The sequence below is a fragment of the Coregonus clupeaformis genome, unplaced genomic scaffold, assembly GCF_020615455.1.
Source record: "Coregonus clupeaformis isolate EN_2021a unplaced genomic scaffold, ASM2061545v1 scaf1390, whole genome shotgun sequence".
NCBI classification, from domain to species: domain Eukaryota; kingdom Metazoa; phylum Chordata; class Actinopteri; order Salmoniformes; family Salmonidae; genus Coregonus; species Coregonus clupeaformis.
Genome location: NW_025534844.1, coordinates 73,143 through 145,231, shown reverse-complemented (window position 1 = coordinate 145,231; position 72,089 = coordinate 73,143). Strand labels below are relative to the sequence as shown.

Here is a 72,089-nt window from a genome sequence, read left to right as displayed (position 1 = left end):
CTAATACTCAACGAAACCTGAAATCTGACCGACTGTCATCCACTGTGCAGTAAGAGAACTCAAATATTTAAACTGCTAGCGGATAAGCTTCACTTTAACATCCTGCAACCATTACTGGCCTTTTCCGAACAAAGAAAGAAAGGCTAAGGAAGGAACTGGTAGTTGCCCATGCTGGTGCCATAGAGTTGTGAATGGAGAGATGGAAGTGGAAGGCTGGAGGAGAAGGGAGAATGAAGGGAAGGCCACAGTCACCTCAGCATGTTCCAAATTAGTTGGCTTGAAGCAGCATCCTGGAAGAATGTCAGGGGTTTGGCCATCCGTCTTGAGGGAGTGAGGGTGAGAGAGAATGAGGGGGAGGGAGAGAGAGAGGCACCATAGTGCACTGGCCACCGTTGGCATATGATCAATCAAACCTGCACTGAGCTGGAGTACGAGCCAAGGTCACTGAGTTCCCTGCCCCAATAACTTCAACATCCTTTACACCAGGTTCACACAAACACATACACACGACACCACACAGACTTACACGCATGCACACTTGCATACATACACCACGTGCATGCACACACACCTGATAGACATACAGAGGCACGCACACACACACACACACACACAAACAAAGACACACACACACAAATGCTATACACACATGCATACACCCTGTACCTTCTATTTTGTAGTCTTGTGAGAGTTTAAAAATAGAATTCAAGCCGTCACATGAAGCTTCAGATGTCAAATTATACAGTTTCCCTCTCTCAACCTGTCTCATGTACGTTTTATCTCAGAACATACACACCTCTACTGAGCACTTCTACAGAGACATAGTCACCTGCTACTGCTACCACCCGCGTCTCACAGCCCAAAAACTGTTTTAGTGTGAAACTCTTCCAAACTACACCCCTCTGCTACCTACCTAAAACAGAGTATGTATTGTATTTCCACGGCTTTCCCTTCCTCTTACACACACACACACACACACACACACACACACACACACACACACACACACACACACCTGTGCTGCAGCAACAGTTTAGTACTCTGGTATCAGCTCTAACCCCACCTTTTGGTTAAGCCCTCTCTTCCCGTCGAATCGGCGTACTCCAGACCCACAGGACAGCACCAGTGCAGAGCACCAGCACCAGCTGGTGTCATGACATGACAGCCAGGCATGGTCTAACACTCTAACTCTTCCTGTACTCCCTCCCTCTCTTCTCTCCTTCTGACACTCCTTGGTATTCCGTATTGCTTATCCTTCTTCCTTGGAGTTTGGAAGGTGGCCTGTTTTTCTTTGTATGTCTTTTGCTTTGTCCCTTCCCTCCCAATGCTGTTGTTCAGTCCAGTGCTTGGTATTCCTTATTGGGCCGGTGTTGAAGCAGGGGCTCCTGTTCTCATGTGCCAAGCCAGCAATTCTTACAAGCTCTGCTGGACAATTCTTTATAGCTGTCACGAAACTGACCAGGGGAGAATAAGAAGAGAGGAACGAAAGGAGTTAAATAATGAATAGAGCTACAGCGGAGGAAAAGGAAAGAGGGAGATAGTTAGGGGGTCAGAAGGAGGGGAAGTGAAAGACCTTCTGTCTGGCATCAGTTATTCTGAGGAGAGGGTTACTAATCAGTCTGCTGGGCACGCAAAGGGGGCTTTTATGTCTGCCTGACTGGGAGAGAGAGAGAGAAACAGAGAGAGAGAGAGAGGAGAGGAGGGGAAGGAAGGAAGGAGGGAGTGGGAGGAGGCCCTAAGGAGGGAGGGGAGAGAGCAGAAGACCGAAAGATGTGGAGAATGAGATCTTGTTTGCCCCTGTGTCTGTAACTTTGCACATCAGCTGATCTTTATTTGGAATGAGAGAGTGAGGTGTGTAAAGACGCGTGCGTCCTTGCGTTTAAGGTATCAGTATTTGTCTTTTGGCATGTACTGTTTTATGTGTTAAAGAGAGTAGGAAAAACTTTGAGGGCAAGTCTACATAGTGACAGCATACAGTACATTTCCAGTATGGACTATGTATTAGAGGATTCTTAATATGTGTATGTATGCCTGTATTTAGTTATGATTGTATGCCTTATTTCATAAATTAGTTTAACTTGTGGAAATAAGTAGCATGATATACCTGTAGAAAGTCCCTGGGAGTGCATGTACTGAGAAGGCTATATGTTGAAAGGATAATCCCCAGTTGGTCAACCAGAAAAGAATAAAAGCATGTTGGTGTGTTCCAGGGAAGGAGCCACTTGTGCGAAAAACTTATTTCCCTCAAACTAGGACATATCCCCTACTCTTCTCACTCCCTAACTCCCCTACTAAACGTCATTCCGTATCCTGCATTGAAAGGGAGAATGCTAAAGCCGTGCACAAATCTCTATGGTCATTATTCGTTTTGCAGGAGCAAGGCCCATGTCACAATGGGGCCCTAGCTATAGTTACACAAAAGAGAGAATGAAGAGAGAGAGAATGTAAGAGAGAGAGACATGCCTGTCTGTTGGCCTGGATGGGGAAGGAGCGGGTTGGGAAAAGTGAGCTTACTAAGACATGATCGTGCCCACAATCACACCCTGATGATGTAACTATGGGATGTCTCCTCTGTGGAAGGGTACTGCATCAATAAGCGGAGGGGTGATACAGTAGGCCACGAAGTGATAACAGCAGAAACCAACAACTATGGAGCTATGAACTAAAACTATGATAACATACCTCAGAGAACCATAAATGCAACAATATGTTGAGTTCAGATCAGCATGTGATGACATTCTTTAGAGGATGGTTAGGTCATGTTAATTGTCGGATTTAGCTGATTATAACCACATAACACAGCAGTGGATATAAACTTTGCTGAGTGGTGTTTACTGGGTTGATTATATAGCCAGACTGGAGACAGCTAAGTGCTTCGAACCATGTTTGCTGCTCCATGCAGATGACAGTCACTCTCATTCTCTGCACTGCTGTTAGTCACTATCCCTGTCACGGTCACCTATCACCACAGACTTGCCCAACCTCCCCCACATCCCCCTGCATTCTGCACCACCCCATCCCCTGCACTAGCCTAAACCCAAGTACACTCCTCTGTCTGCACCACCCTACCACCAGCACAACACTTTTGTCCCCTTCTCACAGCAAGGGCACAGAGAATTCTTGATTCAGATAACCTTGACACAGAGCCTGGGCGCTCTCATTCCACATCACAACCAGACTGATCATGTTGGAGTGTCTCTGTGTTCGTTAAATTGTTTACACGTGAAAGCACAGTGAGGGAAAAAAGTATTTGATCCCCTGCTGATTTTGGGAGTGTGTTTGCCCACCGACAAAGAAATGATCAGTCTATAGGTTGTTGAGTTTTATTTGGAACAGTGAGAGACAAGAATAACAAACAAAAAAATCCAGAAAAAGCAATATGTCAAAAATGTATTTTCATTTTAATAAGGGAAATAATCATTTGACCCTCTGCAAACATGACGGCAAAACCTTGTTGGCAATCCACAGAGGTCAGACGTTTCTTGTAGTTGGCCACCGGGTTTTGCACACATCTCTAGGGAGGGATTTTGTTCCACTCCTCATATCATTAAGGTTTCTGGGAGGCCCGATGATCTGTAACTCGGAACCTTCAGCTTCCCACAGATTTTCTAAGGGGATTAAGGTCTAGAGACTGATAGAACACTCAGGACCTTAATGTGCTTCTTCTTGAGCCACTCCTTTGGCCCACATGGCCGTGTGTTTTGGGTCATTGTCTTTGGAATACCCATCCACGACCCATTTTCAATGCCCCGGCTGAGGGAAGGAGGTTCTCACCCAAGATTTGCACGGCATTTTTTATGTCTTCGTCCATCGAATCCCTTTGATGCGGTAGAAGTTGTCCTGTCCCCTTAGCAGAAAAACACCCCTTAAAGAGCACAATGTTTCCACCTCTCCATGTTTTGACAGTGGGGATGGTAAGGTTCTTGGGGTCTCAGGCAACAGATTCCTCCTCCTCCAAACACGTTGAGTTGATGGCCAAAGAAGCTCCATTTTTGGTCTCATCTGACCACAACACTTTCACCCAGTTCTCCTCTGAATCACATTCAGATGTTCATTGGCAAACTTCAGACGGGCATGGTATATATGCTTTCTTGAGCAGGGACCTTTGTGGCTGCAGGATCAGTCCTTCACGGCGTAGTTGTTACCATCTGTTTTCTGTGACTATGGTCCCAGCTGCGCTTGAGAATCATTGACAAGATCCTCCACCTGTGTAGTTCTGGGCTGATTCCTCACCATTCTCATGATCACTGCGTAACTACACGAGGTGAGAAACTGCATGGTCTTAGCCGGGGGAGATTGACAGTTATTTTGTGTTTCTTCCATTTGCGAATAATCGCACTCCAACTGTTGTCACCTTCTCACCAAGCTGCTTGGTTATTGGTCTTGTAGCCATTCCACAAATGTGTAGGTCTACAATCTCTGTCCCTGACATCCTTGGAGAGCTCTTTTTGGTCTTGGCCAGTGGAGAGTTTGGAATCTGATTGATTGATTGCTTCACTTGGGATAGGTGTCTTTTATACAGGTAACAAACTGAGATTAGGAGCCTACCTTAAGAGTGTGCTCCTAATCTCAGCCTCGTACCTGTATAAAAGACACCTGGGGAGCCAGAAATCTTCTGATTGAGAGGGGGTCAAACACGTATTCCCTCATTAAAATGTAAAATCAATTTATAAAATTTTTGACATGCGTTTTTTATTTTTTTGTTATTCTGTCTCACTGTTCAAACCAAACCTACCATTAAAATTATAGACTGATGGATTTCTTTGTCAGGGGGCAAACGTTACAAAATCAGCAGGGGATCAAATACTTTTTCCTGACTGTATGTATACTTGGTCCCTTGGGGTGGCAGTTGGCTGTTTGAAGTTACAGTGTGACCATATTGGTTTTCCTAATGCCAGTCTTCCCAGGCAGTGTGTAGAGAGAGATATCACAAACAGATATTATGCGATTCTGCATGCCTTATTAAGCAATGCAACACAGAGAGAGAGAGGCATACATTCCTTTGATCTGAGGCAGTGTTCTCTGGAGATTGGGATGTTTCTGTTAGAGCATAGAGGGCTTTCTGCATACATTACACTTCTCTCCAACCTGGTGGATAGCAGATCTCAGTGTGCGCTGCTACTCTAATGCAGCCCAGATGGACCACTGTCACGTCTACTCCCGCTCTCCCGGCGCTCGACAACGTTGCCGGTCTACAACCACCGGTCCTTGCAACCCCATCATTACGCACACCTGTGCAACCATCATTAGGACACCTGCGCCCCATCACTGAGGCACACCTGGACTTCATCACACCCTGATTACTTCCCTTTACTCTCGCACTCCGTTGTATCACCCATTATTATGTGTGTGAGTGAGTGTGTGGTGTGGATACATACATGTGACTGTGTGTGTGTGTGTGTGTGTGTGTGTGTGTGTGTGTGTGTGTGTGTGTGTGTGAGTGACTGTGTGGGGGGTGGGAGGAGGGCTCAGAAAATTACAATTCGTATTATATGTTACGAATTTGCTAAACGTTCAATATGTTACGAAATTGCAAAATTTACAAAATGTTACAAATTCTAGCTAGGTGGCTAACGTTAGTTAGGCTTGGGGTTAAGGTTAGGGTTAAGTTTAGGAGTTAGGTTAAAAGGTTAGGGTTAGCTAAAAGGGTTAATGTCAAGGGAATGGTTAGCTAAGAAGGGTTAGGGGTAATGTTAGCTAACATGCTAAGTAGCTGCAAAGTAGCTACAAAATGTAGTAAGTAGAAAAAGTTGCTACCATGCTTTAAAGTTGTCCATGATGAGATTCAAACTCGCAACGTTTGGGTTGCAATAAGTTTCGCGGCGTTATACAAACCACCCTACTTTTTTTGACTTAAGTAACCATCTGTCTTGATGTAACCATACCAAATGCAGCACATATCATACTAATTTGAGTGTCCCGGATTTGCATTTACTATGTTACGTCTAGTCAATAAGACCAGGCTGGGCTGGCACTGGCTGAGAGGAAGGAAGGTGCAGATCAGTGAAATAGGAGGGGATGGGAGCTTGGTGGGCACAGACAAGGGCTGTGTCCGAGTACCCATACTTGCGTCCCTAAATAGAAGGCCGTTTGAGTATGCGAAAAACTACACAGGTTTATAGTATTTGCAAATTTCAAAATCAAGTATACTTTAAATGCTCGGATGTCATACTCATTTCAGCTTTTTCATCTAGTAGAATTTGCCTTGCATACTATTGAGGAAGAGAATCCTCTTTTCACACCCACGTGTGTTCAACAACAGCTGATAATCAGAATGAATGAATGAATGGCAGGGAACAAGCACGCATTGTGCATTCGATGACTTTCTTAGTATGGATGGAGTAGTATGTTTGATAATTGTTGCTTACTGCATACGTTTGTACTAAACGGTACATTCTAAATAGTATGTAGTACACAAACAAATCCCAGCATGCAGTTTGAAGGTCCAATGCAGCCGGCACCTTTCTCAATAACAAATCATTTCTGGAGCGACAATTAATACCTTACTTTGAATGTTTTTCAATTAAAAATGGTCAAAAAGAAACAAAAAAGCTTCTTAGCAAGATACATTTCTCAAGTAACTTTTAGAACTTTGTTGTTAGAACATTCCCCCAAGTTTACTAATACGAAAGACACTATAGCTGGTCTTAAACTGCTCCATCTGGGAGGGTCTTTGTGCTTGTAGCTGCTCGTTATCCTAACCCCCTGCAGCTGTCAAATCACAACCGTTAGGGACCATTTCCCCCATGATCTCCCCAATCAGTGCCGCCCTTCCACCCCCAGGGAGAGAGGCAGCCATCCCACACTGGGCTGGGGGTATCCTCCCCCTACAACCTAGGCCTCTACCTACCATTTTCACCCTTCACCAGTAATCTTCCTCCCTTTTCCTAGCACCTTTTTCCCTCCATCATTTCCCCCTTTCCTCTCCTTCCCTCCTCTTACCAACTTCTCTGTCTGTTTCTTACTTTTCCTTGTTCCTCAAACCTCACCTCGGCCCTGCTTTTCCTTCCCTCTCTCTGCCTCCAGCTGTCCCTCTCTCCCCCATGCTACAGCTACAGCAGGCCTTGAACTCAGGTAGCTGCCCGGAATTCCACAATGCGACCCCTGAAAGCATGGTTGTCAGCAAACATTTCAACTGGTGGTTACTATAGCGACAGTCTTCCCAGGACTCCAAGATGGAATCCAAGATGGCTGTGAGTAGTGCAGTTCTGTTTTGTCGTATGTCTGTAAATAGCCTGTAAATACCCCTATTTTTCTGTATTTTTCGTACATATTTCCTATCAGACTTTTATCCTTCTACAAAAATATACTTTCTGCAACCCGCCTCACCAATGTGGAACGGATTCTATTATTGACTTACCTTTATCTAGAATCTAGAACTCTAGTTGAAAACTAGCTAGCCAGCTAACTAGCTACTTGCTCATTAGCCACAGCTAGCGTATTTCACCCAGAACATTGGATTTTTTTTCTCGCGGATTAATTTTAATCACTGGACATTAATCACCGGATATTCGCCAGTCTGCACAGCGCGTTATCGACCCAGAACATATCAGTTTTTCGCTTGAATCACTGAATCACTGATTCCCAACCGGATTCATCGCTACCAGCTAGCTACAACAAAACGGACGCTGCGGTCTGGCTAATCATCCTGAGCTAGGCCCATCTCCCGGCTATCTACCTCTCTGTCAACCGGACGGGACCACCTAGTGTTGACACGAGCCCCGCCGATCCTACACGACTGGTCTGCCGAAATCGCCTGATGTGGTTACGACGTTAACCACGAAGATTCCATCTGCTAGCCCCGCCCGCTAGCACACGCTAGCCGTGGCCTCTTACTCACTAGTGCTTTACCACCGGACCTTATGATAACTCAGCTATACAGCTGATGTCTGCTGGACTGTTCCTTTTTAAGGTACTACATCCTGTTTATGTTTAGCCTCAGCCCAAACATGGTTAGTTTATTGTTGTTTCGTTATTTCTAATTGTACTATTTCACTGTAGACCCCCAGCCTAGCTAAACCTGCCTTAGATAGCTCCTTTGTCCCTCCCCCTATACACGCGGAGACCGACTCAATTGATGCCTCCAGCGATGCTATCTCTTTCATTGTTACCCAACGCTTAGGTTTACCTCCACTTTACTCATATCCTTCCATATCCTTGTCTGTACATAATGCCCTGAATCTTTTCTCATAACACCCGAAATCTGCCCTTTATTCTATGTACCCAACGCACTAGAAGACCAGTTCTTAAAGCCTTTAGCCATATCCTTATTCTAGTCCTCTCCTCTGTTCCTCTGGTGATGTAGAGCTAACTCCAGGCCCTGCAGCCCTCAGTATCACTCCTACTCCCCAGGCGCTATCATTTGCTGACTTCTGTAATCGCAAAAGTCTTGGTTTCTTTGCACATAAATATCAGAAGTCTACTTCCTAAGTTTGAGTTATTCACTGCGTTAGCACTCTCTGCCAACCCTGATGTTCTAGCAGTGTCTGAATCCTGGCTCAGGAAGGCCACCAAAAATTCTGAAATTTCCATCCCCAACTATAACATTTTCCGTCTAGATAGAACTGCCAAAGGGGGGTGGAGTTGCACTCTCTGTAGAAATAGCCTGCAGAGCTCTATCATACTATCCAGGTCTGTGCCCAAACAGTTTGAGCTTCTACTTCAAAAATCCACCTTTCCAGAAATAAGTCTCTCACTGTTGCCGCTTGCTACAGACCCCCTCAGCCCCCAGCTGTGCCCTGGACACCATATGTGAATTGATTGCCCCCCATTTATCCTCAGAGTTTGTACTGCTTGGTGACCTAAATTGGGATATGCTTAATACCCCAGCCATCCTACAATCCAAGCTAGATGCCCTCAACCTCACGCAAATTATCAACGAACCACCAGGTACAACCCTAAATCCGTAAAACATGGGTACCCTCACAGATATCATCCTGACTAACATACCCTCTAAATACACCTCAGCTGTCTTCAACCAGGATCTCAGCGATCACTGCCTTATTGCCTCGTCCCAGAACGGGATCCGCGGTCAAACGACCACCCCTCATCACTGTCAAACGCTCCCTAAAACACTTTAGCAAGCAGGCCTTCCTAATTGACCTGGCCCAGGTATCCTGGATGGATATAGATCTCATTCCGTCAGTAGAGGATGCCTGGTTGTTCCCAAAAGTAATTTCCTCTCAATCTTAAATAAACATGCCCCATTCAAAAAATACAGAACTAAGAACCGATATAGCCCCTGGTTCTCCTCAGACTTGACTGCCCCTTGACCAGCACAAAAACATCCTGTGGCGTACAGCATTAGCATCAAATAGCCCTCGCGATATGCAACTTTTCAGGGAAGTTAGGAACCAATATACACAAGCAGTCAGGAAAGCAAAGGCTAACTTTTTCAAACAGAAATTTGCATCCTGTAGCACTAACTCCAAAAGTTTTGGGACACTGTAAAGTCCATGGAGAATAAGAGCACTTCCTCCCAGCTGCCCACTGCACTGAGGCTAGGAAACACTATCACCACCGATAAATCTACAATCAATCGAGAATTTCAACAAGCATTTTGCTACAGCTGGCCATGCTTTCCATCTGGCTACCACTACCCCGGCCACCAACTCTGCACCCTCTGCTGCAACTTGCCCATGCCCCCGGCTTCTCCTTCACACAAATTCAGACAGCTGATGTTTTGAAAGCGCTGCAAAATCTGGACCCCTACAAATCAGCTGGGCTAGACAATCTGGACCCTTTCTTTTCTAAAACTAGCCGCCAAAATTGTCGCAACCCCCTATTACTAGTCTGTTCAACCTCTCTTTCATAACGCCTGAGATCCCCAGAGATTGGAAAGCTGCCGCGGTCATCCCCCTCTTCAAAGGGGGTGACACTCTAGATCCAAACTGCTACAGACCTATATCCATCCTGCCCTGCCTTTCAAAGTATTTGAAAGCCAAGTTAACAAACAGATCACCGACCATTTCGAATACCACCGTACCTTCTCCGCTATGCAATCCGGTTTCCGAGCTGGTCATGGGTGCACTTCAGCCACGCTCAAGGTCCTAAACGATATTATAACCGCGATTGATAATAGACAGTACTGTGCAGCCGTCTTCATCGACCTGGCCAAGGCTTTCGACTCTGTCAACCACCGCATTCTTATTGGCAGACTAAATAGCCTTGGTTTCTCAAATGACTGCCTCAGCCTGGTTCACCAACTACTTCTCAGATAGAGTTCAGTGTGTCAAATCGGAGGGCCTGTTGTCTGGACCTATGGCAGTCTCTATGGGGGTGCCACAGGGTTCAATTCTTGGGCCGACACTTTTCTCCGTGTATACATGATGTCGCTCTTTGCTGCTGGTGACTCTCAGATCCACCTCTACGCAGACGACACCATTTTGTATACATCTGGCCCTTCATTGGACACTGTGTTAACAAACCTCCAAATGAGCTTCAATGCCATACAACAATCCTTCAGTAGCCTCCAACTGCTCTTAAACACGAGTAAAACTAAATGCATGCTTTCAATCGAACGCTGCTGGCACCCGCCCACCCGACTAGAATCACCACTCTCGACGGGTCTGACCTAGAGTATGTGGACAACTACAAATATCTAGGTGTCTGGTTAGACTGTAAACTGAACTTCCAGACTCACATAAAGAATCTCCAATCCAAAGTTAAATCTAGAATCGGCTTCCTATTTCGCAACAAAGCCTCCTTCACTCATGCTGCCAAACATGCCCTCGTAAAACTGACTATCCTACCGATCCTTGACTTCGCGATGTCATTTACAAAATAGCCTCCAACACTCTACTCAGCAAATTGGATGTAGTCTATCACAGTGCCATCCGCTTTTGTCTCCAAAGCCCCATACACTACCCACCACTGTGACCTGTACGCTCTTGTTGGCTGGTCCCTCACTACATGTTCGTCGTCAAACCCACTGGCTCCAGGCCATCTATAAATCACTGCTAGGCAAATCCCCGCCTTATCTTAGCTCATTGGTCACCATAGCAGCACCCACCCGTAGTCTGCGCTCCAGCAGGTATATCTCACTGGTCATTCCCAAAGCCAACACCTCCTTTGGCCGCCATTCCTTCCAGTTCTCTGCTGCCAATGACTGGAACGAATTGCAAAAATCTCTGAAGCTGGAGACTCTTATCTCCCTCAATAACTTTAAGCATCAGTTATCAGAGCACCTTACCGATCACTGCACCTGTACACAGCCCATCTGAAATTAGCCCACCCAACTACCTCATCCCTATATTGTTATTTATTTTGCTCTTTTGCACCCCAGTATCTCTATTTGCACATAATCTCTTGCACATCTAGCATTCCAGTGTTAATACTATTGTAATTATTTTGCACTATAGCCTATTTATTGCCTTACCTCCATAACTTGCTACATTTGCACACACTGTATATATATTTTCTGTTATATTTTTGACTTTATGTTTTTTACCCCATATGTAACTCTGTGTTGTTTATTGCACTGCTTTGCTTTATCTTGGCCAGGTCACAGTTGTAAATGAGAACCTGTTCTCAACTGGCTTACCTGGTTAAATAAAGGTTAAATTAAAAATAAAAATAAAATAAAAACTCCAACAGTGAGGTCAAAGTGAAGTGGGGTTGGTTTGGGTTGGGGATGTGGTAGGGACTGTGGGTGAATGGGAGGTGAGATGGATCAGAGATCCTATAGTTCTTTAGGACTCCAAAGGATTTGGTCTTCCTGCTTTATAAGAGTTGAAGTCTGAGGTCATCTGAGGTCCCATGTCCCACTTTCCCAAGGTATCATTCTCTTCTCTCTCCCTGTAAAGACAAGGCAGGAGGCCTGTAGGTGAGAACTTTATTTGTCCTACTTTTTACCATCCCTTCATCGTAGCTTAAGCATATGTGTCACGCTATGTCTTTCAGCGGCTGTATGCACTCAAGCAGATTCCCACAGTTATCTTCATTTGCCATACAAGGCTACTGTACTATTTGTTCCAGAGCAGCACTGAGGGCTTGTGTATTTGAATGAGGAAATATGATGCTCAGAAAAGTTTTCACATGTGGGACCTTGAAGAATGTTTGCCTGATACAGTATCAACATGTCTTTTTACAATGCATACAATATGCTCAAACAAGAAAGGGGGATGTGGGTTTAGATAGTTTAGACTGGAGAGTGATCAAAAGATGAAACAGACACTTACATGAGAGAATAGGAGTTTTAGTTCCATGGGGCGGAAATCCTGTGCTATTTTGTTTCTTTGATCTGGTAGTCTTCTGTAAAAGATAATAGGTGGGCTCTATCACTTGGCAGTCGACCATCTCACGCACCCAAAGGGTCCTGGAGTGTGTGTGTGTGTGCATGCGTGTGTACGTGACGGTATGCCTTTGCGTGTGTATGTGACGGTATGTGCGTGTGTGTGTGTGTGTTTGTTTGCATGTGGTGGGAGATTCCCAAGCCAGTTTTTATGAAACAGCTTACTTTAACTAAACCTCAGTTTCTAGTTTATTATTCCAGATTTATGGAAGGTGACTAGTTTATTTAGGCTTATTTGTGTTATTCCAAGGGTAAGATTTTTATCAGAATGCCTGTGTTATTGCAGTTCTGTGGAGTTTACTTATCTTGGATGTATATTTTGCACAAAACATTGTAGAGCAGAGAAAATGGAAATAACTTAATTTGTTGCCTTTGTGAGCAATGTTTCACAGTACACAATATAATTTCCCCTTAAATGTTTCATGTTGGGATGATGGCAATGTGCATTGTCTAAGTAATTTGAGTTAGTGCCAGCTCCAGCAATAAATATATTCTGACATGATCCCCCACTGAGTTTAGCCATAGACTCTACTTTAAAATACCTCTAAGCTCCACTTGTGTTATCAAACCTGTCCCAACTATTTGAATGAGTGGAGATCAGATGCACTACACTGTCCTACAATGTTGTGGAGGAATGCACCTTTCATTATAACATTTTATGTTTTGTAGTGAATCAAAAGTGAATCACTGCATAATTGTTGTGATACTTGTGGCCATCTGGTAGAGTTTTCTTTATTAACTCATTTAAACTCTGGGAAGAAAAGAGATGTCTGCCAGTGCTGTGAGAGTGAGTAAGGCACTAGTTTCTGCAGAAACAGTTTAGATAATACATCTTCAGAAGAAGGAATGTGATTGTCACTATACTGTTGAGGTCCTTGTCTGTTCAGCATTGTTGGACTCAGGAAGCTCCTTTTGAACTAGCCCCCCGTCTCCTCTCCACCTCATTCTCTCACCTACAGTTACAAAGACAATCTCCATCCTCATACTCCCAGTCTGTACAGTCCTTTTTGCTGTCTACCATCCACTTCCACAGCTCCTCCCCCTTCTGGCTGCCCATAGGCGAATCACGCATGTCCCTTCCTGGCTGACCCCTGAGCCCTGCGGTTCATCTGGTGCAGCAGGAGCAGGAAGAGGGCAGAGACGATGAGGGCCACGCCTGCCATGAGGAAGCCTGTCCCATAGTCACTCATCTTGTCTATAAAGAATCCTGGGTGAAGAAAAGATGGGACACAATTATTATCATGTCCATGCATGTATTATGGTAATCTTTCATAATTATGGGATATAAGGAATTTGTTCCCCTCACTAATGATTGCTTACTATTTCCACACACTAAGCTGTTTAAGAACACCACAGACCAACCCATATCTTGCTTTTAACCCTTCCCTTATGTTCAATTTGGCCAACACAGTTTATGTTCCGGGTCAGTTTGACCCGTACAGTAAGTACATCAAGCTCATAAATGTATGATTTTAACCTCCTAAACTGTATTTTTCAGGAGCTGAGAATGTCCTCTTTCATATGCTTTTCCCCCTGAGTTGATAGACCCAACTGTTCAATTTTCTTTGCCAAATGTTTGATTACTGTACCAAAGACATAAATCAATCAAATTATGACATTTTATGACATCTATGTCATTTTCTGCCAATGTTTTGCCAAACATCAGATCACTGTCCCTCGGCCTCTGAATACCACAGGGAAAACATACTTATATCCTTATGATCATCATGGATAGATCTTTACTGCACATAAGACCGTTAGTCTCTAGCACAAAGGTCAAGGTCAAATTGACTTGACTAAAATTGGATTCAGATTAGTGTTGCTCAGGAAAATCACACGTATAATGGTTGCAACATTCTTGTTCAGAAAGCAGCTTGTTTCTAGGACACACTTTTTTTGGTTACTACATGATTCCATATGGGTTATTTCATAGTTTTGATGCCTTTGACTGGTACTGTATATTACATGTTTTACAAGCTTGAGATCCATAGTTAGGAAAGTAGAAGGGTCATGGTGGAAAAGTAACGTAAAATATTATTTTAGTGATTTCAAACTCTGTTCCGGGTCAAATTGCCCCCGGAACATAAGGGAAGGGAAAATCAACATACAACTTAGATTTTCTGTATCTTAATGGCCTTTTAAATTAACTTGAAACAGAATTTGGAGATGTGATATTTTGATACCGTGCTAATCCAAAGAGCTTTAATTGTGTTGATAATGTTCCCTGGGCTGTAGTCTCTCTGCTAAGCCCCCCCACTCCCTCAGCAGTAGTGTTTAATGAGAGAGAGAGAGAGAGAGAGAGAGAGAGAGAGAGAGAGAGAGAGAGAGAGAGAGAGGGGAGAGGAAGGGGGGGGGAAAAAAAAAAAAAAAAAAAAAAAAAGGGGGGGGGGGGGGAGGGGGGGGGGGAAGAGAGAGAGAGAGAGAGAGAGAGCGAACTGGGTGGAACTCAACTCTGGCCGAGAAACAGTGTGCTTCCCTCTTACAAACTGCATCAGGGCCTACATTAATTTACAATGCAATTACATGGATCGTTATGTGAGAACTACATTCCTCCCATGCAGATGTCCAAAGTGAAATCCAGCCTCTCCAACTTCAACAACTCGCATTTCTCTTCTCTATTACTGACAGGAAAACTATAAACTCAGTCAATTGTCTTCTGGAATAGCTATAGCCACATGTTTTTTTATTTGGCGACCGGGCCAGAGTTTGACATAAGAGGTTTTTCCACCTGATGTAGTGTTGAATGTGCTCTGAGGCAGGACACTTTCTGGCATGCCCCGAGCTGTGTGGTGCCAAGCCAAGCCTTGATTTGACAGCCTATATTTACTGCTATTGTTTAGACCAGAGGGGCAAAATGTTACCACCTCTGTAATCAACCCCAAATGCTATGGTTATCAGAGCTTTTCTGAGGGTGGTGGGGCATGTCCATTATACTGTTGGTATTCTTCCACTAGACTGTATTGTTTGTTTTTGGACTGTGATCATACAGAGTTAACATTTAAGAATGCCTTTGCTATTTATATTTTTACCCAATGCTGTGCGTGCAGTTGTTCACAAGGTCTGTGAAACATCATTTTACATTCAGACAAAGAGCTGGAGCGGAGCGTGTGTGTTAGAAGAGGAAGTCAATGGAGAGGAAACCCATCCAAGAGAAATACATTTATCATGGGATCAATAGCCCATGAAATTAACTGTAAAGCACAATGATATATATTTGTGCACCTTCTCTGAATATAGGATCTCTGTATATGAATGATAGTAAAAGCCATAATCTACTGGAGGATGACCTTTCGAAGGAAGAGCTAAAATCCCTCAATGGTTAGCTACATGAGGTGATGTTCAGTTAAAACCAGAACATGGTTACAGTAATCACACAAGGTTCATTACTCATGGTTACATTTTCTATAAGCAAATGCCTTCTGGAATTGCACAACCAGAGACAAGGTCATAGAGAATACCCTTGAGCTAATGACAGACAAGCTCACCTGCGATGGGTGGCCCCAGGAGGCCGCCGCTGCTGCGGATGAGCATGAAGAAGCCGAGGGCGCTCCCCAGCCGCTGCACGCCTACCACCTCAGCCAGCACGGTGATGTGGATGGAGACGGTGGCCCCGAACACCAGGCCATAGGCTGCACTGAAGGCAGCCAGCGCTGGGAAGGAGGAGGCCAAGGGACACAGCAGCAGCACTATACCCAGCAGGATCACAGTGGCAGTCAGCTGTTGCACCATCTCCACCAGATGCAGGTTGGCCACCCAGCCGAAGAACACCCGGCCCGTCAGGTCCAGAGCTGCTGAGATGGACATGAGGGCAGCCGCCTGGTACTCCTCCACTCCCTGGCTCCGGGCATAGGGCACAAGGAAGAGGGCCGGGGCAAAAAAGCCCAGAGCAGCAAACACCCCGAACATGGAGTAGACCATGAAGCGGGGGTTGGTGATGAGTGTGTAGTCCACGTAGTGCAGGACTTTGCTCCGTAGCGCATCCTTTCTGGCCTTCTGGGCTTGGGCCTTCCCTGTACCCTCCACTGTCCCCTCAGAGCTGGATTTAGTCTGGGGCAAGGCATCCAACGTCAAGTCCCCTTCCTCCTCTCTGACCTCCTTGGGAGGCAGCTTAGTGGGGGTGTTCAGGGGGCGCAGTAACATCCCACAAACACACAGGTTGAGCTGCAGGCCCCCCATCACCAGCATGGCCCCCCTCCAGGAGTAGTGGTCAACCAGCAGCTGGAACAGGGGTGTCAACAGGAAGGTGATGATGCACTCTCCAGCACTGGCGAGGGCGTTGGCCATGGGCCTCCTCTTCTCAAAATACCAGCCCACCATGGTCACTGTGGGGGTCCAGGTCAGGGCATAGCCAAAACCTACAGGGCAAGTAAAGACCACAGCACTGTCTGTGTGACTGGAGAAATAAGTAATTTAAGGAAAGATTGGGATGCAAACTCTTCGGTTTTCAGCGATATTCTGGATGTCGATTAAGGTAGCCCCCTGCACCTCTCTGATTCAGAGGGGTTGGGGGGTTGCTTATTAGAAACATAGTTAAATTGCACTAATTTATCATAAATCATGAACAGAATGCATCAGTGAAATGTTGACTGCAAAGTAGGCCTACCTGGCAGAATGATATCATGATGATTTGTATCATCGGGTGGGGATTTGTTTTGCAAACTCTTCCCATCACATGAAACACCGCTACAAGAACCGCTACAGACCGCTAGCGCTAGCCAAACAATGGTCTCTAGCTGGTGCACAATTGAATTAAAGGACAACTACACACTCACCCCCCAAAAAAATCAGATTTTCCCCAGACCTCAAAAATGGTCTCCTGATGTGGTTTTATCATTCTTGTGGACTTATAATATCCAATTTGGTAGTTTTTTTTATTTTAAAAAGTGTGTTTTTGAGAGTGAACACCAGAAAAAAATTGGGAACAATCCCAAACCTAGAAAAACGAAACAGAGAAAATGTAATTTGGCAATAAAATAAAATTAATAATGATAATTATAATGCCCTGTCTGGGGAGACTGAGATTAACATGACCTGTCATGATAAACCTTAAGCGCAGACCAAAGAGCCCAACTCCCCCTGCCCTAGGACACTATGTTCTCTATCTATTGTGGTTTGGAAAGTAAGGAGTATTGAGATTAATTAAATGCGTATTATCTACTTGTTATTCAAAAAAAAAAAAAAAGGTGCTAGAAAATGTGGTCACTTTTTGGGTCCTAACCAATTTGCAAACCTGATCTATGTGTGTTTGTATCTATACTGTCAGACCACTTACCGGTTAGGAGTCCTACAGTGATGTAAAGTTGAACCAGGTTTTGGGCGTAAGCCCCAGCCACCATCCCCCGCGCTGCTCAGTAGACCCCCTATCATCACCACGGCCCGGTGGCTGTAGCGAGCACTCAGAGCAGACGCCATGGGGGCTGAACAGGGAAACACAGGAGAGACAGCCAGACTAAGTATAAAAACTTTGTGAAAGACAAATGCAGCCAAGAGTTCCAAGCTGATGTGAAGTTTACAGTGCTGATTACATTTCCATATTCTATTGTAATCCTGTGAATCTCCACTCTCATCTGACTGCAACTAGTTCAATTAATTGATCTGTTTCTCATCAACACATCTTTCGTGCTCTTCATGTACACTGCTTTTCTCTTATAGATTTGTTTTCTTGTGGTTTTTACTCTTTGGCTGAGGTGGCATCAATTACACACTCCGAAGCTCAGGTCAAAAATGAGAGTGGTGAGCTTCAGCAAAACATAATTGGGCTTCTAGGGTGGGGGTCTGGCGACTAGGGTAGGGGGTGGGTTTTGCTTTCACTTCAAATTTCATGCACAAGATTGCTTTTTAATATATCACTTAACAACACTATAGCTAGCAAGATGGAATGTTAATGGCATTAATGGCCATAATAAACAAGCGGCCTGCTTAGATTACTTTCGTAGACATAACAATGTTATATTTATTCAAGAGTTCCACCTAAAATAATCTGATGCCCAAAGATTTGCAAACAGGCATTATGTTGCAGTGTCATCCTCTGTAGATTCCAAAACTCGTGGCTCCCTTGTTGTCATGAGACATAGTTTAACACTGGCTGTTCTGGAAAGATATGGTAGTGCTGACGGTAGGATATCATATATCTTATATCAAAACTGTAATCTCAGGTAGGAAAATGGCTTTTATATCAGTATATGCTCCAACCGACATTTTTGAAAATCTAATATTACAGATTTTCTCTGATCATAGGTGCTGATATGAATGCAGTTTTATTAACTTTGACCACCAATCTAATACAGGTCTCTCATTCTCGTTGGCGCCAAAAGTTAAAAAAGTGTTGATAGGGGACAGAATGCGGTCGGACCATCATATAATTGGCATATACATTACTCTTACTGAATTTCCATGTGGGCGAGGATATTGGAAATTTAATCAAAGCCTATTGGATGATAATTTATTTTTAACTAGGACAAAGGAATTTATAACTGACTTTTTCCGACATAACATAGCAAATCCCCTTATTGTATGGGACACCTTTAAATGTGCCTTTAGAGGCCATGCAATTCAGTACTCATCTCGAAAACAAAAGCAATTTAGGTCAAAAGAGTTTATACTAACAAAGGAAATAGAAAGTCTAACAGAACAGATAGATGGCAATAAAAACTGTAACATAGAGGCTCAGAATAAATTAGAGGAAAAACTAAAAGAAATGGAGAAACTAATTCAAGAAATATCAAGTGTAATATATTATAAAAATAAAGCAAACTGGATGGAATATGGGGAAAAATGCACCAAATTCTTTTTTAATCTTCAACATAGGAATGCTACCAAAAATAATTGAATGAAATTGGTTACAATTGACGGAGTAACCCATGATTCACCAAATTATATTTTGAAGGAAGAAACAAGGTACTTTAAGCATATGTTTTCGTTTCAGTCGCCTCCATCTCCTCTAACTGAAGCTAATTGTAGAGATTTTTTTCTATTGATAATGTAAAATTAACAACCAAACAGAAAGACTCATGTGAAGGTGAAATTACAGAGGAGGAACTTCTGGATGCAATTAAAGACTTTAAGTCTGGGAAAACTCCAGGGTTGGATGGCATACCAGTCGAAGTATACCATTCTAGCAAAATGTATAGCGCATAGAATTAAAAAGGTATTGTCGGATATTATTCATTCTAATCAGACAGGTTTTTTACATGGCAGATACATTGGAGATAATATAAGGCAAGTCTTGGAAACAATAGAACATTATGGAAAATCGGAGAAACCAGGCCTGCTTTTCATAGCAGACTTCGAAAAGGCATTTGATAAAGTACGACTGGGGTTTATATATAAATGCCTGGAGCATTTCAATTTTGGTGAATCTCTTATAAAATGGGTCAAAATCATGTATAGTAACCCTAGGTGTAAAATAGTAAATAATGGCTATTTCTCCGAAAGTTTTAAACTGTCAAGAGGAGTGAAATAAGGTTGTCCACTATCGGCATATCTATTTATTGTGGCCATCGAGATGTTAGCTATTAAAATCAGATCCAACAATAATATCAGGAGATTAGAAATCCAGGGCTTAAAAACAAAGGTGTCATTGTACGGTGATGATTCATGTTTTCTTTTAAATCCACAACTAGAATCACTCCACAGCCTCATAGAGGATCTAGATATATTTTCTAACCTCTCTGGATTACAACCAAATTATGACAAATGTACTATATTACGTATTGGAAAAATAAAAAATAAAAAATTTACATTGCCATGTAGTTTACCAATAAAATGGTCTGATGGTGATGTGGATATACTCGGAATACATATCCCAAAGGAAATAAATGATCTCACTTCAATAAATTATAATAGAAAGTTAGCAAAAATAGATAAGATCTTGCTACCATGGAAAGGTGGGTGCCTGTCAATTTGTGGAAAAATCACCCTGATTAACTCTTTAGTATTATCCCAGTTTACCTATTTGCTTATGATCTTGCCTGCGCCTAGCGAACAGTTTTTGAAATTATATGGAAAAGAAATATTCAATTTTATTTGGAATGGCAAGCCAGACAAAATTAAATGGGCCTATTTATATAATGAATATGAATTCGGAGGACAGAAATTATTAAATATTAAAGTATTAGACCTATCACTAAAAGCTTCAGTCATACAAAAGTTATACTTAAATCCGAACTGGTTCTCTAGCAAATTAGTAAGATTGTCACACCCAATGTTCAAGAATGGCCTTTTTCCCTTTATTCAGATTACAACCATTCACTTTCAGTTATTTGAAAAGGAAATCATCTCCCAGATAGCACTATTTCTAAAACAAGCCATAGAAAGTTGGTTGCAATTTAAATTTAATCCTCCAGAAACGACAGAACAAATAATGCAACAAATATTGTGGTTAAACTCAAATATAGTAATTGACAAAAAACTATTTTTTTGACAAAATGTTAAAAAAAGGTATAATCTTTGTAAATAATATCATCGGTAGGACTGGTGGAGTTATGTCGCACATGCAGCTAACAAAATCATATGGAAATGTCTGCTCTACCCAAAATTACAACCAAATAATTGCAGCGTTAAGAGATAGATGGGAGGTGTTGAATGGAATGGAAGGATGGGACTAATAACAACTAACAACAAACAATAACAAGATAACTAATAATGTAGGCACGCTGTGTCCATAATAAGTGAATGGGTTGTAGGTTGGGGAGCTTTTGTGAAGGAGCACAGTTAGAAAGATATGGCATATAGAAGCAAACCGGATGGACATCATGAAAATGATCGGAGAGGTTGAGAGTAGAAGAAGTTCAGGAGAAAGAACAAACAAAATGTAATTACTGTAAAATTGACTGTGTCCATAAAATGTAGATAGTGGGTATGGGCTGGAAGTAGAGGCCTAGGCGTTGTTGTTCACTAGTTTACTCCAAGTGGGGAAAGGGTGGCGGGGTTGGAAAGTAATAAAGGGGAATATATATATTTTAAAAAAGGATATGTATGTGTATGTATGTAACTGTTACAGACCCATATCCATCCTGCCCTGCCTTTCAAAAGTTTTTGAAAGCCAAGTCAACAAACAGATCACCGACCATTTCGAATCCCACCGTACCTTCTCCGCTATGCAATCCGGTTTCCGAGCTGGTCATGGGTGCACTTCAGCCACGCTCAAGGTCCTAAACGATATTATAACCGCGATCGATAATAGACAGTACTGTGCAGCCGTTTTTCATTGACCTGGCCAAGGCTTTCGACTCTGTCTACCACCGCATTCTTATTGGCAGACAAAATAGCCTTGGTTTCTCAAATGACTGCCTCGCCTGGTTCACCAACTACTTCTCAGATAGAGTTCAATGTGTCAAATCGGAGGGCCTGTTGTCTGGACCTATGGCAGTCTCTATGGGGGTGCCACAGGGTTCAATTCTTGGGCCGACTCTTTTCTCTGTGTATATCAATGACGTCGCTCTTGCTGCTGGTGACTCTCAGATCCACCTCTCCGCAGACGACACCATTTTGTATACATCTGGCCCTTCATTGGACACTGTGTTAACAAACCTCCAAACGAGCTTCAATGCCATACAACACTCCTTCAGTAGCCTCCAACTGCTCTTAAACACTAGTAAAACTAAATGCATGCTCTTCAACCGAACGCTGCTTGCACCCGCCCACCCGACTAGAATCACTACTCTCGACGGGTCTGACCTAGAGTATGTGGACAACTACAAATATCTAGGTGTCTGGTTAGACTGTAAACTCTCCTTCCAGACTCACATTAATCCAAAGTTAAATCTAGAATCGGTTTCCTATTTCGCAACAAAGCCTCCTTCACTCATGCTGCCAAACATGCCCTCGTAAAACTGACTATCCTACCGATCCTTGACTTCGCGATGTCATTTACAAAATAGCCTCCAACACTCTACTCAGCAAATTGGATGTAGTCTATCACAGTGCCATCCGTTTTGTCTCCAAAGCCCCATATACTACCCACCACTGTGACCTGTACGCTCTTGTTGGCTGGTCCTCACTACATATTCGTCGCCAAACCCACTGGCTCCAGGCCATCTATAAATCACTGCTAGGCAAATCCCGCCTTATCTTAGCTCATTGGTCACCATAGCAACACCCACCCGTAGTCTGCGCTCCAGCAGGTATATCTCACTGGTCATCCCCAAAGCCAACACCTCCTTTGGCCGCCATTCCTTCCAGCTCTCTGCTGCCAATGACTGGAACAAATTGCAAAAATCTCTGAAGCTGGAGACACTTATCTCCCTCACTAACTTTAAGCATCAGTTGTCAGAGCACCTTACCGATCACTGCACCTGTACACAGCCCATCTGAAATTAGCCTGCCCAACTACCTCATCCCTATATTGTTATTTATTTTGCTCATTTGTACCCCAGTATCTCTATTTGCACATCATCTCTTGCACATCTATCATTCCAGTGTTAATACTAATTGTAATTATTTTGCATTATAGCCTATTTATTGCCTTACATCCATAACTTGCTACATTTGCACACACTGTATATATATGTATTTCTGTTGTATTTTTGACTTTGTTTTGTTTTACCCCATATATAACTCTGTGTTGTTGTTTTTATCGCACTGCTTTGCTTTATCTTGGCCAGGTCGCAGTTGTAAATGAGAACTTGTTCTCAACTGGTTTACCTGGTTAAATAAAGGTGAAATAAAAATAAATAAAAAATGTATGTATGTATGTATGTATGTGTGTGTGTGTGTATGTGTGTATATATATAATAAATTGACGACGGACTCGCTCAAGCTGTCGGGACTAACCCACAACGTTAGACACGGACACGAACGATCTGCTTGGCGTGTTGACACACTGGTGGTTTGTTGTGGCCGAGTATTGGTGCTAAACCGTGTTGTTGGAGTCCGGCATGCTAGCTGGCTGTGGCGTCTTATCACTAGGTGCCCTGGACGATTTTCACGGAAGAATACTGTACCAAGTTAGCTAGCTGAATAAAATAAGTTAGTCTATTCCTAGAAAACATTGAACCGCTGTAGTTTACAACAATTATAGTTTCTGAGGTGGAAGTTGGGAGAGTTATATTTGGGTGTTGTGGTGAGGGAGGCCCCGCTCTCTCCTTTCCCAGATGTTTCATTTCATTCCGATCTCCTTTGCATTATTGTAGCCATTTTCTGCAGCCTGTCAACTATGCCTCTGTCTATCCCTGTTCTCTCCTCTCCGCACAGGCTATACAAACGCCTCACACCGCGTGGCTGCTGCCTCTCTAACCTGGTGGTCCCTGCACGCACCACCCACGTGGAGTTCCAGGTCTCAGGCAGCCTCTGGAACTGCCGTTCTGCTGCCAACAAGGCAGAGTTCATCTCAGCCTATGCTACCCTCCAGTCCCTCGACTTCTTGGCGCTGACGGAAACATGGATTACCACTGAAAACACTGCTACTCCTACTGCTCTCTCCTCGTCTGACCATGTGTTCTCGACCAGCATCTCCTCGTCTGACCAGCATCTGGTTAGCGGGGTGGTGGCACAGGAATCCTCATCTCTCCCAAGTGGACATTCTCTATTTTTCCCCTGACCCATCTGTCTATCTCCTCATTTGAATTCCATGCTGTCACAGTCACTAGCCCATTTAAGCTTAATATCCTTGTTATTTATCGCCCTCCAGGTTCCCTTGGAGAGTTCATCAATGAGCTTGACGCCTTGATAAGTTCCTTTCCTGAGGATGGCTCACCCCTCACAGTTCTGGGGGACTTCAACCTCCCTACGTCTACCTTTGACTCATTTCTCTCTGCCTCCTTCTTTCCACTCCTCTCCTCTTTTGACCTCACCCTCTCACCGTCCCCCTACTCACAAGGCAGGCAATACGCTTGACCTCATCTTTACTAGATGCTGTTCTTCTACTAATCTCACTGCAACTCCCCTCCATGTCTCCGACCACTACTTTTGTATCCTTTTTCTCTCTCGCTCTCCTCCAACACTACTCACTCTGCCCCTACTCAGATGGTAATGCGCCGTCGCAACCTTCGCTCTCTCTCTCTCTGCTACTCTCTCCTCTTCCATCCTATCATCTCTTCCCTCTGCTCAATCCTTCTCCCTCCAATCTCCTGATTCTGCCTCCTCAACCCTCCTCTCCTCCCTTTCTGCATCCTTTGACTCTCTATGTCCCCTATCCTCCCGGCCGGCTCGGTCCTCCCCTCCAGCTCCGTGGCTTGATGACTCATTGCGAGCTCACAGAACAGGGCTCCGGGCAGCCGAGCGGAAATGGAGGAAAACTAGACTCCCTGCGGACCTGGCATCTTTTCACTCCCTCCTCTACCTTTTCTTCATCTGTTTCTGCTGCTAAGGCCACTTTCTACCATTCTAAATTCCAAGCATCTGCCTCTAACCCTAGGAAGCTCTTTGCCACCTTCTCCTCCCTGCTGAATCCTCCTCCCCCCCTCTCTGTGGATGACTTCGTCAACCATTTTGAAAAGAAGGTTGACGACATCCGATCCTCGTTTGTTAAGTCAAATGACACTGCTGGTCCTGCTCACACTGCCCTACCCTATGCTTTGACTTCTTTCTCCCCTCTCTCTCCAGATAAAATCTTGCGACTTGTGACGGCCGGCCGCCCCAACAACCGCCCGCTTGACCCTATCCCCTCCTCTCTTCTCCAGACCATCTCCGGTGACCTTCTCCCTTACCTCACCTCGCTGATCAACTCATCCTTGACCGCTGGCTATGTCCCTTCCGTCTTCAAGAGAGCGAGAGTTGCACCCCTTCTCAAAAAACCAACACTCGATCCCTCTGATGTCAACAACTACAGACCAGTATCCCTTCTTTCTTTTCTCTCCAAAACTATTGAGCGTGCCGTCTTTAGCCAACTCTCTTGCTATCTCTCTCAGAATGACCTTCTTGATCCAAACCAGTCAGGTTTCAAGACTGGTCATTCAACTGAGACTGCTCTTCTCTCGTGTCACGGAGGCTCTCCACACTGCTAAAGCTAACTCTCTCTCCTCTGCTCTTGTCCTTCTAGACCTGTCTGCTGCCTTTGATACTGTGAACCATCAGATCCTCCTCTCCACCCTCTCCGAGCTGGGGATCTCCGGCGCGGCTCACTCTTGGATTGCGTCCTACCTGACCGGTCGCTCCTACCAAGTGGCGTGGCGAGAAGCTGTCTCCGCACCACGTGCTCTCACCACTGGTGTCCCCCAGGGCTCAGTTCTAGGCCCTCTCCTATTTTCGCTATACACCAAGTCACTTGGCTCTGTCATATCCTCACATGGCCTCTCCTATCATTGCTACGCAGACGACACACAACTAATTTTCTCCTTTCCCCCTTCTGATAACCAGGTGGCGAATCGCATCTCTGCATGTCTGGCAGACATATCAGTATGGATGACGGATCACCACCTCAAGCTGAACCTTGGCAAGACGGAGCTGCTCTTCCTCCCGGGGAAGGACTGCCCGTTCCATGATCTCGCCATCACGGTTGACAACTCCGTTGTGTCCTCCTCCCAGAGTGCGAAGAGCCTTGGCGTGACCTTGAACAACACCCTGTCATTCTCCGCTAACATCAAGGCGGTGACCCGATCCTGTAGGTTCATGCTCTACAACATTCGGAGAGTACGACCCTGCCTTACACAGGAAGCGGCACAGGTCCTAATCCAGGTACTTGTCATCTCCCGTCTGGATTACTGCAACTCGCTGTTGGCTGGGCTCCCTGCCTGTGCCATTAAACCCCTACAACTCATCCAGAATGCCGCAGCCCGTCTGGTGTTCAAACTTCCCAAGTTCTCTCACGTCACCCCGCTCCTCCGCACACTCCACTGGCTTCCAGTTGAAGCTCGCATCTGCTACAAGACCATGGTGCTTGCCTACGGAGCTGTGAGGGGAACGGCACCTCCGTACCTTCAGGCTCTGATCAGTCCCTACACCCAAACGAGGGCATTGTGTTCATCCACCTCTGGCCTGCTGGCTCCCCTACCTCTGCGGAAGCACAGTTCCCGCTCAGCCCAGTCAAAACTGTTCACTGCTCTGGCACCCCAATGGTGGAACAAGCTCCCTCACGACGCCAGGACAGCGGAGTCACTCACCACCTTCCGGAGACATTTGAAACACCACCTCTTTAAGGAATACCTGGGTTAGGATCAAGTAATCCTTCTATCCCCCCCCTTATCCCACCCCACCCCCCCAAAAAACAAACAAAAAAAACATTGTAAGTGGTTATCCCACTGGCTATAACGTGAATGCACCAATTTGTAAGTCGCTCTGGATAAGAGCGTCTGCTAAATGACGTAAATGTAAATGTAAATATATATATATATATACAGTGGGGGAAAAAAAGTATTTAGTCAGCCACCAATTGTGCAAGTTCTCCCACTTAAAAAGATGAGAGAGGCCTGTAATTTTCATCATAGGTAAACGTCAACTATGACAGACAAATGAGGAGAAAAATCCAGACAATCACATTGTAGGATTTTTAATGAATTGATTTGCAAATTATGGTGGAAAATAAGTATTTGGTCAATAACAAAAAGTTTCTCAATACTTCGTTATATACCCTTTGTTGGCAATGACACAGGTCAAACGTTTTCTGTAAGTCTTCACAAGGTTTTCACACACTGTTGCTGGTATTTTGGCCCATTCCTCCATGCAGATCTCCTCTAGAGCAGTGATGTTTTGGGGCTGTCGCTGGGCAACACAGACTTTCAACTCCCTCCAAAGATTTTCTATGGGGTTGAGATCTGGAGACTGGCTAGGCCACTCCAGGACCTTGAAATGCTTCTTACAAAGCCACTCCTTCGTTGCCCGGGCGGTGTGTTTGGGATCATTGTCATGCTGAAAGACCCAGCCACATTTCATCTTCAATGCTCCATCTTGCTGATGGAAGGAGGTTTTCACTCAAAATCTCACGATACATGGCCCCATTCATTCTTTCCTTTACACAGATCAGTCGTCCTGGTCCCTTTGCAGAAAAACAGCCCCAAAGCATGATGTTTCCACCCCCATGCTTCACAGTAGGTATGGTGTTCTTTGGATGCAACTCAGCATTCTTTGTCCTCCAAACACTGACGAGTTGAGTTTTTACCAAAAGGTTCTATTTTGGTTTCATCTGACCATATGACATTCTCCCAATCCTCTTCTGGATCATCCAATGGGCACTCTAGCAAACTTCAGACGGGCCTGGACATGTACTGGCTTAAGCAGGGGACACGTCTGCACTGCGGGATTTGAGTCCCTGGCGCGTAGTGTGTTACTGATGGTAGGCTTTGTTACTTTGGTCCCAGCTCTCTGCAGGTCATTCACTAGGTCCCCCCGTGTGGTTCTGGGATTTTTGCTCACCGTTCTTGTGATCATTTTGACCCCCCCGGGGTGAGATCTTGCGTGGAGCCTCAGATCGAGGGAGATTATCAGTGGTCTTGTATGTCTTCCATTTCCTAATAATTGCTCCCACAGTTGATTTCTTCAAACCAAGCTGCTTACCTATTGCAGATTCAGTCTTCCCAGCCTGGTGCAGGTCTACACTTTTGTTTCTGGTGTCCTTTGACAGCTCTTTGGTCTTGGCCATAGTGGAGTTTGGAGTGTGACTGTTTGAGGTTGTGGACAGGTGTCTTTTATACTGATAACAAGTTCAAACAGGTGCCATTAATACAGAGTAACGAGTGGAGGACAGAGGAGCCTCTTAAAGAAGAAGTTACAGGTCTGTAGAGCCAGAAATCTTGCTTGTTTGTAGGTGACCAAATACTTATTTTCCACCATAATTTGCAAATAAATTCATAAAAATCCTACAATGTGATTTTCTGGAGAAAAAAAGTCAATTTGTCTGTCATAGTTGACGTGTACCTATGATGAAAATTACAGGACTCTCTCATCTTTTTAAGTGGGAGAACTTGCACAATTGGTGGCTGACTAAATACTTTTTCCCCCACTGTATATGTATGTACAGTGGGGAGAATAAGGTATTTGATACACTGCTGATTTTGCAGGTTTTCCTACTTACAAAGCATGTAGAGGTCTGTAATTTTTATCATAGGTACACTTCAACTGTGAGAGCGGAATCTAAAACACAAATCCAGAAAATCACATTGTATGATTTTTAAGTAATTAATTTGCATTTATTGCATGACATAAGTATTTGATCACCTACCAACCAGTAAGAATTCCGGCTCTCACAGACCTGTTAGTTTTTCTTTAAGAAGCCCTCCTGTTCTCCACTCATTACCTGTATTAACTGCACCTGTTTGAACTGCGTTACCTGTATAAAAGACACCTGTCCACACACTCAATCAAACAGACTCCAACCTCTCCACAACGGCCAAGACCAGAGAGCTGTGTAAGGACATCAGGGATAAAATTGTAGACCTGCACAAGGCTGGGATGGGCTACAGGACAATAGGCAAGCAGCTTGGTGAGAAGGCAACAACTGTTGGCGCAATTATTAGAAAATGGAAGAAGTTCAAGATGACGGTCAATCACCCTCGGTCTGGGGCTCCATGCAAGATCTCACCTTGTGGGGCATCATTGATCATGAGGAAGGTGAGGGATCAGCCCAGAACTACACGGCAGGACCTGGTCAATGACCTGAAGAGAGCTGGGACCACAGTCTCAAAGAAAACCATTAGTAACACTACGCCGTCATGGATTAAAATCCTGCAGCGCATGCAAGGTCCCCCTGCTCAAGCCAGCGCATGTCCAGGCCCGTCTGAAGTTTGCTAATGACCATCTGGATGATCCAGAGGAGGAATGGGAGAAGGTCATGTGGTCTGATGAGACAAAAATAGAGCTTTTTGGTCTAAACTCCACTCGCCTTGTTTGGAGGAAGAAGAAGGATGAGTACAACCCTAAGAACACCATCCCAACCGTGAAGCATGGAGGTGGAAACATCATTCTTTGGGGTTGCTTTTCTGCAAAGGGGACAGGACGACTGCACAGTATTGAGGGGAGGATGGATGGGTCGTGGTTGGGTCCCTCAGTAAGAGCATTGAAGATGGGTCGTGGCTGGGTCTTCCAGCATGACAATGACCCGAAACACACAGCCAGGGCAACTAAGGAGTGGCTCCGTAAGAAGCATCTCAAGGTCCTGGAGTGGCCTAGCCAGTCTCCAGACCTGAACCCAATAGAAAATCTTTGGAGGGAGCTGAAAGTCTGTATTGCCCAGCAACAGACCCGAAACCTGAAGGATCTGGAGAAGGTCTGTATGGAGGAGTGGGCCAAAATCCCTGCTGCAGTGTGTACAAACCTGGTCAAGACCTACAGGAAACATATGATCTCTGTAATTGCAAACAAAGGTTTCTGTAACAAATATTAAGTTCTGCTTTTCTGATGTATCAAATACTTATGTCATGCAATAAAATGCAAATTAATTACTTAAAAATCATACAATGTGATTTTCTGGATTTTTGTTTTAGAATCCGTCTCTCACAGTTGAAGTGTACCTATGATAAAAATTACAGACCTTTACATGCTTTGTAAGTAGGAAAACCTGCAAAATCGGCAGTGTATCAAATACTTGTTCTCCCCACTGTATGTGTGTATGTATGAATGTATATATGTGTGTGTATATATATATATATATATATATATATATATATATATATATATATATATATATATACAGTGAGGGAAAAAAGTATTTGATCCCCTGCTGATTTTGTACGTTTGCCCACTGACAAAGAAATGATCAGTCTATAATTTTAATGGTAGGTTTATTTGAACAGTGAGAGACAGAATAACAACAAAAAAATCCAGAAAAACGCATGTCAAAAATGTTTTTAATTTATTTGCATTTTAATGAGGGAAATAAGTATTTGACCCCCTCGCAATCAGAAAGATTTCTGGCTCCCAGGTGTCTTTTATACAGGTAACGAGCTGAGATTAGGAGCACACAGATGAATCCAAGCACACAGATGAATCCAAGATGGCGAAGTAGTGCAGTCTTGTTTCTGTCGTGTGTCTGTAAATAGCCTGTAAATACCCAGTTTTTTGTATTTTTCGTACATATTTCCCTATCAGACTTTTCATCCTTCTACAAAATATACTTTCCTGCAACCTGCCTCACTCAATGTGGAACGGATTCTATTATTGACTTACCTTTTATCCAGAATCTAGAATCTCCAGTTGAAACTAGCTAGCCAGCTAACTAGCTACTTGCTATTAGCCACGGCTAGCGGTGTTTCACCCAGAACATAGGATTTTTTTTTTCCGCAGGATTAATTTTAATCACTGGACATTGATCACCGGATATTCGGCCAGTCTGCACAGCGCGTTATCGACCCAGAACATATCAGTTCTTCCGCCGGATTCACTGGACCTCTAACTCCCGGATTCATCGCCACCAGCTGGCTACAACAAAACGGACGCTGTGGTCTGGCTAATCAACCTGAGCTTAGGCCCATCTCCCGGCTATCTACCTCTCTATCAACTGGACGGGGACCACCTAGGATTGACGCGAGCCCCGCCGATCCTACACGACTGGTCTGCCGACGAAATCGTCTGATGTGGTTACGACGTAACCACGAAGATTCCATCCATCTGCTAGCCCTGGCCCGTTAGCACACGCTTACTCACTAAACTGAACTAGCTACTGAACTAGCTACCTTGCTATTGGCCACAGCTGGCGGTGTTTCACCCAGAACATTTGATTTTTTTTTCCCGCGGGATTGGTTTTAATCACTGGACATTGATCGCCGGATATTCGGACAGTCAGCACTGCGCGTTGTCGACCCCAGAACATATCAGTTTTCCGTCGCTACCAGCTGGCTACAACAAAACGGACGTAGCACACGCTAGCCGTGGCCTCTTGCTCACTGGCGCTCACCACCGGACCTTGTGATAACTCAGCTATACAGCTGATATCTGCTGGACTGTTCCTTTTTACGGTACTACATCCTGTTTATGTTTAGCCTCAGCCCAAACATGGTTAGTTTATTGTTGTTTCGGTTATTTCTAATTGTACTATATCACTGTAGACCCCCAGCCTAGCTGAACCTGCCTTGGTTAGCCCCTTTGTCCCTCCACCCATACACTCACAGACCGACTCAATTTATGCCTCTAGAGATACTATCTCTTTCAGTGTTACCCAACGCTTAGGTTTGCCTCCACTTTACTCATGTCCTTCCATATCCTTGTCTGTTCATAATGCCCTGAATCTTTTCTATAACACCCGGAAATCTGCCCCCTTTATTCTATGTACCCAACGCACTAGAAGACCAGTTCTTAAAGCCTTTAGCCGTATCCTTATTCTAGTCCTCCTCCTGTTCCTCTGGTGATGTAGAGGCTAACCCAGGCCCTGTAGCCCCCCAGTATCACTCCTACTCCCCAGGAGCTATCATTTGTTGACTTCTGTAATCGCAAAAGTCTTGGTTTCTTGCACATAAATATCAGAAGTCTACTTCCTAAGTTTGAGTTATTCACTGCGTTAGCACACTCTGCCAACCCTGATGTTCCTAGCAGTGTCTGAATCCTGGCTCAGGAAGGCCACCAAAAATTCTGAAATTTCCATCCCCAACTATAACATTTTCCGTCTAGATAGAACTGCCAAAGGGGGTGGAGTTGCAATCTACTGTAGAGATAGCCTGCAGAGCTCTATCATACTATCCAGGTCTGTGCCCAAACAGTTTGAGCTTCTACTTCTAAAAATCCACCTTTCCAGAAATAAGTCTCTCACTGTTGCCGCTTGCTACAGACCCCCTCAGCCCCCAGCTGTGCCCTGGACACCATATGTGAATTGATTGCCCCCATTTATCCTCTGAGTTTGTACTGCTTGGTGACCTAAATTGGGATATGCTTAATACCCCAGCCATCCTACAATCCAAGCTAGATGCCCTCAACCTCACGCAAATTATCAACGAACCTACCAGGTACAACCCTAAATCCTTAAACATGGGTACCCTCATAGATATCATCCTGACTAATATACCCTCTAAATACACCTCAGCTGTCTTCAACCAGGATCTCAGCGATCACTGCCTTATTGCCTGCGTCCGTAACGGGTCCGCGGTCAAACGACCACCCCTCATCACTGTCAAACGCTCCCTAAAACACTTTAGCGAGGAGGCCTTCCTAATTGACCTGGCCCAGGTATCCTGGATGGATATAGATCTCATTCCGTCAGTAGAGGATGCCTGGTTGTTCCTTAAAAGTAATTTCCTCTCAATCTTAAATAAACATGCCCCATTCAAAAAATACAGAACTAAGAACCGATATAGCCCCTGGTTCTCCTCAGACTTGACTGCCCTTGACCAGCACAAAAACATCCTGTGGCGTACAGCATTAGCATCAAATAGCCCCCGCGATATGCAACTTTTCAGGGAAGTTAGGAACCAATATACACAAGCAGTCAGGAAAGCAAAGGCTAACTTTTTTCAAACAGAAATTTGCATCCTGTAGCACTAACTCCAAAAAGTTTTGGGACACTGTAAAGTCCATGGAGAATAAGAGCACTTCCTCCCAGCTGCCCACTGCACTGAGGCTAGGAAACACTATCACCACCGATAAATCTACAATAATCGAGAATTTCAACAAGCATTTTGCTACAGCTGGCCATGCTTTCCATCTGGCTACCACTAACCCGGCCACCAACTCTGCACCCTCTGCTGCAACTTGCCCATGCCCCCGCTTCTCCTTCACACAAATTCAGACAGTTGATGTTTTGAAAGCGCTGCAAAATCTGGACCCCTACAAATCAGCTGGGCTAGACAATCTGGACCCTTTCTTCCTAAAACTAGCCGCCGAAATTGTCGCAACCCCTATTACTAGTCTGTTCAACCTCTCTTTCATAACGTCTGAGATCCCCAGAGATTGGAAAGCTGCCGCGGTCATCCCCCTCTTCAAAGGGGGTGACACTCTAGATCCAAACTGCTACAGACCTATATCCATCCTGCCCTGCCTTTCGAAAGTATTCGAAAGCCAAGTTAACAAACAGATCATCGACCATTTCGAATACCACCGTACCTTCTCCGCTATGCAATCCGGTTTCCGAGCTGGTCACGGGTGCACTTCAGCCACGCTCAAGGTCCTAAACGATATTATAACCGCGATTGATAATAGACAGTACTGTGCAGCCGTCTTCATCGACCTGGCCAAGGCTTTCGACTCTGTCAACCACCGCATTCTTATTGGCAGACTAAATAGCCTTGGTTTCTCAAATGACTGCCTCGCCTGGTTCACCAACTACTTCTCAGATAGAGTTCAGTGTGTCAAATCGGAGGGCCTGTTGTCTGGACCTATGGCAGTCTCTATGGGGGTGCCACAGGGTTCAATTCTTGGGCCGACACTTTTCTCCGTGTATATCAATGATGTCGCTCTTGCTGCTGGTGACTCTCAGATCCACCTCTACGCAGACGACACCATTTTGTATACATCTGGCCCTTCATTGGACACTGTGTTAACAAACCTCCAAACGAGCTTCAATGCCATACAACAATCCTTCAGTAGCCTTCAACTGCTCTTAAACACTAGTAAAACTAAATGCATGCTTTTCAATCGAACGCTGCTAGCACCCGCCCACCCGACTAGAATCACCACTCTCGACGGGTCTGACCTAGAGTATGTGGACAACTACAAATATCTAGGTGTCTGGTTAGACTGTAAACTCAACTTCCAGACTCACATAAAGAATCTCCAATCCAAAGTTAAATCTAGAATCGGCTTCCTATTTCGCAACAAAGCCTCCTTCACTCATGCTGCCAAACATGCCCTCGTAAAACTGACTATCCTACCGATCCTTGACTTCGCGATGTCATTTACAAAATAGCCTCCAACACTCTACTCAGCAAATTGGATGTAGTCTATCACAGTGCCATCCGTTTTGTCTCCAAAGCCCCATACACTACCCACCACTGTGACCTGTACGCTCTTGTTGGCTGGTCCTCACTACATGTTCGTCGTCAAACCCACTGGCTCCAGGCCATCTATAAATCACTGCTAGGCAAATCCCCGCCTATCTTAGCTCATTGGTCACCATAGCAGCACCCACCCGTAGTCTGCGCTCCAGCAGGTATATCTCACTGGTCATTCCCAAAGCCAACACCTCCTTGGCCGCCATTCCTTCCAGTTCTCTGCTGCCAATGACTGGAACGAATTGCAAAAATCTCTGAAGCTGGAGACTCTTATCTCCCCCAATAACTTTAAGCATCAGTTGTCAGAGCACCTTACCGATCACTGCACCTGTACACAGCCCATCTGAAATTAGCCCACCCAACTACCTCATCCCTATATTGTTATTTAATTTGCTCTTTTTGCACCCCAGTATCTCTATTTGCACATAATCTCTTGCACATCTAGCATTCCAGTGTTAATACTATTGTAATTATTCTGCACTATAGCCCATTTATTGCCTTACCTCCATAACTTGCTACATTTGCACACACTGTATATATATTTTCTGTTGTATTTTCTGACTTTATGTTTTTTCTTTACCCCATATGTAACTCTGTGTTGTTTTTATTGCACTACTTTGCTTTATCTTGGCCAGGTCGCAGTTGTAAATGAGAACCTGTTCTCAACTGGCTTACCTGGTTAAATAAAGGTGAAATAAAATAAAATAAATAAACACTCTTAAAGGGAGTGCTCCTAATCTCACCTTGTTACCTGTATAAAAGACACCTGTCTACAGAAGCAATCAATCAATCAGATTCCAAACTCTCCACCATGGCCAAGACCAAAGAGCTCTCCAAGGATGTCAGGGACAAGATTGTAGAACTACACAAGGCTGGAATGGGCTACAAGACCATCGCCAAGCAGCTTGGTGAGAAGGTGACAACAGTTGGTGCGATTATTCGCAAATGGAAGAAAAACAAAATAACTGTCAATCTCCCTCGGCCTGGGGCTCCATGCAAGATCTCACCTCGTGGAGTTGCAATGATCATGAGAACGGTGAGGAATCAGCCCAGATCTACACGGGAGGATCTTGTCAATGATCTCAAGGCAGCTGGGACCATAGTCACCAAGAAAACAATTGGTAACACACTATGCCGTGAAGGACTGAAATCCTGCAGCGCCCGCAAGGTCCCCCTGCTCAAGAAAGCACATATACATGCCCGTCTGAAGTTTGCCAATGAACATCTGAATGATTCAGAGGAGAACTGGGTGAAAGTGTTGTGGTCAGATGAGACCAAAATCGAGCTCTTTGGCATCAACTCAACTCGCCACGTTTGGAGGAGAAGGAATGCTGCCAATGACCCCAAGAACACCATCCCCACCGTCAAACATGGAGGTGGAAACATTACGCTCGGGGTGTTTTTCTGCTAAGGGGACAGGACAACTTCACCGCATCAAAGGGATGATGGTCGGGGCCATGTACCGTCAAATCTTGGGTGAAAACCTCCTTCCCTCAGCCAGGGCATTGAAAATGGGTCGGGATGGGTATTCCAGCATGACAATGAACCAAAACACACGGCCAAGGCAACAAAGGAATGGCTCAAGAAGAAGCACATTAAGGTCATGGAGGGGCCTAGCCAGTCTCCAGACCTTAATCCCATAGAAAATCTGTGGAGAGAGTTGAAGGTTTGAGTTGCCAAACGTCAGCCTCGAAACCTTAATGACTTGGAGAAGATCTGCAAAGAGGAGTGGAACAAAATCCCTCCTGAGATGTGTGCAAACCTGATGGCCAACTACAAGAAACGTCTGACCTCTGTGATTGCCACCAAGGGTTTTGCCACCAAGTACTAAGTCATGTTTTGCAGAGGGGTCAAATACTTATTTCCCCTCATTAAATGCAAATCAATTCATAAAATTTTTGACATGCGTTTTCTGGATTTTTGTTGTTGTTATTCTGTCTCTCACTGTTCAAATAAACCTACCATTAAAATTATAGACTGATCATGTCCTTTTGTCAGTGGGCAAACGTACAAAATCAGCAGGGGATCAAATACTTTTTTCCCTCACTGTATATATATATATATATATATATATATATATATATATATATATATATATATATATATATATATATATATATATATATATATATAAACATTGGGGATTGGAAGTGATGCAGACAATTAAATTGATGGAAGTTACAATCTATCTAAAATATTAAGCTGATCTACCCCCCAAAAATAAAAAAAATAAAGGTCTCACACCCGTGTCGATGGCATTTAACAACCTGTTCAAGGATTTTAATCTCAATGATATATTCCTACGTCTAGACAATTTCGTTTTTACTCTGCTAGACATAAATCCTACTCCAGATTAGATTATATTCTATTTTACAACATTGCATACTCAGATATTCATAATGCATCGATATGCCCATGTCCACTTTCTGATCATAGCTTAATAATAGTCAAACTAACGATTCCTGATACTCCTGTCAGAGCATCATGCTGGCGTTTCAATATAACATTAATAAAGAACAAATAATTTTGTACTCTATTTGAAAAAGAACTAGTTCATCTAACACAGAATTTTCGGTCTGTTGAAGATGTCCTTGTTCAGCTCAGCATTCAACACCATAGGGCCTTCCAAGCTCATCACTAAGCTAAGGACCCTAGGACTGAACACCTCCCTCTGCAACTGGATCCTGGACTTCCTGACAGGACACCCCCAGGTGGTGAGGGTAGGCAACAACATATCCGCCACGCTGACCCTCAACACGGGGGCCCCTTAAGGATGCGTGCTTAGTCCCCTCCTGTACTCCCTGTTCACCCATGACTGCGTGGCGCGCATGCACTCCAACACCATCATTAAGTTTGCCGACGACACTACGGTGGTAGGCCTGATCACCGATGATGATGAGGCAGCCTATAGGGAGGAGGTAAGAGACCTTGCAGTGTGCCACCAGGACAACAACCTCTCCCTCAACGTCACCAAAACAAATGAGTTGATCTTGGACACAGGAAATGGAGGGCTGAGCACGCCCCCATTCATATCGACAGGGCTGTAATGGAGCGGGTCGAGAACTTCAAGTTCCTCGGTGTCCAGATTACTAAGGATCTATCATGGTCCAAACACACCAACACAGTTGTGAAGAAGGCACGACAACGCCTCTTCCCCCTCAGGATGCTGAAAAGATTTGGCATGGGCCCTCAGATCCTCAAAAAGTTATACAGCTGCACCATTGAGAGCATCTTGACTGGCTGCATCACCACTTGGTATGGCAACTGCTTGGTATACTACCGCAAGGCGCTACAGAGGGTAATGCGGATAGCCCAGTACATCACAGGGTCTGAGCTCCCTGCCATTCAGGACCTCTACACCTGGCGGTGTCAGAGAATTCCCTCAAAATTGTCAAAGACTCCAGCCGCCCAAGTCATAGACTGTTCTCTCTGTTACTGCATGGCAAGCTGTACCGACGCACCAAGTCTGGAACAAACAGCCCGGTTTGTGGGGCTGTTTAAGGTCCTCCGGCGGATAAATTAGGTATCATACCGGCTGCTCCTTCCCCCTCACTACCGTGTCTCACCCACTTTTCATGTGTCTCTCCTCAGGCCGGTGGTTCCCCGGGCACGCCTCCTACGCCCCTGGACATTGACGGGAGTCCGGCGTATGCGGTGAGGGACCTGCTGGACTCCAGGTTCCGTGGGGGACGGCTCCATTACCTGGTGGACTGGGAGGGCTATGGTCCTGAGGAGAGGAGCTGGGTTCCGGCTGGGGACGTTCTGGACCCCAACCTAATTCAGGACTTCCACCATCGCGCCCCTAACCGCCCGCCTCCGCCCCTCGGGGTCGTCCTCCTGGCCGGCGACGTCCAGTTGCTGGAGCCGCGCGTCCGGGGGGGGTACTGTCACGTCTCCTCCCGTTGCTCCCCTCCGGCGCTCTGATTCGCCGGTCTACTGAGCCACCGGTCTGAGCACACCACCTCGGCAACACCGGAATGGAAACCCAACGCACCCTAATCACCTCCAGCGCACCTGCATCTCATCATCACCCCTATTTAGCCCTGGACTGTTCTGTATGATGTTGTGTGTGATTGTTAAGCTTCGTGTCGTTTACTCTATCTTTTTATTTCTCTTTATCATTGTTAAGTAAACCTTGACCTTGTTAATTCCTGCTCTGCGTCCCTGCCTCTTCGATACTCAGTACTCGTCACATGACCCACTGGGAATGTGATGAAAGAAATAAAAGCTGAAATAAATAATTCTCTCTACTATTATTCTGACATTTCACATTCTTCAAATAAAGTGGTGATCCTAACTGACCTAAGACAGGGAATTTTTACTAGGATTAAATGTCAGGAATTGTGAAAAACTGAGTTTAAATGTATTTGGCTAAGGTGTATGTAAACTTCCGACTTCAACTGTACATATCTACCTCAATTACCTCGTAACCCTGCACATCGACTCAGTACTGGTACACCAAGTTATCATTACTCATTGTGTAACTATTATTACTTTTATTATTACGTCTTTTACTTTTCTATTATTTCTCTATTTTCTTTCTCTCTGCATTGTTGGGAAGGGCCGTAGTAAGTATTTCACTGTTAGTCCACACCTGTTGTTTACGAAGCATGTGACAAATAAAATTTGATTAGATTATCCCATGGCCTCTATAAAGGGATTTATCAGGAACTTCTCAGGTTCATTTGCATCTCACCTTAATAAAACCTGAACAATTAACAAACTACAAACATTTTTGGCTAATCCGGAACGAGAACAACAAAAGTCTTATTACTCTGATGACAAAAAATTAAATAATAGATCCAGTCAAGTTAGAACTTAATTCTTTGCTCACACAGGGCATAATTCTTAATTCATCGGACCAGACAAAACTATTATTTTAATGGGGCTAAACCTAGTCATATTTTAGCAATGACACTCAGAAACAGTGATAAATGCTCTAATATTACAGCTATTAAAGCACAGAATGGATTGTTAACTAATCCTTTGGAAATCAATGCAGAGTTTGGTTATTTTTTACTCTATGCTCTATAAATCTGATATTACTTTGGATAAAAATGCCTTAGTGGAATTTCCTTACCTTTCCAACGAAGAATCACAATACCTTGGGGAAACCATTTCATTGGATAAACTTGAAGAGGCACTAACAAAGACCTCTCAAAATGGTCACAGCTTCCAAACTTTCTACAAGCTAGACTATCCATCATTAAGATGAATATTCTTCCCTGAATTAACTTTTTCTCAGCAACGATTCCACTAGCTCCACCTAAGAAATACTGGGACAATATCCACTCTTTAGTCTCTAAATTGGTATGGAAAGGAAATCGACCCAAGTGAATCTATCCACTATGCAGCGTGACAAGGGATATGGTGGGCTTTCTCTGCCTAACTTTACATTTGACTTTTGGCCTTTTGTGTAACACAATACAGAAGTGGCATGCTCAGTCACCAATTTTCCACAATCATTCCCTTCTTTCTGGGGGTATCCCCTTTTCATTCACTCAATGGAAGGATAGGGGTGTTCATGTTTTGGATGATCTATTTAGAGATAAAGGTTTGCAAGGCTTTAATGATCTTAGGGCTATTTCAATTACCTGGTACGTCTTTTTTTATTTTATCTACGTTTTAAGATCAGCAATGTGGGCATATGGTGTCCCTTGGGGCTCATCAGCGTGGTCTCATAGACTAGACGTATCATAGTAAATATAAATCCGACACACTCAAATTAGTACGATATGTTATATTTGGTATGGTTACATAAGAGAGATGGTTATTCAAGGCAAAAACGAAAGTAGGGTGGTTGGTCGGGGTGGATGGGTCGGCATATAATCTTTAGCATTTGTGCTAATTAGCAACTTTTCTAATACTTACTACTTTTAAACTATTTTGCAACTACTTAGCATGTTATCTAACCCTTCCCCGTTCCCTAACCTTAACCATTTTAGCTAACCCTTCCCCTAACCCTTTAACCTAGCTCCTAAACTTAACCCTAACTTCTAGCCTCAGCTAATGTTAGCCAGCTAGCTAACGTTAGCCATCTAGCCACAAAGCTAGAATTTGTAACATATCATACATTTTGCAAATTGTTACATATACTACTTTAGAAAATTCATAACATATACTACGTTTTTGCAAATTCGTAACATATAATCACGAATTGTAATTACGAAATGGGTGAAGGACATTCACAAATTAATACATACCATACGAAACGTAACATATCATACTAAATGGCTTGTCTCAGATTTATGTACAGAATAATATGAAATGCTCTGAGACCAGGTTGGGCTCATCCCTCCCACAACATTAACTACTTAGAATATTAGATAGACATGGTAACTTAAAGGGTTTGGTTACTTATCTGTAAACTGTTATTAGTTGCAACTTAGAAATCAGTACCAGTTAAGAATCAATGGATAATAGAACTATCTACTGTTGATGATGATATTTTCTGTCTCATGTGCAAAAGTGTACCCTGATGATTTTATCACAATTGCTTGATTTTGTATTTAATTTCAATGAGATCAGGTTGGGTGGGTTGGGGTGGTCGCCAGGAGGGGTTGGGGGGTGGGATGATGCAGCTCGGGTGGGCGATATATGTGTGTATAGGATATGTGGTCTATTCTAATTGTATTTGCCTACTGCATAACCATTCCTGCTTCTTTTTGTTATTGTCTTGAAAATAAATAAAAAGTTGATCACAAAAAATAAGGAAATAGTGAGTAAATTACATTTTAGTCATATTTAGCAGATGCTCTTATCCAGAGCGACTTACAGGAGCAATTAGGGTTAAGTGCCTTACTCAAGGGCACATCGACAGATTTTTCACCTAGTCGGCTCAGGGATTAGAACCAGCAACCCTTCGGTTACTGGCACAACACTCTTAATCACTAAGCTACCTGCCGCCCCAGGTGATGACATAGTTCCATCCATATGTGATTTATAGACCTCGAGTTTGAGTTTATTGTTATAGGAACAGTGCACATTAATCAACGTTTCAGTAAAAGTGCCGGTTTTAGCCAGCTGGCTAATTTTCAACCACAGTCCCTGTAAATTCAACCATGATGTAGGTGTCCCTCCATCACCCTGGCTACAGCTGTCAGCTACTTACAACCCTATACTGACACCTGGTGGTCAAAATCTCAGGAGACTGACATAAACAAAAACTGACAAACATGTAGTAAAAATGGTCAAAGAATTGTCCAGAAGGTTTGGCGCCTATAGTTTGATCCACTATTGCCTTGAATAATACTAGTTTAACTCACTCAGATTTCACTTTAAAGACACTCCGATTTCATTGGACAAGTCAAGGACAATTCAAGGACAAATCATGTTTTAATTGCCTTCTAACAAGGTTCTCACCTCCACAGTGGATGGTTGCCACAGCGATGGATGTAATCCAGGAGGTTCCTGTTGCTGTGGTCTCAAAGTAGCCGTGGATCTCCACGTAGAACACTCCGAAGGCCTTGATCACCCCAAAGGTCAGCCCAAACACCAGGAAGCAGGCCAGCAGGATGAACCATCCGTAGCCTCCATCAGGGGGGCCCACCGTAAGCTGCTGCCGCTCCCGCACAGCCCCACTCTTCACTGGGGAGTCCATCTCCAACCTTAGGCTGACAGGCTCTTCTCAAGTATCTATGGTAAGATACCGTAATAGATAAGATAATACCAATATGTTCTTATATCTGCTACACTTAGCCCATCCCATTTAAACAGGTGTTGTTGTAACTCAAGTTACATCCATATGACAGTGATCTCAGTGCTATTACATGGGTAACTTGACCTTAGTTTAAGACTTGAATTAATCATTACCACACCTTACAATGTCCATTTTGTGGAATTATCAGTCTTGTTGTTAAAGCTCCTCACAGTCATGCTGATTCCCACGTAAAAATAGCCTTTGAGTGACCAAAACATCACCCATAATATTTTGTGTAATTTTTCTCTCATGTTAAACTATCCGGAAGTCTGAAAAGAGTGGGCTGGGGAGCAAATAGGCTGAATTGGTGGGAAGCTCTACTTTTACTGACAGTTCTTTCAATTGCCTATGTCAAGCAATGTGTGCTCGATGTTGCAGTAAGATCGCCTCAAGCAAATTTGCTGATACACAAAGAACTCAAACAAATTGAAATTGCAACATCCAGTCCTGTCATACATCACATCATGGTTTCACTGTTCACGACCTTTAAGTAATCTACACCAGAGTACAACAGATTTGTGAAGTGCTGTCTTCAACACAGCATTATTATTACCATCTGAAATAGTTGCCAGCTTCGCTGAACTCCAGGATATTGCCAGAACTTCATCTAAATAGCTGAAATATTACATTGTAATTTTTTTTATTGGTGCAACAGATGTTATGAGATAACAAGTCTCTGACCTGCCGTTACCAAAAATGGTACAGTATGAGAGCTGCTATATGAGTGGTTTACCTGTCATAGTGGTCTGATGAGTGGTTGGCTCAGTCAGTCAGTCCTGGTTGGCAGCAGTTACCTGTCAGGGTGACCAGCACAGACACCACATTAACTCTCCTCCAGGATACAAAGGTCAAAGGGGGGGGGTTGTGCAATACCTCATTCTACAAGGAGTGGGACTAATATAGTTAATGAACATAGTTGAGCATGCACAGATCATCTGCAGAGGACTTCATATAAAGTAGTGGCAACTTTGCATTATAAAAGGAATAAGGGGTTTATAAGGCCAGTGTGACCATTACTTTTTAACCAGCCTTTCACTCTGCTGCCTAATACTAGTCAAAATGAGTCCAATGCTGGTCATTATATACAGTTGAAGTCGGAAGTTTACATACACCTTAGCCAAATACATTTAAACTCAGTTTTTCACAATTCCTGACATTTAATCTTAGTAAAAATTCCCTGCCTTAGGTCAGATAGGATCACCACTTTATTTTAAGAATGTGAAATGTCAGAATAATAGTAGAGAGAATTTTTTATTTCAGCTTTAATTTCTTTCATCACATTCCCAGTGGGTCAGAAGTTTACATACACCCAATTAGTATTTGGTATCATTGCCTTTAAATTGTTTAACTTGGGTCAAATGTTTTGGGTAGCCTTCCACAAGCTTCCCACAATAAGTTGGGTGAATCTTGGCCCATTCCTCCTGACAGAGCTGGTGTAACTGAGTCAGGTTTGTAGGCCTCCTTGCTCGCACACGCTTTTTCAGTTCTGCCCACAAATATTCTATAGGATTGAGGTCAGGGCTTTGTGATGGCCACTCCAATACCTTGACATTGTTGTCCTTAAGCCATTTTGCCACAACTTTGGAAGTATGCTTGGGGTCATTGTCCATTTGGAAGACCCATTTGCGACCAAGCTTTAACTTCCTGACTGATATCTTGAGATGTTGCGTCAATGTATCCACATCATTTTCCTTCCTCAGGATGCCATCTATTTTGTGAAGTGCACCAGTCCCTCCTGCAGCAAAGCACCCCCACAGCATGATGCTGCCACCCCCGTGCTTCACAGTTGGGATGGTGTTCTTCGGCTTGCAAGTAACCCCCTTTTTCCTCCAAACATAACGATGGTCATTATGGCCAAACAGTTCTATTTTTGTTTCATCAGACCAGAGGACATTTCTCCAAAAGTACAATCTTTGTCCCCATGTGCAGTTGCAAACCGTAGTCTGGCTTTTTTTATGGCGGTTTTGGAGCAGTGGCTTCTTCCTTGCTGAGCGGCCTTTCAGGTTATGTCGATATGTCGTTTTACTGTGGATATAGATACTTTTGTACCTGTTTCCTCCAGCATCTTCACAAGGTCCTTTGCTCTTGTTCTGGGATTGATTTGCACTTTTCGCACCAAAGTACGTTCATCTGTAGGAGACAGAACGCATCTCCTTCCTGAGCAGTATGATGGCTGCATGGTCCCATGGTGTTTATACTTGCGTACTATTGTTTGTACAGATGAACGTGGTACCTTCAGGCGTTTGGAAATTGCTCCTAAGGATGAACCAGACTTGTGAAGGTCCACAATTTTTTCTGAGGTCTTTGCTGATTTCTTTTGATTTTCCCATGATGTCAAGCAAAGAGGCATTGAGTTTGAAGGTAGGCCTTGAAATCCATCCACAGGTACACCTCCAATTGACTCAAATAATGTCAATTAGCCTATCAGAAGCTTCTAAAGCCATGACATCATTTTCTGGAATTTTCCAAGCTGTTTAAAGGCATAGTCAACTTAGTGTATGTAAACGTCTGACCCACTGGAATTGTGATACAGTGAATTATAAGTGAAATAATCTGTAAACCATTGTTGGAAAAATTACTTGTGTCATGCACAAAGTAGATGTCCTAACCGACTTGCCAAAACTATAGTTTGTTAACAAGAAATTTGTGGAGTGGTTGAAAAACGAGTTTTAATGACTCCAACCTAATTGTATGTAAACTTCCAACTTCAACTGTACATGTATATGTGTATCAGTATGGGCAAATGATATTGTCATCCTCAGGTTCATACAAACTTGGCAGAGATACATGTTATGATCACAGGTTCATTGTTGCTAGCTTGGCCACATGTAGACTGCCAAAGTACCAAAGTGCAATGCAATATGTTAATATACTGTCTCAAGGTTGTTGATTGGTCTCATTTTGCATTCCTGTTAAGTAATTTTGTTGTATTTCTATGGGTAGAGTGTTGTTCTATGTTTTCATAACTTTTGCATACTACTCAGTTATTCAACCCATTGATTCCAAAGGGGTTGTATCACAGGTTGATGATTACAAAACCAGGGCCTCTTTCACAAGCACTGGTCATGTCCCTACGCATGGTAACTGTAACCTCATGTAACTCAGCCACACATGAGGACTCTCATAACCAGGCCAGACATATTCAACCCATTCCTAGCATACCTTTGTGTAAGGACACTTGCATGCATAAGTCTGTGCCTTCAGATTTTTTTACTCTGTAACCCTGTTTGCGCCAGAGGGAAAGAGGTCATCTCTCCTCTGATAATATGCCGTTCTACTGTAAGCTAAAAGAACAATAGAGACTGAGTTACTGGGAGCACTGACTGTACAGTTGTGAGACCAGCTATATTTAATTACAGATTAGACCCTAGGGGTTTACCTGTACCTCAGAGTGGGACTGTGAGGTGGTGTGGTGGGAAGGAAGGCCCCATCTGGCCCCAAGAAAACATACAGCTTTGACTTGGATGAGAAAGTTAGTATTTTCAGTATTGATTTATGAAGCTTTTGCTGCATAGTTTGTTTGTGTCAAACTTTGCTATGTTCCACTGTCTCACATATTTTACTTAACTCACTGAGCCAGACTAGTTCTAAAATAGCATCATTTCTCACTCCAAGGGATTCTGGTAACACAATGTTTTATGTAGTGTTATAATTTGTTATGAGGGATTTCGATAGTCTCCTCCAAATTCTTGTAAAAGTCATTCTGGAATCTCCTCTGTTTGGGGTTTAAAGCTTAGAATGAAAAAATTAATAAATCTGCTTTATCCAAAGCTGCATCCCCAGTTGGATATTAATTTAGAAAGGAACAGATCCCGCCGCCTGTATTATGGCAACATATCTTCACATATTACATAATATTACACAAGATTTCTTGTAAGCGAAAGTCTGTGTGGCTTCATAGTAATAGCTTTTGCAGAAAAGCTTGTTTTGTAATGGTGATGGACAGTAAATAATACATCTCAACTGCTGGTCAGTATGCTAAAAGGTTGATAGTGGTGAAAAGTTATTGAATTATACATATATGGTGGGGATACATCTTCTGAATCATACAGTAGATTGATAGTGGTCATATACAGGACGACCCCTAAATAATGGATCCATTTTGGTGAAACCCAGGACCTCCTGGTGAATATGGGGAGGAGAGGCAATATACTGTACTACAGGACCGGTGGTGGTGTCTGGTTGTTTGTATGTGTGCTACTGGGGAGCTCTGTGTCTTATTCCCCTACAGTGTTCAATATTGTGAACTGCTGGTTGATTCTGTATCCAGATACCGTGTGATGGTGATGCTGCTGGTGTTCTGCTCTCATGGGATCAAATGTAATGCATGTTTTAGCACTGAGTGTTACTGCAAGATCACACTTGGTCATATGTTGTTTTTGCTTAGGATAATATCAGCAGTCTTCTATGAACTTTGTCGTTGAATCAGCAGAGCAAACTTGTATGCTATTACATTATTCATACATATCTGTTTGGGTTTGCTTAGTCAGCTCTGCTCACTAAGAGCCTTATTCAATCATTAATCTACACATTCATTACTACACTCTTAGACAAAAAAGGTGCTATCTAGTACCTAAAAGACTTATTCAGCTGTCCCCATAGGAGAACCCTTTAAAGAACCCTTTTTAGTTTTGGTTCCAGGTAGAACTCTTTTGGGTTCCATGTAGAACAGAGGAGGCTGGTGGGAGGAGCTATAGGAGGACAGGCTCATTGTAATGGCTGGAATGGAATACATTAAACAGAGTCAAACATGTGGTTTCCATATGTTTGATGTGTTTGATACCGTTCCATTTATTCCATTCCAGCCATTACAATGAGCCTGTCCTTCTATAGCTCCTCCCACCAGCCTCCTCTGATGTAGAACCCTTACCACAGAGGGTTCTACCTGGAACCAAAAAGGGTTATACTATGGGGACAGCCGAAGAACCCTTTGGAACCCTTTTTTGGAACCCTTTTTTCTAAGAGTGTATAGATTACTACAGCGCACAAGAGGGATCATGTTTTTGACACCCGAAACCCTCTAAGCATGTTTGATTAAATGGATGTAATTTGTCTCCTGTGCACAAGTCCATATCACTCAGCTTCCTTCTCCCAATGTATACTATTGTTGGTTTAAATTTTAGAGTACGGTACTGTATCACACTTTGGCTCTTACTCTGCTCCTTTGCCTAGTGTGTCACAGGAATAGCTGTGGCATTGTAACACAGTAAGTGTCTGTTTTTGTGGGAACACAGCAATTGCCATCAATGTCCAACCTCCAGCCAATCAATGAGGAAACCTTGAACATGGGCTAATGAAAGAAGGTCATGATAACAGAACAATGAGGTGTTAATGACGCCGGGATTATTCCACGATCCACAATCCCTGATTAGCTCTCAAATTGGATTCAGTCCCGTGTTTACATTGAAAAATCAGGCCAAATGTGTAATTGAAAAATCGCATCTGATAATTACCCTTCATTATTGGAACACACAGATTTGGACAGCAGGGTGTTTCTTCCCATCCCATCAGTTACAGTGGGCAGTCAATGTGTTTGTGATGACCGTGTCCTTGTGCTTACAGTCTGATCTGCACATCCATCCGAGCCCCACCTCCTTCACTTCCTCCTCCATAATGTCTAAGTCAATGCCCTGATCAATCAGGAAGGTCCCATGGCATGCCGATGCCTGTTTAATAATCAGAGCACACACAGCAGCCAGATATTTCTGCTCTGCTTCGTCTAACCCCCAGTGTGTTCACAGATCAGTTTTGTTTTTTAGCTAAATTTGAATTATTCCACCCAGCCAACGAAGAGAAGACTTGCAGCGCTCGGGGCTGCTGACAGCGCTGTCAGAAATACTGCTGACTCAGGCATCTTCAGGGAAGACTTGGATTGAGGTGCTGGAAATGGATTTGACCTTTATGCAGTTAACCATTAATCCATGGAGCAGCTTTGACCGTGCCCTCCGAGGGGGAGGTGGACAAGGAGAGCAGCCATGCGTCACAACCTTGACCCGTAACTCATTGTAAAGTGAAATGGTAAAACTAACGCCTCTGTCTGTCCTGTCATAACTTATCTTTTATCCGCTCCGAATGAGAATGAGCTGGATATTCTGGGGCGTCCTCGTCTGCCAGCCCATTATACCAAAAAGCACAGGTTTCTTCCGGTTTATCGAGGTGGTTCTACTGTTAGATGCTGTGTAGGAGAACCAGAAGCACAGCCAAACGTGAAAACCTGTCAGGGTCATGTAACGGTCGTCTGTACCTGATCTAAGGGCTTTCCCTATTATCATGCTGGACCAGACAGATGCTGTTGGACTGGTAATACTCTAACAGACAATGCTTTACAGTGCAAGATTATACAAATACAAATATACATGTATATCAGATCCATTCTCCATGTGTTTATACTCTAAAAAATAAGAGGTATCTAAGTGACTCCTATTCATCTAATCAGAAATATAGAAACATTTCAATTTCGAAAGAATTTATGATGTGCCTTTGACAAAAAAGAAAGGATTATCCAGCTGCTGTTGATGAGGAGTCTAAATGTGGATCTCCCTTCTCTGTTGGGTGAGCACACAGACACTGGGGGATTGTCTTGCTTTGCCCCTACTGTGTTGTCTATTTTAGTTTTCAAGATTACATCTGTCCTTACATAACATAAAGCCATGGTGGGTTAACAAAGTCTGCGATTGTAGCCTAAACTATGCATCACCGTAAGATTCTATGATGATCTTTCCACCCCCACCTAAAGTTAATTAGCACTCTCTTTGGCTCACAGATACAGTGGGCACACAGGGGATTTTGATGGGTTGTGTGTGTGTGTCTGTTGCTGGTAACCACAGGTGCTCAGCTCTTGGTGACCATGGTGACAGTTGCCATTTCTTGAATCTGTTGCAGGATTTCCATTCAAACATGTCGAAGAGCATCAGGGTAGGTGGTCACAACTCACTTTCATCAGTTGAGATAACATTCATGCACATTCAAATACAAACTGTGTCAACTTTGGGGAAAATATACTGTACATGGTTATTCAGTTATTAATCTAACCAAGAAACAAAACATTCATTTTGAGGCAGAAAATCTATATTTGAAATCTCATGGTAAGGAATTTGGGACTAGATTAGAGTCTAATTCACACTGTGTACATGTTAAGGACAATGAGTCTTACCTGTAGATGCTCACCCTTGCCCTCCAGGTGTAACCTCAAGAGTTGTCCTCCCACTAAGTGTCCTGATGGTAGTAGAGCATTTACAGGTAAACAGCAGAGGGGTTGGGCAGGAGCCTAATGATGGTGGCTCAGGTAGGGTAAAGTCTGTGGGGACTCTACTCTGAGTTCATTAACATTTATCTTCCCTCTAAGGCCGGGATTCAATCCGATCGCGCTTTGTCAGGGATGCACATTTTAAAGGCAATGTTTCTGTGATTGCGGAGAGCGTATTCACAGTAAGTACTGCATATGTCGGCTCAATAGAAAATTACCTTTATTTCAAGCACACAATAAGGTGGATCTACTGATGATCAGATTAAATCCTGGCTTACACAAAAATGTTGGTCGGAACCGGTCCAGAACCGCTTAAAGTCCCCTAAATAGGGGACTTAAAGTTTAAGCCTCATTTTGGGCGCTATGAATTTAATCCCGGCATTGTCCATAATCACCAAATTTGGCCAGGAGTTGTGGTTGTGGCCTCTGGGCCCATATCAGGTAGAGCATGGCGTTTGCAACGCAAGGTTGTGGGTTCAATTCCTACGGGGGCCAGTATAATTTTTTTTATTTTTTTAAATGTATGCACTCACTAACTGTAAGTCGCTGGATAAGAGCGTCTGCTAAATGACTAAAATGTAAATGTAAAAATTATGATTATAACTCACTGTTGACTGGGCTTTAGATGAGCCATGTTACTCCTTAGGGCTCGATTCTATCCATATTACGGAAGTTCTGCGCTATAGCACGATTGAAATTTAAAGGCAATGTTGACGCATTACGCGGTCTTCATGGTAAACGCTGCATAGGGTAGTTCGGGGCAACTAGCCCTTAAGCAAAATGTCTAATTGCTGACACAAAACAGCAAAGTTTAGATTATGGACATGCTTAGGCTTTTTCCACATTTTGTTGTGTTACAACCTGAATTGAAAATTGATTAAATATAGATTTTCTGTCACAGGCCTACACAAACCCCATAATGTCAAAGTGGAATTATGTTTAACAAATTAATAAGAAATAAATAGCTGAAATGTCTTGACTCAATAAGAATTCAACCCCTTTGTTATGGCAAGCCTAAATAAGTTCAGGAGTAAAAAAGTGCTTAACAAGTAACATAATAAGTTGCATGGACTCAATCTGTGTGCAATAACAGTGCTTAACATTATTTTTTAATGACTACCTCATCTCTGTAACCCACACATACAATTATCTGTAAGGTCCCTCAGTCGAGCAGTGCATTTCAAACACAGATTCAACCACAAGGACCAGGGGAGGTTTTCCAATGCCTGCAATGAAGGCACGTCATTGGTAGATGGCAAAATAAAAAAGCAGACATTGAATATCCCTTTGCGCACAGTGAAGTTATTAATTACACTATCAATACACCCAGTCATTACAAAGATACAGGTGTCCTTCCTAACTCAGTTACCGGAGAGGAAGAAAACCTCTCAGGGATTTCACCATGAGGCAAATGGTGACTTTAAAACAGTTACAGAGTTTAATTGCTGTCATAGGAGAAAACTGAGGATGGATCAACAACATTGTAGTTATGCAACAATACTAACCTAATTGACAGAGTGGAAAGAAGGAAGCCAGTACAAAATACATATATTCCAAAAAATGCATCCTGTTTGCAACAAGGCACTAAAGTAATACTGCAAAGAATGTGGAAAAGCAATTAACTCTTTGTCCTGAATACAAATGGTTAGGTTTGGGGAAAATCCATTACAACACATTGCTGAGTACCACTCTCCATATTCCAAGCATAGTGGTGGCTGCATCATGTTATGGGTATGCTTGTAATCGTTAAGGACTTGTGAGTTTTTCAGGATAAAAAATAAACGGAATGGAGCTAAGCACAGACAAAATCCTAGAGGAAAACCTGGTTCAGTCTGCTTTCCACCAGACACTGGGAGATGAATTCACCTTTCAGCAGGGTAACCTAAAACACAAGGCCAAATGTACACTGGAGTTGCTTACCAAGAAGACAGTGAATGTTCCTGAGTGGCCGAGTACAGTTTTGACTTAGATCTACTACAAATCTATGGCAAGACCTGAAAATGTTTGTCCAGCAATGATCAATAAACAATTTGATAGAGCTTGAAGAATTTTGAAAATAATAATCCAGGTGTGGAAAAATCTTAGAGATTTACCCAGAAAGACTCACAGCTGTAATCACTTGCAAAAGTGCTTCTACAAAGTACTGACTTAGGGGTGTGAATATTTATGTAAATGAGATATTATTTTCTTTCATTTTCAATAAGTTTGCAAACATTTCTAAAAACATGTTTTTACTTTGTCATTATGGAGTAGTGTGTGTCGATGTGGGAGAAAATACATATATTTAATCCATTTTGAATTCAGGCTGTAAGACACCAAATGTGGAATAAGTCAAGGGGGATGAATACTTTCTGAAGGCACTGTAGATCTAACTTCAAATCAAATCAAAGTTTATTTGTCACGTACACAGTTTAGCAGATGTTATAGTGGGTCTAGCAAAATGCTTGTGTAACCAGTTCCAAACAGTGTAGTAAAATGTCAAACAAGTACGCAAATAAAAATAATCAAAACTAGAAACAAGTAATCAAGAATGTAGAACGAATCCAATTGACAACACAAATAACAATGTATCAGTAATCTAAATGCAATCTATGCGTGTATACACCAACAAGGTATACTAAGAATTGTATGCACAGCAGTAGATGCCTTACAGAGAGCTATGTCAATAATCTAGTACATAATGATGTTTGTGTATACACAGTGTAAAAAAATTGCAATGAACAGTAGTAGATATATTAGAATGAGCTAAGTGAAGAATACAGTTTATGAATACGCTGTGTGAAAAACAGAATAAAAGTAACGGGATGTGCAGTGTTTAATGTCTCTATATACATGGGACAACAGCGTTGGCTGCTTCATTAGATTATATGTATACACTACCAGTCAAAAGTTTGGACACACCACTCATTCAAGTGTTTTTTCTTTACTTTTTTTACAATTTTTTACATTGTACAATAATAGTGAAGACATCAAACCTATGAAATAACACATATGAAATCATGTAGTAACCAATAAAGTGTTAAACAAACAAAATGTATTTTATATTTGAGATTATTCAAATAGCCACCCTTTGCCTTGATGACAGTGTTTGCACACTCTTGGCATTCTCTCAACCAGCTTCATGAGGTAGTCACCTGAATGCATTTCAATTAACAAGTTTAACTTCTTAAAAGTTAATTTGTCGAATTTCTTTCCTTCTTAATGCGTTTAAGCCAATCAGTTGTGTTGTGACAAGGTAGGGGGTATACAGAAAATAGTGCTGTTTGGTAAAAGACCAAGTCCATATTATGGCAAGAACAGCTCAAATAATCAAAGAGAAACAACAGTCCATCATTACTTTAAGACATGAAGGTCAGTCAATACTAAAATGTCAAGAACCTTGAAAGTTTCTTCAAGTGCAGTCGCAAAAACCATCAAGCACTATGATGAAACTGGCTCTCATGAGGACCACCACAGGAATGGAAGACTCCAGAGTTACCTCTGCTGCAGAGGATAAGTTCATTAGAGTTACCAGCCTCAGAAAATGCAGCCCAAATAAATGCTTCCTACAGAGTTCAAGTAACAGACACATTTCAACATCAACTGTTCAGAGGGGACTGTGGAATCGGGCCTTCATGGTCGAATTGCTGCAAAGAAACCACTACTAAAGGACACCAATAAGAAGAAGAGACCTGCTTGGGCCAAGAAACACGAGCGTTGGACATTAGACCGGTGGAAATCTGTCTTTTGGTCTGGAGTCCAAACTGGAGATTTTTGGTTCCAACCGCCGTGTCTTTGTGAGATGCGATGTGGGTGAACGGATGATCTCCGCATGTGTATTTCCCACCCTAAGGCATGGAGGAGGTGGTGTTATGGTGGGGGGGGGTGCTTTGCTGGTGACACTGTCTGTGATTTATTTAGAATTCAAGGCACACTTAACCAGCATGGCTACCACAGCATTCTGCAGCGATACGCCTTCCCATCTGGTTTGATCTTTGTGGGACTATCATTTGATTTTCAACAGGACAATGACCCAACACACCTCCAGGCTGTGTAAGGGCTATTTTACCAAGAAGGAGAGTGATGGAGTGCTGCATCAGATGACCTGGCCTCCACAATCCCCTGACCTCAACCCAATTGAGATGGTTTGGGGATGAGTTGGACCGCAGAGTGAAGGAAAAGCAGCCAACAAGTGCTCAGCATATGTGGGAACTCCTTCAAGACTGTTGGAAAAGCAAAGCTGTCATCAAGGCAAAGTGTGGCTATTTGAAGAATCTCCAAATATAAAATATATTTTTATTTGTTTAACACTTTATTGGTTACTACATGATTCCATATGTGTTATTTCATAGTTTTGATGTCTTCACTATTATTCTACAATGTAGAAAAATAGTTAAAACAAAGAAAAGCTCTGGAATGAGTAGGTGTGTCCAAACATTTGACTGGTACTGTAAGTAACTTTTTCTAAATGAGGAAATATTAGATAAACTTACCTCAGAATCAAGTTTTGTTGAGTGAATATTGGTGATATAAAGTGGTTTCTGTGAGAATTACGATGGGGTGCAGGGGGGAGCATGTTAACCCGGGGGCTAGTAAGCTCACATTACCCTATGTCGGCTCAATAGGAAATTGCTTTTAAATTTAAATCACGCATACTGGCATTTTGAAGTCATAAACCAGCCATGTAGGAAGGTAACACACCAACTGAAACGCTCGCTTTTGATAAAAAATGACTTTGTCTGACCTTTGACCACCCAAAAGGCATCTTTTTCCAGTATTTGCTTTTTACTTTAGACAAGCCATCCGAGTGTTATGAGAGCAGCAAATATGAATCATTATGTCCATTCAAACGGAACCTCAATTCAATTTCATCTTATTGATGGAAACTGGATCTAATGTAAAATCTAGTTGACAAATGGAGGTAATATTCCAAAGTATCATTTCCATCCCACTCAGCCCTGAGGTGGTTCACATTTTAGAGAATGTATTTCATAAAACACTGCTAAAAAATCAATCCTCTATAGTTGTTTTGTTTATAATGTTAAATGTTCGGGTTACAGTTCATTTGGAAAGTATTCAGATCCCTTGACTTTTTCCACATTTTGTTACGTTACAGCCTTATTCTAAAATTGATTAAATTGTTCCCCCTCTCCCTCATCAATCTACACACAAACCCCATATGACAAAGCAAAAACAGGTTTACTGAAATGTTAGCACATTCATAAAAATAAAAAATAAACGGAAATATCACATTTCATAAGTATTCAGACCCTTTACTCAATACTTTGTTGAAGCACCTTTTGGCAGCGATTACAGCCTCGAGTCTTCTTGGGTATGACGCTACAAGCTGGCACACCTGTATTTGGGAAGTTTCCCATTCTTCTCGCAGATCCTCTCAAGCTCTGTCAGGTTGGATGGGGAGCGTCGCTGCACAGCTATTTTCAGGTCTCTCCAGAGATGTTTGATCGGGTTCAAGTCCGGCTCTGGCTGGGCCACTCAAGGACATTCAGAGACTTGTCCCGAAGCCACTCCTGCGTTGTCTTGGCTGTGTGCTTAGGGTCGTTGTCCTGTTGGAAGGTGAACCTTTGCCCTAGTCTGAGGTTCTGAGCGCTCTGGAGCAGATTTTCATCAAGGATCTCTCTGTACTTTGCGCCGTTCATCTTTCCCGATCCTGACCAGTCTCCCAGTCCCTGCCGCTGAAAAACATCCCCACAGCATGATGCTTCCACCATCACGCTTCACCGTAGGGATGGTGCCAGGTTTCTCCAGACGTGACGCTTGGCATTCAGGCCAAAGAGTTCAATCTTGGTTTCATCAGACCAAATAATCTTGTTTCTCCTGGTCTGAGAGTCTTTAGGTGGCTTTTGGCAAACTAAGCTGAGGCGTTGCTTCCGTCTTGACATTCTACTATTAAGACCTGATTGGTGGAGTGCTGCAGAGATGGTTGTCCTTCTGAATGTTCCTCCCATCTCCACAGAGGAACTCTGGAGCTCATTCAGAGGACCATTGGGTTCTTGGTCACCTCCCAGACCAAGGCCCTCCACCCCCCCCGATTGCTCAGTTTGACCGGCGCCAGCTCTAGGGAAGAGTCTTGGTGGTTCCAAACTTCTTCCATTGAAGAATGATAGAGGCCACTGTGTTCTTGGGGACCTTCAATGCTGCAGACATTTTTGGTACACAATCCTGTCTCAGAGCTCTACGGACAATTCCTTCGACCTCATGGCTTGGTTTTTGCTCTGACATGCTCTGTCAACTGTGGGACCTTATATAGACAGGTGTGTGCCTTTCCAAATCATGTCCAATCAATTTAATTTACCACTCCAATCAAGTTGTAGAAACATCCCATGGATGATCAATGGAGACAGGATGCACCTGAGCTCAAGTTCAGTCTCATACCAAAGGGTCTGAATACTTATGTAACTAAGGTATTTCTGTTTATATTTTTAATACATTTGTAAAATTTCTAAAAACCTGTTTTCGCTTTCTCACGCCTTCTCATTATGTGGTATTGTGTGTAGATTGATGAGAAAAACATTTATTTAATCAATTTTAGAATAATGTTGTAACTAACAAAATGTGGAAAAAGGGAAGAGGTCTGAATACTTTCCGAATGCACTGGATATGTCTGTACTCTCCTTCTCCTTTACTGGGTGGTGCTGTTTTTTTTGTATGCATTATTAATGACAAAGTCAGCCATGGGTTATTCTGATTATTTTCCATAACATATCAGAAAAGGGACAAGTCTCCTGATGGTTTACATTGATTGTCATCCTGTATCCATCCACTCCTGGACCACACTGTCTGAATGGGTCTTACTGGACTGCACACACTCTAAATGAACTGCCACAGGCTACTTCACTCAACCTGGGACAGCGTTGAACATTCATAGTGGGTCTCTTCCACCCCAATGCTCTGAGTGTGTGTGTGTGCGTGCGTGCATGCGTGCGTGCACACTGTGAGAGTCTAATCGTAAGCTGATAGGCTTTCTGCATTTCCATCAGAGGGAAATTAGACGCCCATCAGGGGGAGATACCTCAACCAATAGTTCAGCTGATTAAGACGCATTTGGGCCCAGTTTTTCTCTTTTTACTGCACCTCTCTCCCTCGCTCTATTTCTGTATCTCCCTTCCTCTCTCGCTCTCTCTCCTTCACCTTTATCTCAGAAGGGAGAGAAAAGTTTAAATCAACTTGTTGATATTCATCTCTCTACTCCTGTAATTGTATTGAAGTTCAAACTGTGGTTGTATAGTTGTATGTACAAAGTTATGAATCCCTGTAGTGAGCCACAATCCCAATAGACAGATTCATCTAGATTCCCTGCTATTTTCATTTGATTCTTTCAACATAGACAAACAGGCAGGAGAAACACTGTGTGTGTGGTCCTCTGTAGCTCAGCTGGTAGAGCACGGCGCTTGTAACGCCAAGGTAGTGGAGTTCGATCCCGGGACCACCCATACACAAAAAAATGTAGGCACGCGTGACTGTAAAGTCTGGATAAAAGCTGCTGCTAAATGGCATATTATTATTATTATAATATCTCACAGGACAGAACAGGCGGATGATAACGGAAATTAGAGACAAAACAGACAGATAGATGCGTGAAAGGATAGGAGAGAAATAGAGGTGACATTCAAAAGAACACAGGTCCAAAGGTTGAGTTCTATAGCTAGCTGGTCTCATGCTGTTTCACTAACTGTTCTAGAGTAAGGGGATTTAATACATGAACATACAGTACAAGTGAATACATACACTAACGGTCAAAGGTTTTAGAACACCTACCTCATTCAACGTTTTTTCTTTATTTTTACTAATTTCTACATTGTAGAATAATAGTGAAGACATCAAACTATCAAATAACACATATGGAATCATGTAGTAACCAAAAAGTCGGAGATCATCCGTTCACCCACACCGCGCTCACAAAGACACGGCGGGTTGGAACCAAAAATCTCCATTTGACTCCAGACCAAAAGACAGATTTCCACCGGTCTAATGTCCATTGCTCGTGTTTCTTGGCCCAAGCAGGTCTCTTCTTCTTATTGGTGTCCTTTAGTAGTGGTTTCTTTGCAGCAATTCGACCATGAAGGCCTGATTCACACAGTCCCCTCTGAACAGTTGATGTTGAGATGTGTCTGTTACTTGAACTCCTGTGAAGCATTTATTTGGGCTGCATTTTCTGAGGCTGGTAACTCGAATGAACTTATCCTCTGCAGCAGAGTGTAACTCTGGGTCTTCCATTCCGGTCCTCATGAGAGCCAGTTTCATCATAGCGCTTAATGGTTTTTGCGACTGCACTTGGAAGAAACTTGCAACTTGCAGTTCTTGAAATGTTCCTTATTGACTGACCTTCATGTCTTAAAGTAATGATGGACTGTTGTTTCTCTTTGCTTATTTGAGCTGTTCTTGCCATAATATGGACTTGATCTTTTACCAAATAGGGCTATCTTCTGTATACCCCCCCTACCTTGTCACAACTCAACTGATTGGCTCAAACGCATTAAGAAGGAAAGAATTTCCACAAATTAACTTTTAAGAAGGCACACCTATTAATTGAAATGCATTCCAGGTGACTACCTCATGAAGCTGGTTGAGAGAATGCCAAGATTGTGCAAAGCTGTCATCAAGGCAAAGGGTGGCATTTGAATAATCTCAAATATAAAATATATTTTGATTTGTTTAACACTTTTTTGGTTACTACATGATTCCATATGTGTTATTTCATAGTTTTAATAATAATAATAATAATATGTCATTTAGCAGACGCTTTCATGTCTTCACTATTATTCTACAATGTAGAAAATAGTAAAAATAAAGAAAAACCCTTGAATAAGTAGGTGTTCTAAAACGTTTGACCGGTATTGTACATATCATGTTTCGTTGTTCCTTTGTATGTTTTTGATCATAAAGACATTTTCAAAGGTTTAGGGTTTTTTAAAAACCACTTTCAGCAAACCAAAGTGCTGGTGGTAAAACACAATGTGGTCCAGGCTTCTGTCATTCACTCCAGTTATCCAGCTGCTGCTCTGCATATGCTGTCAGGGCGGCTATGAGACTAGGATAGTGACAACGACTGTAAGAGATAACGCTGCTGGAACAGAGAGGCACTTGGAGGGTCAGTTGGCCTAATACCTGTGTGATTAAGGCATACACACCCAGATAGACATCCTTTAGGCCTCCAAAATCCCCCCCTGGGCAGGTCCATGGAGAAGCTATAGCAATAATGGGGAGTAATCGGGACCCCCATACATAAAAGTCGCTATGAATAAAAGCATCACTAAATGGCATATATAAAGTGGGGGAAAAAGTATTTAGTCAGCCACCAATTGTGCAAGTTCTCCCACTTAAAAAGATGAGAGAGGCCTGTATTTTCATCATAGGTACACGTCAACTATGACAGACAAAATGAGATTTTTTTTCTCCAGAAAATCACATTGTAGGATTTTAATGAATTTATTTGCAAATTATGGTGGAAAATAAGTATTTGGTCAATAACAAAAGTTTCTCAATACTTTGTTATATACCCTTTGTTGGCAATGACACAGGTCAAATGTTTTCTGTAAGTCTTCACAAGGTTTTCACACACTGTTGCTGGTATTTTGGCCCATTCCCTCAATGCAGATCTCCTCTAGAGCAGTGATGTTTTGGGGCTGTCGCTAACAACACAGACTTTCAACTCCCTCCAAAGATTTTCTATGGGGTTGAGATCTGGAGACTGGCTAGGCCACTCCAGGACCTTGAAATGCTTCTTACGAACCACTCCTTCGTTGCCTGGGCGGTGTGTTTGGGATCATTGTCATGCTGAAAGACCCAGCCACGTTTCATCTTCAATGCCCTTGCTGATGGAAGGAGGTTTTCACCAAAATCTCACGATACATGGCCCCATTCATTCTTTCCTTTACACGGATCAGTCGTCCTGGTCCCTTTGCAGAAAAACAGCCCCAAAGCATGATGTTTCCACCCCCATGCTTCACAGTAGGTATGGTGTTCTTTGGATGCACCTCAGCATTCTTTGTCCTCCAAACACGACGAGTTGAGTTTTTACCAAAAAAGTTCTTTTTGGTTTCATCTGACCATATGACATTCTCCCAATCCTCTTCTGGATCATCCAAATACACTCTAGCAAACTTCAGACGGGCCTGGACATGTACTGGCTTAAGCAGGGGGACACGTCTGGCACTGCAGGATTTGAGTCCCTGGCGCGTAGTGTGTTACTGATGGTAGGCTTTGTTACTTTGGTCCCAGCTCTCTGCAGGTCATTCACTAGGTCCCCCCGTGGTTCTGGGATTTTTGCTCACCGTTCTTGTGATCATTTTGACCCCCACGGGGTGAGATCTTGCGTGGAGCCCCAGATCGAGGGAGATTATCAGTGGTCTTGTATGTCTTCCATTTCCTAATAATTGCTCCCACAGTTGATTTCTTCAAACCAAGCTGCACCTATTGCATATTCAGTCTTCCCAGCCTGGTGAGGTCTACAATTGTGTTTCTGGTGTCCTTTGACAGCTCTTTGGTCTTGGCCTACAGTGGGAGTTTGGAGTGTGACTGTTTGAGGTTGTGGACAGGTGTCTTTATACTGATAACAAGTTCAAACAGGTGCCATTAATACAGGTAACGAGTGGAGGACAGAGGAGCCTCTTAAAGAAGAAGTTACAGGTCTGTGAGAGCCAGAAATCTTGCTTGTTTGTAGGTGACCAAATACTTATTTTCCACCATAATTTGCAAATAAATTCATAAAAAATCCACAATGTGATTTTCTGGATTTTTTTCCCTCAATTTGTCTGTCATAGTTGACGTGTACCTATGATGAAAATTACAGGCCTCTCTCATCTTTTTTTAAGTGGGAGAACTTGCACAATTGGTGGCTGACTAAATACTTTTTTCCCCACTGTACAGTGCCTTCAGAAAGTATTCAGACCCATTGACTTTTTCCACATTGTGTTACATTATTCTAAAATTGATTAGATTGATGAGAAAAAAACAATCTACATAGAGGAACTCTGAGCTCTGTCATTGGGTTCTTGGTCACCTTTGTTCTGTCTCGGAGCTCTACGGACAATTCCTTCGACCTCATGTCTTGGTTTTTGATCTGACAGGCTCTGTCAACTGTGGGACCTTATATACAGGAGGGAAAAAGTATTTGATCCCCTGCTGATTCTGTACGCTTGCCCACTGACAAAGACATGATCAGTCTATAATTTTAATGGTAGGTTTATTTGAACAGTGAGAAACAGAATAACAACAAAAAAATCCAGATAAACGCATGTCAAAAATGTTATAAATTGATTTGCATTTTAATGAGGGAAATAAGTATTGGTGGACTCCAATCAAGTTGTAGAAACATCCTCAAGGATGATCAATGGAGGATGATCAATGGAGACAGGATGTACCTGAGCTCAATTTCGAGTCTCATAACAAAGGGTCTGAATATATATATCTTTTAAAATTCATTTTCAAAGATTTCAAAACCTGTTTTCGCTTTTGTCATTGAGGTATTGTGTGTAGATTGCTGAGGATTTATTTTCATTTAATCAATTTTAGAATAAGGCTGTAACGTGACAAAATGTGAAAAAAATTAGGGTCTGAATACTGTATAGGATAATATATTATTAAGAGTTGGTGTGTTAGAACTGGCCTGATTCTTCCTATCTGCCCAGTGTTAGTAGTTGCGCTTAGGTGGTTGCGTGCCTTTCAACATGTTAACCAGGTTGTGCATGTTAAGAAACATGTCACTCCAGCCTCAGTCAGACTAACTGGGATGTCAGACCAACTGGGATGCATACTCTGACAGAAGGTTTCTTCAGTTTCCTGACCTGTGGCTAATGAGATTAGTTCTTACTCAACATATCGTCGTTCCCACTTATAGCTGTGGAAACACTTGAATCTTATGCAATTGAATGTTGACACTAAAACAACTACCTCTGTCATTAAACACTATACTAGAGATCCCAGCTAGCACAGTTGGTTCCTTGGATGTTGTGGGAGTGTACGTTTTTGGTTTCCCATTGGTTCTGGGAACGAAGTCATAAGGTTATTGACTGGTAAAACGTTTTTTTTTTTTGTTCGTTCTGAGAACGGAAGGGAAAATGTAGCCTCTTCTGGGAACGTTAATTTTTAGGTTGCAGGGAGGTTCTGAGAACGTTTTAGTATGGTTCCTTGAAGGTTTTATTAACGTTCTGAGAACGGAAATTAAAGGTTATTTGAAGGTAATTAAATAACATTCTGAGAACATGTTTCAATAAGACTTTTAATTAAATGGCTAGCTTAGTTTGGGTTAAATATTTTGAACTCCAAGCACAGATAGGACAAATGGAAATTCATTTGCTTAGGCATTAATCATGCAAACACTTGTTTTATATTGTGGCACAGCGTCAGTGAGATTCTAACCTATGATCTGTTTCTCTATCCATGGAATTAGTCCAATGCGCCACCAGGATGGAGCTAGCATGCCATGTTGTTTTTTACATATACAAAGCTGTTCATTTTTGTCTATTCAAAATTACCCAATTTCAAAGGAAACAAGCACTCATTAAGATCAGGTGTGGCCAATTAGTGGGCGCGGCCAACACACCTGAACACACTTAACAAGATAGATGATAGAGTTTTGTTGATGCTGAGAAGAACGGAATGTATGTTTTAAATAACATTCTTAGAACCTTTCTGAACTTTACTCAAGTTTTCTTGTGGTTTTTATGGAAAGTTTTCTCTGAACAATTTGAGAACACGACTTTAAATAGAATCAAGGAAACCTGAGAAAGGTTATGCTGAAGTACTGAAATTCCCACAGAAGAACATTGTCAGAACTATTTGATAACATTCCCAATGTCAAAACAGTTGGAGAACATTCCTAGAACATTACCAAAACTTTCTGTTAAAGTAAAGAAATACACTGTACCAAGAAAATAATGTTTTTTTTGTCAAGTTCCATAAATGTTCTGAGAATGCTCCAAAGTCAAGCAACTATACTGCACCATTCCCAGAAAGTTCTGGGAAGGTTGTATGTGAAATAACCATAGGACAACCACGCTCTCACCAAGTTCTAAGAAACATATGGTTCTCAGAACATTATGTGCTAGCTGGGATAGTATTGCAGTGTCTGACACTGCCTATATATCCTTGTTTGAACTGTCCTATATCACATCAAAGGAGTGGATGACATAGTATTGATTGATAAGTCTCATCTAGGGGTTCTGAGTTAAAACTAATTACCTGTCTTTTGCAATGACATTGTTCACGTAAATCTGTAATGTCTCTTTATAACCTGCTCATGTCTCCAATCTCTCTTCCTGGCTGAGGTTTAACATGTCTGATAATTGCCTGTCTCTCTATCTGTCTATTTGCCTCTGTCTTTGGGAAATGTAGATCACAGGATCTCGCAACGATCCTCCCATCCCTTGTACAGACCTCTCGCAGTCTATCATAAGGACACATCATAACAAGCTGCTGTCAGGGGGTTAAGGGGGGGTAGAAGGATTACTTTATCCTATCCCAGGTATTCCTTAAAGAGGTGGGGTTTCAAATGTCTCCGGAAGGTGGAGAGTGACTCCGCTGTCCTGGGTCGTGAGGGAGCTTGTTCCACCATTGGGGTGCCAGAGCAGCGAACAGTTTTGACTGGGCTGAGCGGGAACTGTGCTTCCGCAGAGGTAGGAGGCCAGCAGGCCAGAGGTGGATGAACGCAATGCCCTCGCTTGGGTGTAGGGGACTGATCAGAGCCTGAAGGTACGGAGGTGCCGTTTCCCCTCACAGCTTCGTAGGGCAAGCACCATGGTCTTGTAGCAGTTGAGGTACAAGTATTGCATTTACTCATTGTTACAGGCTAGGTTGGTGGTTAGGTTCAGCCGGGGTGGGCATGAAGCTGGGGTTAGGTTTAGGATAAGAATTAGGTTGAGACTAGGGTTGGATTTGAACCAGGATGAGATATGAAGCTAGTTAGGTTACGTTAGTCCCGTTGAGTAGAGTTGTTGTTGACCTAACTCCAAATAATAACTATAGTCTAAATACAGTTTTATTTATTGCATGAGCCACTAATATATCCAATAGCTTTCTACTGGTTGATTTTGGTGAATTTGATTATTTCTGTCAGTAATCAGAAGTCCATTGGCAAGTTCTCTTCATGATAACACCCCCAGCTGGTCTAAACATGACATGGCATGTGGACAAGTCATTTGGCACTTATACACTGAGTTTACAAAACATTAAGAACACCTGCTCTTTCCATGACATAGACTGACCAGGTGAATCCAGGTGAAAGATATGATCCCTTATAGATGTCACTTATTAAATCCCCTTCAATCAGTGTAGAATGAAGGGGGGAGACAGGTTAAATAATTTAGACAATTGAGACATGGATTGTGTGTGTGCCATTCAGAGGGTGAATGGGCAAGACGAAAGATTTAAGTGCCTTTGAACGAGGTATGGTAGTAAGTGCCAGGCTCACACGTGTGTCAAGAACTGCAACGCTGCTGGTTTTTCATGTTCAACAGTTTCCTGTGTGTATCAAGAATTGTCTACCACCCAAAGGACATCCAGCCAACTTGACACAACTGTGGGAAGCATTGGAGTCAACATGGGTCAGCATCCCTGTGGAACGCTTTTAATGCCTTGTAGAGTCCATGCCCCGACGAATTGAGGCAGTTCAGAGGGCAAAAGGTGCAACTCAATATTAGGAAGGTGTTCTTGTTTTGTACACTCAGTGAATATCACTCACTCAGTTCAGCCTCCTCTACGGTAAGATTATTCCTAACATACACATTGATATGTCATATCAACTCACATTGATATGTCAGTTGATATGCATGCCCAGCTTCTTGGCTTTAGTATTGTGTTGCCATACATACAGTAGAGATGTTGAAAGAGCTTGGAATTTGGTTGACTTCCTCCCACTCCGTAGAATGTTATGTCACTAGGGATTGCGGAAATGAGTTTTCCCTAATGTGTTGAATGCAATTTAACTAGGAATATGTCCCTAGTCTGATTTTAGAATAAGTCTGGTGTTATATACAGTGCATTCGGAAAGTATTAGACCCCCTTGACTTTTTCCACATTTTGTTACGTTACAGCCTTATTCTAAAATTGATTAAATTGTTTTTTCCCCTCATCAATCTACACACAATACCCCATAATGGCAAAGCAAAAACAGGTTTTTGGAAGTTTGACATTTCCATAAGTATTCAGACCCTTTACTCAGTACTTTGTTGAAGCACCTTTGGCAGCGATTACAGCATTGAGTCTTCTTGGGTATGCCACTACAAGCTTGGCACAACTGTATTTGGGGAGTTTCTCCAATTCTTCTCTGCAGATCCTCTCAAGCTCTGTCAGGTTGGATTGGGAGCGTCGCTGCACAGCTATTTTCAGGTCTCTCCAGTTCGATCGCGTTCAACTCTGGGCTCTGGCTGGGCACTCAGTGACATTCAGAGACTTGTCCCGAAGCCACTCCTGCGTTGTCTTGGCTGTGTGCTTAGGGTCGTTGTGCTGTTGGAAGGTAAACCTTCACCCCAGTCTGAGGTCCGGAGCGCTCTGGAGCAGGTTTTCATCAAGGATCTCTCTGTACTTTTCTCCGTTCTTATTTCCTCGATCCTGACTAGTCTTCCAGTCCCTGCCGCTGAAAAACATCCCCACAGCATGATGCTGCCACCACCATGCTTCACCATTGGGATGGTGCCAGGTTTCTCCAGACATTACGCTGGCATTCAGGCCAAAGAGTTCCATCTTGGTTTCATCAGACCAGAGAATCTTGTTTCTCATGGTCTGAGAGTCTCTAGGTGCCTTTGGCAAACTCCAAGCGGCCTGTCATGTGCCTTTTACCGAGGAGTGGCTTCCATCTCGCCACTCTACCATAAAGGCCTGATTGGTGGAGTGCTGCAGAGATGGTTGTCCTTCTGGAAGGTTCTCCCATCTCCACAAAAGAACTCTAGAGCTCTGTCAGAGTGACCATCGGGTTCTTGGCCTCACCTACATGACCAAGGCCCTTCTCCCCCAATTACTCAGTTTGGCCGGGCGACCAGCTCTAGGATGAGTCTTGGTGGTTCCAAACTTCCACCATTTAAGAATGATGGAGGCCACTGTGTTCTTCGGGACCTTCAATGCTGCAGAAATGTGTTGGTACACTTCCCCAGATATGTGCCTCGACACAATCCTGTCTCTGAGCATTACAGACAATTACTTCGACCTCATGGCTTGGTTTTGCTCTGACATGCACCGACAACTGTGGGACCTTATATAGACAGGTGTGTGCCTTTCCAAATCATGTCCAATCAATTGAATTTACCACAGGTGGACTCCAATCAAGTTGTAGAAACATCTCAAGGATGATCAATGGAAACATGATGCACCTGAGCTCAATTTCGAGTCTCATAGCAAAGGGTCTGAATACTTACATAAATAAGGAATTTCTGTTTTCTATTTTTTATAAATTTGCAAAAATCCATCTCGCCACTCTACAAGATGGAAAAAGTCAAGGGGTCTGAATACTTTCTGATGGCACTGTACATTATAGTTTGAATCAATGCCAGCCACCAAATGAGACAGCACAACTCAACTTTATGAAGTGTCATTAAAAGAAACAGAACTACATTCATCGATTAATACCAAAGTAGCTTGACATTTCACTTCACATTTAAAATCTAACATCATACCTCTATTAGTGGGTTCTCCTCTCCATACAACTTTAATTTGTGACAGTAGTGCTTTCCCCAACTTTCCAATCAGTCTTTATACGTTGAGTCCAATTAAATAAAATGGTTAAAGGTGAATAATTAAAATAACCTTTTAAGAGATCTAGAATAGAAAGAGGCTGACATAATCAAATGGTTCCAAGTCTGGAGAGAGAGGGACAATATGCTAAATGACTGGTGCTTTGACGTAAATGATGACTTTTGATAGACCAAATCATCTGAAGAAGTGATACATCAATAGCCTTATAGAGCAATACCTCATGAGATGTACTGCTAAAATAATCTATAGCTAGGTTTTGTGCATGCAAAGAGGCATCCATCCACCAGTGCAGTTAAAAGACACATCTAATAAGTCCATTTGAACCATTATGATTACAGTTTAGCATTACTCAAATTTAGGGTAATATGCCAACTATGCAAGTATGTTACATTATAAATGTCTTACATCATTCTAAATGATAGCCATATACAAGAAATTCTATGATTACAAGAGTTCAAATTCAAAACAACAGAGGGTGCATTTCAATAGTGTACTGTAACTAAGTACCTGTCCTTATGATCTGCCTGTTAATCCCTTGTATCATCTAGATTACAGGCACAGCTGTCTAGTGGGCCCTGGCTGACTCCTGCCCTCTGCTCTCCGCACCCAGGGTTTAAGGAGATTTGGTGGCCCTCTAACCCATAGACTCAGTTCTTGGAGAAGAGGGTCACCTAACCTAGACATACTGTGATGTGGTAGGTTATGCCACAAAGACATCAGGTTAAAGAGTGGTAGCGAGGGCAAAACAAAGCTCTGGCCATGCTGCTTCATTCATGCTAGATGACCGAGGGCTTGGAGGATGTGATATTTTTAATGTATGTAAACACAGGATATAAGCAAAGCCACAGAGGATGTCTGCCTATAGAGTAATGCTACATAAATAATTTGTGTATGTAAAGGCCGCTACCCACTTTATGGAAACTACACAAACACAGCGACGGAGCATCATTTTCTACGTAGTTAAACGTACATTTGTGCGGCAAAGATTTTGAAATGGACAGTATTTGATGCTCCATCTCTCTGTTTGTGTAGGGTGTGTAGGGCCCTTAATGAAAAAAACAACTATCGTTTGGTATTTATTTCATTAGGTCCATTGTTGATATAGTCCCAAAATGTTGTGCATGTCAGCAATCAAGTTTCAAGATATATAACTTTCAAAATACAGAAATACAGCCCGTATGATGCATTTTGCATCATATGATGCTGCGTCTTGGCTGCTTTATCTCACTTACGCAGACTAATGTTTCATCCCGGCACATACCCTCTCTGATTGAGCTTTTCAGGGAATAAGATTAGGATATATCTTTCCAGAAAAAACAAAAACTACGACAACTGCGTAGTTGAGATTACTTTTTATTTGGAGCCTTACAAAGTTCATTCTTTGCACAGGTCTCTGTCTCCTGCAGATTATAAAATGACTATGATCACAGCTCGTCCAATATCTTCTTCCTGCCGGTCGGGACGGAGGATGCGGTGGAGTGGCAAATAACTCCATGTCCGTGACTCCAGACACTCAAGCAGACAAACCAGGGTTAGTCTGTGTGTGTCTTTGCATTTGTTGCAAAGACAGAAAGAGAGAGGGTTTATTCAGCATGGGAGAGTCGGAACCATCCAGTCTGCTATCTGAGGTATTTTTAGTACAGCTTTCAAAGCCTCTCAGAAATAAAATTAGCGGAGTTGAGCTCAGTACAGATGGGTCCAGGGTAGACAGATGGCTACGGCTTCCATTTACCTAGGTCTGCACCTTCTGATCTCAGACTGAGATTGAGACTAAAATTAAAACAATTATGTGGTGGGTGAGCTCGCAATATTTTCAAAGAGAAAAAACATCCATGGAAAAAAGTACTTTGGATTGGATCTTTTACTGCATCTTCTATTAAGTCTATGATTAGTAAACCTGCTGAGGCCTCCCTGTTCCCAGTGTGCTGTGAGGTCTGTGGGCCAGGCCAGGTGAGGCCTGTCTGTCTGTCTGTCTGTCTGTCTGTCTGTCTGTCTGTCTGTCTGTCTGTCTGTCTGTCTGTCTGTCTGTCTGTCTGTCTGTCTGTCTGTCTGTCTGTCTGTCTGTCTGTCTGTCTGTCTAGAAGGCTCCTGCTGGCAGCCTGGGGCTGTGGCTATGCTGGTTATTCCCTGCGACCATGCCACCGTTCCCCAGCAGGGACTCCAGGGAGCGAGTGCTCTCAGTGTCTGGGCATATGTGGCGCAGCCCTGGGGGCGGGAAGTCCTCGCTCCCCTCCTGACCCTCCCTGCTGGCTGCCGCCAGGGCCGCTGCAGCCGCACACTCCTCTTTGAACAGGCGGTCGTGCTCCTGCTTGAGCTCCTGGTAGCTCTTAGAGAACATGTGGAAGATGGAGGTGGCAGGGAAGGCCATGATGAGGATGCCACTCAGAATGCTGCTCAGCGCCACCACCTGGCCCGGGATGCTGCGTGGCACCATGTCGCCGTAGCCCACTGTCGTCATGGAGATGATGGCCCACCAATAGGAGGCTGGTATGCTGCTGAAGTCCTGGGCTTCGGTCAGCTCGCTCTCGGCCAGGTGGACCAGCGGAGAGAAGAGGGTGACGGCCACACACAGGAAGAGCAGCAACAGGCCAAACTCTCTGGTGCTCTTCCTCACCGTCAGGCCCAGGGTCTGCAGGCCCAGAGAGTGACGGGCCAGCCTCATCACATACAGGATCCTCAGGGCCCTCAGGATCCGCAGCACCAAGCCCAGCTTATCCAGGTAGCTGGTCCCCCCAGCCTTCTCATGGTCCAGGCCCGGATCATCCTCATCCACCACCAGGGACACATAGTAAGGCAGGATGGCCATGGCGTCGATTACGTTGAGGGGCCCGCGGATGAACTCCAGCTTGCTGCGAGCCTGGATGAAGCGCAGGATCCACTCCAGGGAGAACCAGGCCACGCACACCGTCTCCACGATGAACATATTGCGACACTTCTGAGAACACTCACCCTGTGGCACAGATAGACAGAGAGAGAGATTGAGAGATTGGGGGGAGAGGGAGGGGGATGAGATTTGGACAAGCAGAGAGAGGAGTAGGTAGAGAGTGGTGATGAGGGCGAGAGAGAGAAAGGCACACACAAGGGGAGGGACAGAAATCAGCAGGTTAGATAATCATCTAGGGAGGAATTACGCGTGCGTAAATGGAACCGAATTCCTTTTTCACGGACTTTCCTCTCTGTGCGTATTCTGACCTTGAACTTCAACATGGGGAAACGCATGTGCCAGCCAGCAATTCATTTGGGGTGGAGATCACAGAAATGGAGGTGTGGCAGAGGTGTGTCTACAGATAAGCATATTCTGATCTTGACTTAATTCCTAATAATTCCACCACCTTTACGTGCAAGGAAACCCTAAATAAGGTTGAGCATACCCTGTCGGGTTCCATGTGGAAAAACATCTACTTTCTTTTTCCCAATAGAAATAACACCATTCTCCATGCACTGCAATTTATAAATTGATAAGAGCTATAGATAAGACCTAGTTAAATGAGTAACCTGCTTGAAGAAAGGGGATTGTAAATACAATAGCAATTGTTTTAGATTATTTTTCCTTTTGATCGCTGGAGACTAATGTGAAACCAGTCATATGGCAGAAAAATGAAAAGCATATCAACATGACAGGTATTTCTGCCCCTTTACCCCAGTGAAGTACAAAAATATGGTTTTAATGTGGGCAATGTTGCGCCAAATGTAACATTTGTGCACTCTTAAATGTTTTAATTATATGCCCCGACTTTCGTGTCCTACTATTTGCATCATGCTAAATATTATTGGCCTCTATCAGTATCAACTGTCAGTTATAAATACACATTTAACCGCCAATTTAGTGTTAGTTCCCATTCAGTTGGTAGCCTTAATTTAGTATCATTCCATTCAATGTTTAATTTAACTTCATTTGCTTCCCTGTAAATTATGTCACAGTCGTGTGGTTGTTGCTGAGGATCACTAGTAATAGTGGATCATATTTTAATGTGATAAAGATTGGACATGAAGGCCTACGGAGCAACAAGAAGAACTACCCCTCCCTACCTTCAGGCTATGCTCAAACCCTACACCCCAACCCGAGTACTAAGTACACCTCTGGTCTCTTGGCCCTCCCACCCCTACGGGAGGGCAGCTCTCGCTCAGCCCAGTCCAAGCTCTTGTCTGTTCTGGCACCCCGATGGTGGAACCAGCGTCCCCCTGAAGCTTGGACAGCTTAGTCCCTGCCCATCTTCCGAAAACATCTGAAACCCTACTGCCAAGAGGTACCTCCCCTAACCCCGAAATAAATGTTACGCCTTTTCGTGAACTAACACTCGCGCTTTACTTTTTTCCCCTTTACTAGCTCTGACTTTGCTGATAGCTACTTTATTGATGAAAAATGTACTTACTATGACTATGATATGTGGTTGTCCCACTGAGCAATCTTAAGATGAATGCACTGTAAGTCGCTCTGGATAAGATATTTTGCTAGATGACTAAAATGGAAAAATTATATTAAATCATTATGGAGCGCATACCAAACCGTTATTACAGTTTGAACCTGACGCATGGCGCAATACTTGGTGGTTGTCATTCCTCAGTGCAGGCAATAGGGTATATGCAGTGCATTCGGAAAGTATTCAGACCCCTTGACTTTTCCCACAGCCTTTGCCACATTACAGCCTTATTCTAAAATGGATTTTTAAAAAATTAGGACAAAGTAAAATAGTTTTTTAGAAAATGTTGAAATATCACATTTACATAAGTATTCAGAGCCTTTACTCAGTACTTTGTTGAAGCACCTTTGGCAGCAATTACAGCCTCAAGTCTTCTTGGGTATAACGCTACAAGCTTGGCACACCTGTATTTGGGAAGTTTCTCCCATTCTTCTCTGCAGATCCTCTCAAGCTCTGTCAGGTTGGATGGGGAGCGCCGCTGCACAGCTATTTTCAGGTCTCTCCAGAGATGTTCGATCGGGTTCAAGTCCGGGCTCTGGCTGGGCCACTCAAGGACATTCAGAGACTTGTCCCGAAGCCACTCCTGCGTTGTCTTGGCTGTGTGCTTAGGGTCATTGTCCTGTTGGAAGGTGAACCTTCACCCCAGTCTGAGGTCCTGAGCGCTCTGGAGCAGGTTTTCATCAAGGATCTCTCTGTACTTTGCTCCATTCATCTTTCCCTCGATCCTGTCTAGTCTCCCAGTCCCTGCCGCTGAAAAACATCCCCACAGCATGATGCTGCCACCATCATGCTTCACCATTGGGATGGTACCAGGTTTCCTCCAGACATGACGCTTGGCATTCAGGCCAAAGAGTTCAATCTTGGTTTCATCAGATCAGAGAATCTTGTTTCTCATGGTCTGAGAGTCTTTAGGTGGCTTCTGGCAAACTCCAAGCGGGCTGTCATATGCCTTTTACTGAGGAGTGGCTTCCGTCTGGCCACTCTACCATAAAGGCCTGATTGGTAGAGTGCTGCAGAGATGGTTGTCCTTCTGGAAGATTCTTCCATTTCCATAGAGGAACTCTGGAGCTCATTCAGAGTGACCATCGGGTTCTTGGTCTCCTCCCTCACCAAGGCCCTTCTCCCCCGATTGCTCAGTTTGGCCGGCCGGCCAGCTCTAGGAAGAGTCTTGGTGGTTCCAAACTTCTTCCATTTAAGAATGATGGAGGTCACTGTGTTGTTGGGGACCTTCAATGCTGCAGACATTTTTTGGTACCCTCCCCCAGATCTGTGCCTCGAATTCCTTCAACCTCATGGCTTGGTTTTTGCTCTGACATGCACTGTCAATTGTGGGACCTTACATGGACAGTGTGTGTGCCTTTCAAATCATGTCCAATCAATTGAATTTACCACAGGTGGACTCCAATTAAGTTGTAAAAACATATCAAGGATGATCAATGGAAACATGATGCACCTGAGCTCAATTTCGAGTATCATAGCAAAGGGTCTGAATACTTATGTAAATAAACTATATGTTTTTTTATTTTTAATACATTTGCAAAAAAAATGTAAAACTGTTTTCTCTTTGTCATTATGGGCTATTGTGTGTAGATTGATGAGGAAAACAATGAATTTGATCCATTTTAGAATAAGGCTGTAACGTAACAAAATGTGGAAAAAGGGAAGGGGTCTGAATAATTTCCAATGCAGTGTATTTCTACTATTGTACACTATACACCCTATTCTTATTCAATGCTGTCCATCATAACCATGGGTTGAAGAATGGGTTAAAAAGTCATAGAAGTCTGAACCGGGCCCTAGTAATTAATAAATCCTCAGCTAACACCTACTCTGCATGCTACACTGATATCTAAGTGGGACACAATCAATTCATTACACAGGATCAAAGATTAATTTGACACACTGAGCACGACCCCAAAAGACAAAAACGCCAGAATCCCCTCTAACCGCCTTAAGAAGG

At 43.2% G+C, this 72,089-nt stretch overlaps 2 protein-coding genes across 2 annotated transcripts; both read right to left on the bottom strand.

Annotated features, from left to right (window-relative positions):
- Positions 1-12,372: 12,372 nt before the first annotated feature.
- Positions 12,373-48,974, bottom strand: LOC121531326 (monocarboxylate transporter 2). The gene is given in 7 exon segments (XM_041836556.2): positions 12,373-13,499; positions 15,778-16,647; positions 17,565-17,631; positions 17,633-17,709; positions 41,440-41,712; positions 42,510-42,570; positions 48,930-48,974. Coding segments are annotated over 5 exon segments (1,395 nt in total). The 5' UTR covers positions 41,678-41,712; positions 42,510-42,570; positions 48,930-48,974; the 3' UTR covers positions 12,373-13,356.
- An 18,602-nt stretch (positions 48,975-67,576) lies between these two features.
- Positions 67,577-68,652, bottom strand: LOC123481040 (potassium voltage-gated channel subfamily G member 4-like). Its single transcript, XM_045218129.1, has one exon. It carries the CDS (start codon positions 68,629-68,631, stop codon positions 67,786-67,788), a length of 846 nt encoding a protein of 281 aa, XP_045074064.1. The 5' UTR covers positions 68,632-68,652; the 3' UTR covers positions 67,577-67,785.
- Positions 68,653-72,089: the final 3,437 nt, after the last annotated feature.

Excerpts from the sequence above, each read along its gene's own strand:
- LOC123481040 (XM_045218129.1), bottom strand. The coding sequence starts at position 68,631 with ATGTTCATCGTGGAGACGGTGTGCGTGGCCTGGTTCTCCCTGGAGTGG.